The sequence below is a fragment of the Trichosurus vulpecula genome, chromosome 5 (assembly GCF_011100635.1).
Source record: "Trichosurus vulpecula isolate mTriVul1 chromosome 5, mTriVul1.pri, whole genome shotgun sequence".
In the NCBI taxonomy this organism is placed as follows: Eukaryota; Metazoa; Chordata; class Mammalia; order Diprotodontia; family Phalangeridae; genus Trichosurus; species Trichosurus vulpecula.
In genome coordinates, this window is record NC_050577.1 from 277,219,108 (window position 1) to 277,269,572 (window position 50,465).

Here is a 50,465-nt window from a genome sequence, read left to right on the forward strand (position 1 = left end):
TATCAACTCCCCATTAGTGTCTTATGTTCTGATATTTCCAGTGTAAAGAAAAATTTTTTTTTTGCCAAAGAAAACAAACAAAATAATAATTGAGCAGCTCTTCCTTTTCTTTATTATTAGTTACCATTGTCCCATCTACTCTAAGCAAAACTCTATCCCTTCTCTGATATTCTTTTTTTCTCCTAATATATCCATATTTCCCTCCTTTTTTGTTCTTAGCTTCCCTAGACAGGCTTAGCTTACTCTGAGCTTTAGTGTTCTTAACACTACATTTTTATGATTGTGCTATGCTTTTGCATTTATTCTTTATTATTTGGCTTTGCTTCTATTCCCTGTGGATTTATTTTTGAAATATAAATTAGCAGGTGCATGCCTATGCATCCACACTGGCTGCTTTAGAAAATCCCATTTTCCCACCTCATTGGAATTGTTTCCTTTTGTGCCTTCAGAATTTCTTTCTTGAGTACCTCCTATCCCTCTTAGGCTAACTTCCCTCGAGATTCTACTTGTCTTTCGTTGGAACTCTCTAAAAATCTACTTTCCCAAAATCTAGGGAGCGTGTCTTAGTATGCCCAAATTTCCTCTCTTTTTTAAAATCACAAATTCTAGGAAGGAAGGGTCACCTCCCTCCAGCCCTATCCCCAGGATTCCCATCATTTCTATTCCAGCAACCAATTCTTCCTTCATAGAATCAGAACTTCCCTTGCTGATTCCTTCATTTCTTGAAGTATGAAATTACTTACTAACATCACTTTTCTAGGAGTAAATTTCAATAGAGAGAAGGCACTGTACACCTGAAGGGGCAATGTAGACAGAGCTAGTGTATTGTAGTAGAAATCACCTCGCTTAAAAAAATGGCATAGGGAATATAATTCAGTAAGTATATTAACTGGAAAAGAAGGAAATCTGCTTATGTAACCAGAATGGGGGCTAAGAGAGAAGATAACTTAAGTATTGCCTTATAGCTTTAGAAGAAAATACCAAGTTTGTAGATTCTCCCTAAGAACTGCCACATTGGTAAGGTTTATTTACGTAAGCATATCTTATAGCATTTTATCAATTTTAAAGCTGTAATGGCTTCTAGTGCATTCAATGTGTTATAATAGTTTAAATCCACATTACAGGAACCTTGGGTGGCCTCATTGCAGGAATATTTTTAGTTAGATTTAAAATTGGGATCTGCAATGTTCCAAGGAAGAGTGCAATGACAACCTTTGTGGACAGAAAGGCACTATGGCTAGGCTCTCGTCCCTTCACTCTCCTATTTCCAAAATGGGTATTAGGCTAGAATTATATCTATTTATTTTCTAACAGATTTTTGCAGTCTAGGGATACTTTGCTCTTTTCAGGGTGGAAAATAAAAATCATTTTTTCTGGTCACATTGGGTAAGAAGTAGTCCTGCCCTAGACTAGGAGAGCAATAGTTAACTTAGTCTTTGCTTCCCTTACTCCCACCAAATAATGAGCAAACATTGAAACAGAAATGGGAAAGTTCTGCAGATTAGGTTAGACAATAAAATATATAGTAGTAAATAGGCTCTTCAAGTTGGAAACAAGATACTATCTCAGCTTAGCTAAGGAAAGAACTGTCTCCCTGGAGAAGTCTGTTCTTAGCAGTCTCTGAGGTTGTAGGCTTTGAGGATCAAGGGGCATTTTGGAGCACTGGCTTCTCCAGATTTCTACAGCTCCAGAGACTACTGATTGCCATTCCAAAGACAATCTGCTTTCTCACTTCATCTCTCTTAAATCCCGCTAGAAGTCTTTCTGCCAATCAGGAGACCTACGTCCCTATAACACAAGTTCACAGGGTATCTCCAAACCCACCTGGGTGGGGGTACGGTTACAATGTACTTTTCATGAACATTATTTTATTTAATCCATACAATCCTGTGAGGCAGAGGTTTTAAATTTTTATTTAACATAATGAATTATTGCAATATATTTAATCTATATTTTATTAATTATAACTTATTAATTTGATAAACCTGAAATTCATTATATTTAAACAGTAAAGCTAATGTGTAACTTTCAAAACTGTCCTGTTTATTATTTGTTTTGACCTTCCCTGTTTTCTTCTGATTCTAAGAAGAAACTCTACCTTAACCCTGCCTCTCCAACCTTCTTCACCAACTGAAAAACAAAAACAAAACCCTTGTAGCAAACACGCATAGTCAAACAAAACATGAACATTACACTGGACTATAGGAATGACATTTGTACACTGGCTGCTACATACAGAGATGTATGCTCGTTCCTGAGTTTTGATTCCATCACCTCTCTATCAGGAGATGGGTAGCATGTTTCATCATCAGTACGGGAATCAGAGCCGATCAGATTTAAGTTTTTCCAAGGTGTTTATCTTTACAGTTGTTGCTATTGTATCAAGTATTCTCCTGGTTCTGCTCATTTTACTCATACAAATCATTCAAAGGTTCTCTGAAACTATCCCTTTCACCATTTCTTATGGCACAATAACATTCCATTACTACGGAAATACGCCATTTGTTTAGTCAGTCCCCAATCGACAGGTACCCCCTATAGTTTCCATTTTCTGGCTACTACAAAACTAGCTGCTAAAACTTTTTCTACGTACCTATGGGTCCTTTTCCTCCCTCTTTGATCTCTTCGGGATTTGAGGCCTAGTTAGCAGTGGTAGTAGGGTCAAAAGGTATGCATACCATAGTGACCTTCACAAATGTTCTTTCCACTATTACTATGGATGATTTAGGTGCTTTCCACTATACAATTGCTCTCAGAGTATAAATACTATTGGATTTCAGAGAAGGGAGGATGGCCTGGGAAGATTTCATAGAAGAAATGGGAGTTGAAATGAGAATGTTGAAAAGTGAGTGCTGGGAGAACCCTCAAAATCCTAAAACAACACTGTTTAACAACCAAACTTTTGAAGGAGCACAGACTATTTAACAGAGAGGTACTTTATGAGTGTCCGAACTCTGTGTGGAAAGCAAGTCCCTTCAGATTTCAGAGCAGTGGAGCTGTGAGGGGCTGGCTTGGGGCCTGTCTAAGAGGTGGGGTTTTGCAAGATAGAATGTCCGACTTCTCTCGTTCCATTGCCCTTCCCAATTCCTGTTACAATTTGCTCACCTCTTGCATATTACTATCCACCTATTTACACCAGGGCCCTGGCACTCAGCATAGTTAGCTCTCAAGGTCTCTAACCCATAAACTGGGGTACTCTGAAAGGGTTAAAGGGGAAAAAAAAGCTACCACGTGACCCCGCTCCCAGGTAACTTATGGTGACGCAACTGGAGGGGGAAATATGTGTGAAATTCATAAAAGCCTCAAAGTTTCCCCAGGTGCTCAACCAACGATGCCCCCTCGAAGTGCCAGGTACCCGAGGGAGAACACTCAGATGATGGCAGGTGACCCTGGTGGAGAGCGGGTACCCGGGGAGCGAGGGGCTTGTGGTCATCCCTGGGAAAGGAATATCACCCTTTCCCCTCCTTAGTCCCCTGGTACTTAGTCCTCTGGCCCTAGGGGCACCGGGCGTCCCAGCGGGCAGAGGAGGGAGGAGGAAGAAGATCGGCGAGTGTATGTGTGTTTGTGTGGGGGAGGGGCGGGGGTTGTGGGGGAAAGCTGGCCACACACACCTGGCGCCTTCTGGAATGAAACCTTAATTAATTATTAAACGGGGCTCCCTGGGGAGCCGGAGCCAGAAGCCGTAGCTGGGCGGGAACGAGTGGGGTGGGGGGGAAGCTGCGGGCACAGGTTAACCTCGGCTCCCAGGGGACCTGGGCAGGAAGGAAACCGGACCTCTGGTGGGCGGGGAGGGTCCGGGGAGAGGCTGGGTGGCGTGGACACCCGGGACTCCGGGGCCAGAGCTACGCGGAAGAAGGCGGGGGTGGGGCGGCCCCCAGGACCAGGACCCCTCCCCCGCACTCCCTCCCCACCACGATCAGCCCGGGTCCTGATCCTGGTCCTGATCGCGGAACAGAAGCTTCTTGTGTTCCCAGGCCTGGCGGAACGCGGAGGGCGGAGCGGGGAGGGGGCTCCCAGGGCCCCGCTCGCCCCCATCCCGCGGGCCCGCTCCGGGGGAGGGGTGCCCGGACAAAAGGAGCTGGCGCCTTTAAGGCGGGGAGCCCGGGAACCCGCGGGGAGGGGACTTCTGGATCCGGGGTAGAGGGCGGCTGCGCTGGACAGCCCGGGACGGGGCGAGGACCAGGGCCCCGCGGCCCCGCGGCCGAGGCAGCCAGGGAGGTGCCCAGCTCGGCGCCCCGCGCAGCGCCAGCCGCCCGCCCCCCGCGGGGAGTCTGCGGGGGCGGCTGGGCGGGGGCCGGGGGAGGCCCCGACCCGGACCGGCTGGGCAGGTGAGGCCAGGTGGGGAGGAGCGGCGGTGGTGGCGGGGACGCCCAGGTCCCTGCAGGAGAAGGGCCGGGCGCCTAGGGCGGAGAGGGGAGTGAGAACCCCGAGGTCTCAGCCCCAATCCCCACCCCCTGCTGCAAACCCGACCTCTACCTGCTTCTCCGGAAGCGGGGGGCGGGGCGGGATAAAACTGGGGGAGGGGTGCAAAAGGAAGGGGCTGCAGAGTGGGTTAGGAGTTGGGGGAAGGTGTGTGAGGGTCAAAAAAAAAACTGGCTACCTCTCTTAGCTAGCTCGAGCCCCTGCTTTTTCCAGGCCTAACTACCCCCGTTACTTCTCTATCACTCCCCCCCACCCGTTATGAGGGTAACCTCATGGCATCCCCCAGGCCTGATCCAGAGTGGGGAGTAGGAAGAGAATCTGAGAATTATGGAGATGGGTCAGGCTTGTGTGAAAGGCCAGGGGCTCAGAATGGCTCCTGGTCTTCTGCCCCTTTCTTAAAACAGAGTCGATTTGAATTGGATGAGGGGAGGTAATGGGAATTTGGGGTATGAACCCTTGAAGGGAAATTGGGGGTGTGTATGGGAATTCCAGTGTGATAGGGATTTTCTTAGTCCATTGGAGAATAGAAGGAGAATGGCCTTTGGGAGCACGTATTCTCCAATGGGGAGAGGCATTAAAGTGACTCCACCTGGGCAGTGTAATTTGTTGTGAACTTTTTTAAGGGATTAAAGACCCAGAGGTTTCATCTCACTTTGGCCAAGGGAGGAGAATCAAAGGCTGAGGCAACCCCAAATCATTTGGAGTTGGGGTGAAATATTAGCAGAGATGGAACACATTTAGGGTTAGTAACTCCCTGAAAACTATTGGTGGGGGGAGTCCTTTGTAAATGGAAAAAATCAAGGCCCATACGGAGCATGGAATGAAAAATGAGGCACCAGAGAAACGGTGAGCAGGGGGTGGATGAAACCACTGGAGGCTTGGCCTCAGCCAGCAAAGCAGATGGGAATGGGATAGGAAATAGCTTCCAAGTTATGGGAGCTGTTACAGAGAAAGCTCTCAAGCTTTCTGTGCCTAGAGCTAGGCCCCTTGAGAGGAGGGAGGTCAAAGAGGACTCAGAGTCAGGCCGTGAGGAAAGTAGGAAGGACCAAGGCTCTCAGGTTCAGTGATGGATTGCTGGGACCTGTAGTTTGATACATTGATTAAGTGGACAGTCTGGTACTGACCTTCATAAAACATTACCACCACCACCACCACCACCCACCCACCCACACACACACACACACACACACACACACACAGTCTTGTCTCAGCAACAAGGAAGTTGAAAATAGTGGAGCTTACACAGCTATCCAGGTGGTCACCTACAAGCCAGAGGTTTGTATGGTGCCTGCCCATATTACTCTACTAACTAGAGGTGCCAGAATGATACTGTTTTTTGCTGAATTTTATGTGGTGCTGAGTTTTTCACTCTTCTTTGGCTCAGTGCCCTGTGCTAGGACATGACTGACAAGGGGCTGGGAATGGGGCCGTGAACAGGTCCTTGGGGATGGGATCTAGGGGGATTGGAAACAAAGCTGGGAGGTGGGGGTGGGGAAGGTAGTCAGGAACAGGATGTCAGGGAAAGAGAAGGGTAGAAAACGGTCTTGATCTGGGATCTGGCCCCAGGCAGCTGTGGGAACAGCCTGACTGAGGACACAGGGAGCTGAGCCAACTAGAGACATGTTACAGTCCTGCTTATGACTCTTAGGATCTTTCTGCATCCCTTGGAAGTTATTGGTAATTTTGACTGGTTGGGTGCTTGTTGTTTTTGTGAGTTTGGGGATCAGATGGTGTTGAAGGGCCAGGTCTTTGGTATTCTTTTCCAAATCTTGATGTCCCCTGCTACCCATTCACCCCAGCCAAGTGCCTCAGTTTGGGCCATAGTTAAGGTTCATACTACCCTACAGGGAACCTAGCCGGAGAAATCCCAGAGTTTGGGGGGAGGGGAAGACAATGGTTTGATTGTCTGACCACATGAGTAACTGGTAGGGCCAGTTGTCTTCAGGTGCTAGCTTGAAGTGCCACTTAACAGCTTGCCTCAGTTTTCTCTCCCCCCCCCCCATCTACCCAGCAGGAAGGATCACCTGTCATATTTTTAGTATAAGTGACCCCCCCCCCCAGTAGGTACCCTGTTGGAGGAGGAGGGTTGTGTGGAGGGTTAGCACCGTGACCTATTCATAGTAGGTGTTCAGTAAACATTTAACGATTATGATGCTCCATTCAGGACCTGAACTTGGCTGGAGGCAGGTTTGGGAGTGTTTCAGGAGAGTAAATTTGGGGTTTACTCTTGACTCTTGGGGTCACTAATTAGCTATAGAAACTTGGGCAAATCACTTAGTTTTTCTGGGCCTCGATTTCTTTATCTGTCAAATGGGGATAGCATATTTCTTCGCTAGTTTGATGAAAGTATTTTCTGCAGATCGGGTAGAATGTTGGAAAAGTCTGAGGCCCTATACAAATGCAAGGGAATATTGTTTTTAGCTTTTATTTATTTATCGTTCATTCATTGTCCCTTTTAAACTGAGCTGGTAGTCTCTGGGATGATAATTTGGGGTAGGGTTAATTTTTCTGTCTTCCTTCTTTTGGAGTAGGGTTCACCAGTTTACACGCACATTTAAATCATGCCAGTCAGTTATCTGGGGCATGTTTTCAATTGTGTACCTCCTTCCTTCCTCTTTGCAGTATGTCTTGGTTTAGTGGTGTCCTGGTGCCAAAGGTAGATGAACGGAAGATGGCTTGGGGTGAACGAAATGGACAGAAGCGCCCACACCGAGGAGCCAGGGGCAGTGGCTTTTGTGGTGCCCACTACATGAGCTGCCTCCAAGATGCTGAGCCACCAAGTCCTTCTCCTCCAGCCCCTCCACGATGTCCATGGCAGGATGACGCCTATTCCCGAAAGCGGGGTCACGTTGGAGGGAAGGAACTAGGGCTGAGGTCTGTGGCCCTCGGCTTTGAGGACAGTGAGGCGGCAGCACCCAGTGGGATGCCTGGGAGTACAAATTCTTGTTGGCAACACCTGGCAAGGGTGTTTCAGTCCAAGCAGTTTCGATCGGCCAAGCTGGAACGGCTCTACCAACGCTATTTCTTCCAAATGAACCAGAGCAGTTTGACCCTGCTGATGGGGGTGCTGGTGCTATTGACAGCTGTGCTTCTGGCCTTCCATGCGGCCCCTGCTCACCCTCACCCTGCCTACGTGGCGCTCCTGGCTGGGGCTGCTGCTCTCTTTGTGGCCCTCATGGTGGTGTGTAACCGTCATGACTTTAACCAGGATTCCATGTGGGTGGTGAGCTATGTGGTGCTGGCCGTTCTGGCTGCTGTGCAGGTGGGGATGGCCTTGGTGGCTGCCCCTCGAAGTGCCTCAGCTGGGCTGTGGTGCCCAGTGTTCTTTGTTTACATCACCTATACCCTGTTACCTGTCCGCATGAGGGCAGCTGTGCTGAGTGGCCTGGGCCTTTCTGCTCTCCACCTGCTTGTCGCCTGGCAGCTCAACAGAGGCGACACCTTCCTCTGGAAGCAGGTGGGTAGGAAGGAAGATAGATACTAGGTAGGATGAAGATCAGGGAAAGGGAGGTGTAGGGGTCTAGAATCTGGGGGTAGTGGATATCTGTCAGGGATTATTGGGTAAAAGGAGGAGTTCAGGGGAGAGATATGGTTGATATGATGGGAGTGGTACAAGGGAAAGCTGCCTTCTGGGAGTGAGAAAAAGCATCTGTGTTAAGGAAATTAGGTCTTGTTAAAGATACTGGGGGCAAGGTACCACTCTTTGGAGTTCCCACCGAACAGTGAGAGGGTGCTGATGGAGAAGCTATAGACGCTTGTCTCGTCTCCAACATTCTTCACCTAATGGCTCAGAAATCTTAGAATCCAGTGGAAGAAGGTCCCCTAAGGTGATTTCATCTCCAGGTTAAAGAGGAACCTTTATAATGGAAGAATTAAATGAATAGTGTTGGAGTGTGACCACCAGCCACTGGCATTGCTGATCCAGGATTGATATCAGAACAGCAGACTGATGCTGCTATCATGACTGAAGAATAGTCTTAGGTAGAGAGTGAAGGGGTTACTTATCCCTAATGGGTGGGACAGAGTAGGCCCTATCTCTTCCTCCCCGGGGTAACATCCAGCTGCCATTCCCTGGTGGGTAACCTTTTCTAGAGCCAACCTTGGGCTGTGCTGAAGAAGGGAGAAGTCTTGAGAGACCAGATGCCCCAAATCCTGGCCTACCATCCTCATTCCAGCAGCCATAATCCAGGTTGTAAAGCACTCAGCACACCTCCTTGCACATTGTAGGCAGCTAGTAAATCCTTGTTCCCTTCTTCTTCCCTTCCCCTCTGCCTTGAGCAGGAGAGAAGTTGATCTTCCCATCTCTATGCTGCTTAACTCTGTGAGTGCTTTGTGTTTTCAGCAGTATTTAGTACCCCAGAGTGACATGGCAATTCACTTGGGACAATGTTTTCCTTCTTGTTCAAGGAAGTGGGCAGGTGAGCAGAGAGGCAGGCAGAGGGAGCGAGTAGGCCCAGAGGAGGCTGGTCTAGGGAGGCTTTTACCCTTTCAGACAGGAGCAGACAGGGAGCTGCCTGACCAGACCTTCCCCTCTTGCCTTTTCTTCCATCCCTCAGCTCTAGTGGGAGAGAATGAGCTGAGGTAGTAGAAGGGGGGAGAGGAGCTTTCCTTCACTAGCTCTTCCTCCAGGGGCTATTCTGACCATTCCCAGGCACCTCAAGAGCCTTACCTGGGGCACTAAGGGGTCTGTATTGCCTATAGTGCTTCAAACTCTCTCAGAGAGTAGTTATCTAGGATTCTCTGGACGAGGAGCTTTTTGGCTTGCTTGCCTTTGGCCCGTCCAGCTGTACCACCCAGAACAAAATGTACTTTATTGAAGTAACTTTATCACTGGTCTGTTGGGGAACACGTGCCCTCTTGGCATATTCGGCACTCTTAAAGGGCCAAGGACCACCAACCCCCTGGATACCCTCAATTTTCTGCTGTGAAGGATCAAACTAGGTCCTTCAGACTGCTGGTACCCTTTTGAGAAAGGGACTCAAAGAAGGTGCTTCCCCTTTCCTCCACTCCCCTACCCCCTAGTGTGGGCGTTTTCTCCCTGATGGCATGGTGCCCAAGAGCTGGCCCAGTGCCCCACTGAGGGGTACAGCTCCACAAAGGCCAAGGCTATGCCAGGACTGCCTGCCTTTCCTTGGGCATACTGCTGCTGCCTCGCCCAGTGGGTCTCAGGCACATTCTTGGGGTGGGTGGGGGAAGCTCCCTTTGCCCCTGCCAAACCCTATGGCCTGGGGTTGTCCTTAGTCTTTCCTTGAACTCAAAAGCTCCTGATTCCAGTTGGACCCATGGGCCCTTGGTCAAGAGAAGTGCTCTGGTGCTCCCCTTCAACCTCTCGACCTCTGAACCTCAGTTTCTTTATCTGCAAAATGGGGGTAATAAACGTTCTACGTGCTTTATAGATTTATTTATGAAGTCTATATCAGTGGGAGCTATTTACTATTATTAATAACAACATCCCCAGGCATTAACAGACTGCCCTGCCCGTGGCAGGAGGAGGAGTAATGTAAGTTGTTAGGGGTGGGGCCCTCAGTGGCAAGCCAGCCTAGTATCTCACTCTGACATTTGCATTGTGTACATAGTCATATAGTCATTCTCAGGCTGACACATACACCACACACTTATAGTCCAATAGCTAGCACAGTCTCACACTATCAGTTTTTCTCACAATCAGATAGACACACAGAGTTATTTCAGTCCCCCATTACCCCCTCCCCTCACTGTGACTCACATTTTCCTCTCTGGCTCCCCGGGGCCAGGAAGGGAAGTTGCTTGGTTTGTCTCTCTTCCCCCCCTTCCCCTCTCCCCAACCATAGGTTATTCTTAGAAACCCCAAGAGAGATATTGTAACCCCCTATCCCCCAGCCTCCCGTTCCCCTCCCTGTGGGAGGAAGGCCTGATCCCAGGCTTGGCATGTGTGAAGTAGGGAGGGGAAGGGTAATTGAGAGAAGAATCATATTAGAGCTAGAAGGGGCCTTGGTTTAGTTCAGTCCCCTTTTACATATAAGGAAACTGAGGCCCCCAAGAGGTTAAGTGATTTGTCTAATATCATAGGATATTAGTGGCAGGACCAACACTAGAACACCTGGTTCTTGGTCAGGGTTAAATTTCTCACCCTTCCAGAAAGATATGCTGTGCCCTGTAGCCAATTCTGGGGCACAGTTGAAGGTTGCAAGTTAACCCCTGAGCTCCCAACAGTACTGAAGTCCACTTAACGCTGGACCACTTGCCCCCTCCTTGAGCTAATCCTACCCAATCCTATGCACAACATTTATACAACAGGGAATCTCTCAATGAGTTCAGCCCAGGTACAATGTAGATGACCAGGATTAGCCTGGACAAAAGGCAGTCTTCTGCTAGTGTCTTTATCCTCCCCTAAGTAGAAGACTGAGGGAAAGAGGTCTCTTTCTACTGTCAGGTTTCTGCCAACATACTGAACTCTATTGTTCTACCCCAGTATTAAGTCTGGCCTTGGTCTTAGGGGTGCTAGAGGGCTTGGAGTAGTTGAGACTTGGAGAGGGAAATAGAGTGGGAAAAGAGTTGAAGACAGCTAGTTAAGAAGGTGGTCTGTTTCTAGAAGATTCTGTTGGTCTTAGGAGGTGTCCAGTCCATGGTCACTGAAGTTGGTTGGTGGCAGGGAGAGACAGAACTATTCCAGTCCCTTGAGGACTGAGTGGAGAACAGCACAGAGAAAGTGGTGGTTAGGCATTCTGGGCATGAGATCTTGATTTTTTTTCCTGATATTAGTGAGAGGTGGGATTTCCTGGGGTAGGTTGGTTTTCAGAATCTGTTGGAGGAAGGGATCTAAGCTTTCCTGCTCCCCTCAGCTCAGTGCCAACGTGCTCCTGTTCCTTTGTACCAATATCATTGGCATATGCACCCACTACCCAGCTGAAGTGTCCCAACGTCAGGCCTTTCAGGAGACTCGAGGCTACATCCAGGCCCGGCTACACCTTCAGCATGAGAACCGGCAGCAGGTAGAGACTGGGAAGAGAAAAGAATGCTGAGGGTTGGGGTCTAGGTGGTCCCCTGACCCAAGTTTTTCTGCCCCTCCCCTCCAATACTTTGGGGTATGTGAAAGAACCCAGGACTATTTGGGAATGAGAAAGAGAAGGGTGGGACAAGGCAGGGTCTTAGAATCAAGAGAATTGAAAATTGGATTGAAGGGTAGAGAAAAGTATACTGGATCAGGGAAATATTTGGTGTGGGAGATTAAGTGATTCAGGTGGGATCTCAGATGGTTATGGAAGGGTCTGGGGAAGGAGATAAATGTCAGAATGGGCAGTGTGTGTTTCGGGGGAGAATGATAGTTGGGGTTCCTTGGCCTAGGAGCGGCTGCTGCTCTCAGTCTTGCCCCAACATGTTGCCTTGGAGATGAAGGAGGATATAAACACCAAGAAAGAGGACATGATGTTTCATAAGATCTATATCCAGAAGCATGATAATGTCAGGTAAGGCCCAAGAAGGGGCCAAGGTGAGGGTCAGTGGCTGGGGCTAGTTTTAAGAGGTTTGGTGCGTTCAGGGGAGCGGCGGGATGAAAGATACTCCAGGGAAAGTGGTCCCTCGTTCACCTGCTGCCACATCCCCCAGCATCCTGTTTGCTGATATCGAGGGCTTCACCAGCCTGGCCTCCCAGTGTACCGCACAAGAACTGGTCATGACCCTTAATGAGCTCTTCGCCCGATTTGATAAACTGGCTGCGGTAAGAGTACCCTCTGGGCATGGGCTGGTTTGGGGGTATTGGGGTCTACACCCTGATCATGGGAAGATAACAATTGCCAAACTTGGGTCACTGGACAGCAGATCATGGAAGGGATGGATTAGACAGCTTGGGTAGCTCAGTGGTGGGCCCAACCCATCACCAAACTCTCCCCATCCCCCTCTCCCCCAGGAAAATCACTGCCTTCGGATCAAGATCTTGGGGGACTGTTACTATTGTGTCTCTGGACTGCCAGAGCCCCGGGCTGACCATGCCCACTGCTGTGTGGAGATGGGCGTAGACATGATCGAGGCTATCTCGTGAGAAACTTCCCCATCCTTAGGTTTTCCCTATGTCGTTGGCATGCCTAAGCTTTTTTCCCTTCCGTGTCATTCCTTACTTCCTTCCCCTTCCCCTAGGGCACTGCCACCTGTTTACCCTGAATGCTCTGTCCTAAGTACCATCTTCCTCTCACCCCTAATTCTTCCTAAGTTTTACCCCTTGCATGCCTATAGAGATTATCTGCTATCAGATCCTAAGCCAAATATGGGGTGCTGGATTGGGAAGTCCCTGACATATCACATGCATGCATCAGTCTGAATGTGCACTGTCCTATCCTTATTTCCACTCTGCCTTTCCTAGAACTATGGTTCCATGGGACAGTCTGGTCCTGTTTTAGTGGAACATGCATGAAACATGGACAAGGAACATTATTCATACATGTCTATGTGAGCTCCCCAAATTCCGCTACATATGACCAAATGAAGCATCCTTCCACCTTCTGCTGCTTTCCTGACCTAGCCCCTGACCAGGGCATCAGGAGGGGCAGGGTGAGGTGGGGGAACATTTTGGCTCTCCCCATCCCATTCTACTGTCAGGGACAGGTCAAGCCTGGGGAGTTCACATAATGCTGTCCATTCCTCTGGGAAGCTAAGTTGTTTCCCACCATATCCACAGGTTGGTTCGGGAGGTCACAGGTGTGAATGTGAATATGCGTGTGGGTATCCACAGTGGGCGAGTACACTGTGGTGTTCTAGGCCTTCGAAAATGGCAGTTTGATGTCTGGTCCAATGATGTTACCTTGGCCAATCACATGGAGGCTGGAGGCCGGGCAGGGTAAGTACTAACTTGGGAGAGGGACTATGTGGACAGGTTGAGTTTGAAAGAAGGAGGAGAATGCTGGGGCCAGAGCCTCTACAAAGGAGATGGGAATACTAGGTATAATTGAAAAGTCAAGGCTAGGGAACTTGTAGGAAGCTGAAGTCTTATTCCTATTTCTTCTCTCCCTTTTCCCCCAAGCCGGATCCATATTACCAGGGCCACTCTGCAATATCTAAATGGCGACTATGAAGTAGAGCCTGGCAGGGGTGGTGAGCGGAATGCCTATCTCAAAGAGCAGCACATCGAGACCTTCCTGATTCTGGGAGCCAGTCAAAAACGGGTCAGGGCCTGGGTGGGCTTGGGAGAGGGGAGCAGGGATATTTGAGAGGAAAGTTAAGGGGTTAGGGAGGTGGCACTATGAAGGAGGGAAAGGGCAGGGGAGGTGCAGGGGGTCATTTATTTTACTCTCTCTAATTCTGCGTGTGCCATGCTCCTGACACAGAAGGAGGAAAAAGCTATGTTGGCCAAGATGCAACGGACTCGAGCCAACTCTAGTGAGGGGCTCATGCCACGCTGGGTGCCAGATCGTTCCTTTTCTCGAACCAAGGACTCCAAAGCTTTCCGCCAGATGGTGAGGAATATAGAGTCTTCATCTATCTTACCCCCACATTCAGTATCTCCCCTTTCCCTTCCACCCTGGCTTCCTTCCTCAGTCTTGGGGCCCAGATGGCTGCCCGAGGGTTCCTGCGTCTCCCATAGTACTGATGCCTGGGTGGAGCTCAAGGAATTGGGGGGAGTGATGATTGTGAATCACAGGGATGAAGTCTCCCCAGGGCTAGTGGTAGGAAAGCGCATATAATGGGAGGACCGGGGAAACAACAGCCAAGATTAGGGTAAAGTTTGAAGGGAATAAAGTCTGCCCTCTTCACTCACATTTTGCCCCTCTCTTCAGGGCATCGATGATTCAAGTAAAGACAAGTAAGTGAAGGTCAAGACCTGGGACTGGAGGGCTTGGGTTGTGCGCTTCATAGAATATACGGTTAGGGCACTTGGGGGCCGCTTCCCTCAAAATGGGTGGGGATTGAGCCTGTTCCCTTCTTTTGTAAGCCCCAGGCTCGTTGGGGACTTAGGCACGCGTCATGCTTTAGTTCTGATTCGTCCATTCCCCTGGTAACACACACTTCCTATGTCTGGCAGCCGTGGTGCCCAGGAAGCCCTGAACCCTGAGGATGAGGTAGATGAATTCTTGGGTCGTGCCATCGATGCCCGAAGTATTGATCAGTTGCGCAAAGACCACGTACGTCGATTCCTTCTCACCTTCCAGACACCAGAACTTGAAAAGAAGGTGAGGGAACTGGACGCAGAATCAGGATTTGGAATAAATAAGCTTGAAGGGGAGAGGAGAAATGAGTAGACCTAGGATAAAAAGTTTAAGACTGGGGCAGCTAGGTGGCGCAGTGAGTAGAGCACCGGCCCAGGAGTCAGGAGGACCTGAGTTCAAATTTGACCTCAGACACTTGACACACTAGCTGTGTGACCTTGGGCAAGTCACTTAACCCTAATTGCCCTGCCTTCCCCCTCCGAAAAAAATTTTTTTTTTTAAAGCTTAAGACTAACTATGGGACTTTCTGGAACATATCAGAATAAGCCAACTCTGCTGGCCTCCACAATAAGATTCAGAAATACCACTGAAAAAAAGAACAACAATAAAAGGAGGGACCCGGCAGCAATGTAGTGAAGCATGTGTTCCCCTGTGGCTAGGGACAGATGATTGAAGGAGCTCCTAATGCCACATATTGCCCTGCAGCCAAGGTGAGAGGGAGTGAGGTCTATAGCAGTGGCTCTCCTTTGCCTCTGCAGGATGGCTAAAGAAGAGTCTGGGCTGCTTTTGTAGCTGCTGCCACACTTTGGTGCCATGGTTTCCATGTCCCATCCTCCCCACGGGTAGAGAGGGATGATGCTGATCCATACCAAGTGAATCCCATTCTGAATATTGGGATAGAAGGCAAATATAGGTGGGGTTTCCAGAGAGCCCTCAGCAATATCCTGTAGGGTCAACAGATAACTTGCTTTAAGTATCTGGCAGCACTTACAGCAAGTTAATTCCCTCCCTATAAGAGATGACAGGAGAATATAGCTCATTTGGTTCCTCTGCTACCACCTACTCCACTGCTGGAGAGGAACTCACCTAAGTATAGAACTATTTCCCTCTCCAGATACTGTATAAAAGAGGGAAAAAAATCATAGAAATGGGAAGGGGGTGGACATAATTTGACAGATAATGAATAAGTCAAAGAAAAACTCTGGATAATGAAATTTCACAATATTGTTGTACCAAGGAACAAACTAATACAGGCATGTAAGGTGAATTGCTATCAGAAGCGATAGAAAAAAGGGACTAAGGTAATTAGAATGAGATTACAATTAGGCAAAAATAGCAAGGAATCAAGAAATACCTTTAAGAAATGCAAGGCCAAATAAAATCAAAAGCTTCCATGGAAGCAGCACAAAGTCATCAAGCATTTATTAAGTGCCTACTGTGTACCATCCATTGTGCTAAGCAAAGAAAGGCAAAAAAACAGTGGCTACACTCAAAGAGCTCATAGCCTAATGGGGAAGATAACATGCAAATGAATGACTATGTACAAATGAAATGCAGACAGAATAAATTGGAGATTATCATAGAGGGAAGGCTCTCAATTTAAGGGGGATTGGGAAAAGGTTCTTGCAGAAAACAGGATTTTAGCTGAGTCTTGAAGGAAGCCAGGTAAGCTAGGAGGTGGAGATGAGAAGGAAGAGCATTACAGGCATTCCAGCCAGTGGAAATGCATGGAGTCAGGAGCTGGATTGGCTTAAGCAAGGAGGGCAATGTGACTGGATCTCAGAGTAGGTGGAAGGGAGTAAAATGTTAGAAAATTGCAGAGGTAGGGAAGGGGGCAGGTTTTGGCTTCAAAAAAACAGACAGAAGATTTTGTTTGATCCTAGAGGTAATAGGGAGCCCATTGGAGTTTACTGAATGGGTAGGAAAGGTGACATGGTTAAACCTGCAATTCAGGAAGATCAGTTTGACAGCTGAGTGGAGAGTGGACTGGAATGAGGAGAGGAAGGAAAGAAGAGAAAAAGACATTTATTAAGTGCCTACTATGTTCCAGGCATTGTCTAAGTGCTTAATAAATATCTTATTTGATTCTCAGAACAACCTTGGGAGGTAAGTGCTATTTTTTGTGTTCAGTCATGTCCAGCTCTTTGTGACCCCATTTGGGGTTTGCTTGGCAAAGATACTGGAGTGGTTTGCCATTTCCTTCTCCAGCTCATTTTACAGATGAGGAACCCTAGGAGGTTTAAGTGCTGTTATTATCCCCACTTTACGGTTGAGGAAACTGAGGTGAACAGAGGTTAAATGACTTCCCCAGAGTCACACAACTAGTCACTGTCTGAGGTCAGACTTGAACTTAGGCCGTACTGACTGCAGGCCAGTTGCTAGGAGAGACTTGAGGCAGGTAGACCGATCAGAAGGCTACTGCAGTAGGCTAGTGCGAAGCAGTAAGAGCCTATACCAGGGTACTGACAGTGTCAGAGGAGACAAAGGGACATACACGAATTATGTTCCAAAGTTAGAATCTGTGGGACTTGGCAGCTGATTTGATATGTTAAGGATGGTGGAAGGTGAGAGAGAGTGAAGAGCTGAGGTAGATACCTAGGTTATGCACCTTGGTAACTGGGAAGTGGTGGTGCCTTTGACAACAATAAGAAAGTTAGGAAGAAGGAAGGGCTTAAAAGGAAAAATAGGTTCAGTTTTGTACATGCTCAGTTTAAGATGTCTACAGGACAACTAGTTCAAGATGTCCAAGAGGCAGTGGGAGATGCCAGACTGAAGGTCAAGAGAGAGATTGGGGCTAGACAAATAGATTTGAGAATCATTTGCATAATGATGATAAATTGAAACCCTGGGAGATGATGAGGTCACCAACTAAAATAGGATGGAAGGAGAATAGAAGTCTAAGACAGTGCTAAGGTTGGTGGACATGACTGGGTGAACATCTAGCAAAGGATACTGGAAAAATAAACCAAGTTGAATAAAATCAAAGAGGTCTAAAGTGTCAGAGTTAAGAAAAACATTAACATATAGAAGAGAGATCGAGAAATTAAAAGGGTAGACTAAATTTGTCTAATTCTGAATCCAGAAGCTATAGAAAAATAAAAGATTTCAAGTTCAAAGAAACATGTAGAAAATTTCCCAGAGTGAGTCATTTCACAAAGGTCAGCTAGGTGGTGCGGTGCACTGAGCGCTGGATCCAGAGTGAGGAAGACCTGAGTTCAAATCCAGCCTCAGACACTTACTAACTGACCCAGGGGAAGTCACTTAATCCTATTTGCCTCATTTTTCTCATCTGTAAAATGAGCTGGAGAAGGAAATGGCAAACCACTCCAGGGTCTTTGCCAAGAAACCCCAAATGAGGTCACAAAGAGTCAGACATTACTGAACAATAACAGCAGTCATTTCACAAATGGAGAAATAGCATGTTAGGGCTAAAAAGGACCTCAGATCATTGAGTTCCAGTGACTCATTTTAAAAAGGAGGAAACTGGGACTGAGAGAATTGTTTATTTAAGAAATCAAAAAACTTAAGAAATATAAGTATCAAAGAAGCTAGTTATTCAGTGTCTAAATGATAATTATTAAAGCTTTAAGAATCTATTATAGATTTGAATCTCTTCAGGTTTTTTTAGTTATAATGATTGCTTAAATGTATAGTATCATTTGTGCATGAACAGAAACACATACACACACATGTACACCTTGAAAAGCTTGGGATTGAATCTAAAAATTACATATCATGTAAATTTGAACATTTTATCTGAATCAGAAAGAACCTCAAAGAGTTTGACAAAAGTCCCTAATTGAAAAGGTCAGGAAGAACTTTGGATTAACTAAGCAATATTTTCAACAAAAATAATAGGGACATACTTACTAGCTGTGTGACCTTGGGCCAAGTCACTTAACCCCAATTGTCTTGCCTTCCCCCCTCCAAAAAAATAGGGAATATTAAGCTTGTTATGATCAGTAGTTAATAAGGTAAGCTATATACATTTTAAAAACTAGGAACCAATTAAGATTTTAGATAAATGTTTTGCAATTAATGAATAAAGTTATAGTAATAGATATTTACTTAGCAACATTTAATTCATATGGCCTGAACAATATATGTGGAATTTATTTTTTTAAAAGATAAGAATTATGACAAAAATAAATTCAAATGTAAAAGTAGCAGGAAATTTCAATATTCTGTCATCTGAATATGATAAAGCGAAAAAGTTGACAAAGAAATCATGACACAAAGATCTAACAGACATGAAAAGAATTAAGTAGAAAAAGTAGGGAATGTATAATTTTTTTAAGTGTATGTTGAACTCTTACAAAAAAAGTTTGTTACAAACTTGAGCATATAAAGAAGCTATGAGTAATTTTAAACGGTGATTATGTTTATTAGAATACCAAAGGTTGGGGCTCTGGCATAACCTTCAATAACCAAAGATTCTCTGTATGTAACAGTGAAGCATTAAAGTTGACGTTAGTGAAATTTCACCGAGTTCCTCCACAAAACAAAACAACTGGCCCAAATGGTTTTGTAGGTAAACTTTTCCAAACCTACAAAGAAAACATAATTCTATACTAATTGGACTGTACCTAAATATAGAGGAAGATGGAATACTATCCAGTTCTTTTAATAAGCTAACTTGGTAAAAGCAGCACTAGCATAGTCCAGTATGATTAATGCATATGTGTTATTTAAGAATTCATGTAGCTGCACATTGCAACTCCATTCTGTGCATTAGTAGGCAGTTTTGGTAGTTGCTTTGTCTGAAAAAAATTTCCTTGAGAGCCAGCTCTTGGGTGATGAAGCTCTTCAAACTTGGCAGGGTTGATCCTCAGACAACAGACCTATAAATGGTTCATCCCTGGTTGTCCTTGGAAGACTTCAGCTTAGAAAGGAAATTCAGGAACCGAGGATCACCTGATTGCCCTGGTGAAGCCTTGGAGCAAACGTCCATGCAGCATTCATCACAAGACTCATTCTCACTTATATACCGCTTTAAGATTTTCAGAGTACTTTATGGATCTTATTTAATTGTTACAACAACCCTTTGAGGCTGATGTTCTTATTCTGATTTTACCAATGAGCAGACTGAATATGCATGTATCAAATGTTAGTACAGAAACACATTTAAAAATCATCATTATTTATACCAGAAAAACAGTGATGGTTCAGTGTTAGGAAAATGATCAATAGACCACATCTGTAAGAAAATCCAGTTTATTAAGGCAATGACCAATAAACGGGGGAAAAAAAGTTTCAGAGAAGTAGCATCTATTCAAGTTAAAAAATAAACACTAAAAAGAATAGGAAGGGAGTATGTACTTGAAACTCAGGGCCAACATATACAATGCCAGAACATAAGAAATGTTCTCATTAAAAATGAATATAAAACAAAGGTGCTTATTTCATTATTTATGTTGGGCATAGTGCCAGCAATCAAAATTACAGGAAACAATTAACTAGAGGGATTGACAAGAAATGAACAAATGAGATCAAAAAAGTATTTTATGGGTATCTCAACAACACAAAAATGGACTTAAAGTCAGCAAAAATTCAGGCTATAAAATAAGTGCATAACAGGCCTTTGTGTTTTTATGTGCTGCCAATAAGGATCAAGAAATTTATTTTAAAAGGACCCCATTAAAATAGTTTTACTGATAACTTTTTAACATCACCCTCATGTCCATACTTATCCCTTTCCTCCCCAGAGAGCCAGCCAGTCCTTGTAACAAAGAATAAAAGAAGTAATGGCAGAAAAAGCAGTTCAACAAAATTAGCCAATGCTTTGATAGTATATTTAAGTTCCACACTCATAGTCCCAACCTGCAAAGGCAGGAAGAGAGCTACATTTTCTCTTCTTGGGAGCCAAGATCATTATAATTACACAGAAGAACCTTTTTTTTTTTAACAACAAAACACATTAAGTATCTTTAAATTTACTTACCTAGGTTTACCTTTATAAAAAATAACTAAAGACTGTATTGACTAGTTTAATAACAGGAAGAAAATCCAATGTTCATAGATAGGTCAGATCAGAATCATAAGTCCCCAACTTAAATTTAAGTCCCACAGTGCCTGACACACATAGTTAAGTACTTAATAAATATTGGTTCCCTTTCTTTAATTGCAGATTTAAGGAAGTGTCACTGGATTTTTATAATAGATCTAGATTAAACTATAACAAAAATGTATAGAAAAATAAATAGGCAAGAATATCAGGGGTTAATCTGTGGGAGAAAAAATGGATAAAGATGTACTTGTCCTTTTAGAGCTTAAAGCAATTTGACAAAGCAATTATCAAAAATCCCCTGGCAACAGGCAGTTTGGAAGCATAGAACAGGAGCCAAAAAAATAATTGTATCTTTTGAACCCAGTAATCTCATTTTGTAAAATATACCTTAAGAATGTAATCGGTAATGAATGCACTTTCTTTTTGGTTTAAATATATATACCAACATTATTTATAAACTCAAGGAACTGGAAGGAAGCTATGTGTATGACGTTCAGTGAATGGTTGAATAGACTGGCATGTCAGTGTCCTGAAACGTTGTAATACAATCTAAAAGGACGCAATGAAATTTAGAAAGACTCCTTTGAAGTAATGTGAAACAAAGAAAACAACTAGAGAAACAATATATAGAGACTGAAGGAAGAACGTACACAAATATAGAGGCAGGTTGACAAAAGGAACATAACACACAGGAAGTAACTAATGAGCTGGCCCAGACATTTTATTTAAATAGTTGTAAATGCAGGTTTATTGGGATTGTTTTTAATTCAAACAAATTAGGTAATAAATTATTTAATTTAAAAGAGTAACTGCCAGGGTCAAAGGACACAGGATGAGAGTTTGGTGAGAGGGAGACAGGGGTGTGGTACAGGAGACACCTCTTCCTGGTGTTCCCTGTTGGTGTTGAGCTCAGTTTTCTTTCCTGCTCGATCTCCCTAGTATTCCCAGAAGGTGGATGCCCGCTTTGGGGGTTATGTGGCCTGCACGCTACTCGTCTTCTGTTTCGTCTGCTTCATCCAGCTCCTCGTCGTCCCGCAGTAAGAAACGCTCTGTACCCCAAGTCTCATCCCTTTATCCTTTATTGGTTTCAAATTTATGTTCTCCCAGTCTCTATACTGAACATTTCCTAATTTCATGACTTCCAGAAACATCCCTTCCCCAACTAGGCCATTTACAGAGTGGGACTATACCTTTGGCTATTTGAAAAGAGTAAGGCCAGAGGGACATTTGAAGCCCGCGTGTCTCATCATATTACCCTTATTCTCCTTTTTTAAAATAAAATTTTCCGTTTTTAATTAAACATTATTTTCTTTCCCTCCCATCTTCTCCCCAGTGGAAAAAAAAAGAAATCCAAAACTCTTGTAATAACTATGCATAGTCAAGTAAAACAAATTCCCCTTATTTGTCATATCCAAAAATGCCTCGTTTGCATATTTAGTCCATCCTCTGTCAGGATGTGGGTGACATGTCTCGTCCTGGGTTCTGTAGAATCATAGGTAGTCATTCTATTGATCATCATTCTTAGATCTTTGAAAATTGTTCATTTATATAGTGTTGTTACAGAATGAATTGCTCTGCTTTTGCTCACTTTCCCTTTCTTTCCTCAGTTCAGTCCTGATGTTGGGACTCTACATCAGCATCTTCCTGCTGCTGACAGTCACAGTCCTAGTCTGTGCGATCTATTCCTGTGGCACTGTGAGTTAGGGGCTTTGGGATGGAGGGAGGGAAGGGTCAGACTGAGTATTGCCAGGGCTGTGATGGGAAAGTAGGGCAGAGAGGAAGGAAGGCCTTACCTTAACCTAACTACATCCTTAGACCTGTGGCTACCTTCCTTCCTCTCTTCTAGCTATTCCCAAAGTTCTTGCAGCGGCTTTCCCGTAGCATCGTCCGTTCGCAGGCCCACAGCACAGCAGTTGGCATCTTTTCTGTCTTACTCGTCTTCATCGCTGCCATCGCCAACATGGTACCTTCCCTAGCAACTACACTTTCCATCCTTCTCCTTTCTTGTCTACATCTCCCATCCCCACCCTGACCCCTACATCACCTGCCCCAGAATGCCTACAGACTTCTACCTATTCTAGATGAGGCCTGAGTTATTTCTTTGCTCTCTGATTCAAGAGGGCCAGAGCACCACCCTTTATAATTCCTTCCCTTGGGGCATGCCCATTTCTATTCTTGGTTTTCCTGAAACTATTCATGACCACGGTTTGCCTTTAATCCTGTGTCCTTCCCCATTGCCCCCAGTTTACCTGTAACCATACTCTTATACGGATCTGTGCTGCTCAAACGCTGAACCTGACACCTGCAGACATCACTGCCTGTCACCTGCAACAACTCAACTACTCACTTGGCTCAGATGCCCCTCTCTGTGAGGGTACTACACCCACCTGCAGCTTTCCTGAGGTGCCCAAGCATCAATCATTGCGGAATGGGAGGCTGCAGAAGGGAGGTCACATTGGGTGCAGGTGCCAGGACAAAACGATGAACTGGGAACCAGGGGGTGAGGAGAAGGGTTAGAAAGGATATTGGGGTTGTTTGGGGGAAATTGGTTCAAGTCTGTATGGGCCACGATTGGGAGGGTAACCCTGCTTTTACTGTTACCCTCCCTCCTGCCAGTACTTCAATGGGAGCCTGCTGCTGAGTCTGCTGGCTGGCTCTGTCTTCCTGCACATAAGCAGCATTGGGAAGCTGGTATTGACTCTTGTCCTGGGGCTGCTATATCTGGCATTGCTTCTGCTGGGGCCCCCAGCTGCCATCTTTGACAACTATGACCTGCTGCTTCGTGCTCATGCACTGTGAGTGTGTCCCCACCTAAGTACCCATGAGTCTTCCCTGACTCCAATCAGTCCCTTTGAGTGTCCCCTTCCCAGCTCCCCCCACTTTTGGATTCTATGCCTTATGACTTTTATCTCACCCTTGGCCACCATAAACACTTGCTCTTTCAAAGGAGACCTAAGACTGAAACTTTTAAATAATCATCTTTGCCATGGCGTAATGCTTTGTCCTTTAAAAAATGCTTTCACATCGATTATTTTAACTATAATGGAGTTAAGTGATTTCCCCAAGGTTGCGTAGATACTTAGTAGAACAACTGGGACTAGAACTTGGGACTTTTAACTTCTAGTATTCTTTTAAGTGTATTCTAAGAGCCTCACTCCTTGGGGTGGGTCCCCACCTCCATCTGTCTGCAAAGACCCTACCCTTGACTTTGTTCCCCTTTTCTCCCACCCCTCAGGTCACTTGTCAATGGAACTGTGTATGGTCTAGATTGGTAAGTGAGAGCTATTGGGAAGTGAAGAGAGGTTCATGGGTACCCAGTGCAGGCATGTGAGCCCATCACACTGTACCTGTCTCCAGCCCTGCAGGTGAGAAGGTGGCACTGAAGTACATGACCCCTGTCATCCTGCTAGTGTTTGCACTAGCACTCTACTTACATGCCCAGCAAGTGGAGTCAACTGCTCGATTGGACTTTCTGTGGAAACTGCAGGTGACGGAATGGGCACTGGGGTGGGCATCAAGTAGGTGAAATAGGGACAGCCATCTCAACTAATGTGGAAACTTATGTCTTACTCTTTGGGTGTTGGGCACCGTCTTCTCAACCCTAACTACTACCACAGAATGGTTGGAATTTGTTTCCTTGGCCCACCCTTTCCTTTCTATGTGCCACTCCCCCTTTTTTTTCCCTCACCTCACTTCTCACTTTGCTGTACCTCTAAGATAGCCTCTTTCTTATGTCTTTGTTCCCCAGACTCCTGATCTGTACTTTCATATGCCTCCCACCTTACGTCTACTTGTAGCAATTTTACTCATTCCCTTCCTTGTGCCAGTGTTTCACAAATAAACTAGGTGATGGGTGTGGTGTCCACAGGCAACAGGGGAGAAAGAGGATATGGAACAACTCCAGGCCTATAACCGACGGTTACTGCACAACATCCTACCCAAGGATGTGGCAGCGCACTTCCTAGCCCGGGAACGGCGCAATGATGAACTCTACTATCAGTCTTGTGAGTGTGTGGCTGTCATGTTTGCCTCCATTGCAAACTTCTCCGAGTTCTACGTAGAGTTGGAAGCCAACAATGAGGGTGTTGAATGCCTGCGACTGCTCAATGAGATCATTGCAGACTTTGATGAGGTATTGAACCAACGTGTGTGGGGAGCATCAGGGGGATTGGGATACTTGGAATTAAGGAACATGGAGAACTCTGGGAATGGGAACTGGGAGGATTATCAAAGGGAGGCTTTGTTTAAGGGGTTTCTGAGCAGAAAAGTGAGGAGAGAAGAAATGCTGAGGTAGAGGGAGAAATTGTTGAGGGCACAAGGAGGGAGATGACATAGGTACCACGATTGGCATGGGAGAGAAATGGTGTAATTATTAGACATGTTAGAGTCACTGAGGATGGCAGTTGGGCACTAGGGGAGCACAGAGACAATTGGTAAGGAACCCTGAGGAAGTCTTGGGCATGAGTGGGTTTAAATGTGGGAGAGGTTCAATGGAATAGAGAAAGGTGGGGATCATAGTGAAGAAAACTTGAGGGATGGAGATAGAAATGGAAAGTTATTGGAGGGTGAGGTGAATATAGAGTATAGTCTATGGACAGAAGGATTGCCCAAGTAGAGGGCAGGAAATGATCTAGGCAAAAGATCAGGTAGAAGGTAAGACACTAAAGGCAGAACAACACTGATCCTCTCTATTGAGAGTTACCATCCCATGAACGGCATTCATAGTCTGCTTTCACAAGATTAATCTGCCTTACAGTTAGGTTGGGAAAATTGCATCTCTCTAGGTTGTCAAGAAAGCATATCCTAAAATGTCTCTGTAAAATAATCTGTAGATTTAGGAATGGTACCTTAGAGAGGCAGCTGGATATGGTGGATGCAAAGTTGACTTTGAAATCAGGAAAACATAGATTTAGGTCTTGCCTTTGTCACATACCTCCTGTCTTTGCAATCATGAGCAAGTCATATAATCTGGTTATGTGACTGATGCCCAAGGTTACCCTTTAAGGTTTGATGTTGTACACAGTAGGTGCTACTCTATATTGATGGAGGTAGTTTACTCATCCAAAGGTCCCCACACTAATGGAGTCAGAGGTCTGGTTAAAAAAAAAAAAGCCCACCATGTTATAAAAGTTTATGGAGAAGCCAAAGGACAGAGGCAAATAGAAGGATGGCAGTCACTGGGGGCTCTAGAAGAAGGAGCAATGGCCAGATATAATTTCTTACTGTCTTCAGTGTCATTCAGGTAAAGGATGCTGTTCCAGGAGTGCTGCATTCTGAGGGTCAGTTACAGCTGCAGAATGGAGAAGAGTGAGGCGTCAGGCTGCCACTGCTTAATGAGAATTATTCTTTAAGCACTCTCCTCTATAATTTCATGTTTGTCAGGCAGCCTTCCAGTATTGAATAGGCTCCATAGCTACTTGATGCTGGAAGAGGTATTCCCTGGATAACAGACACAAAGTGTTCTGCTCGTTGGAAAGGTTTCCCACTGTAAACAACACTGTTCCGTAACCAGACTTTAGTTCATATGAATTAGGTCTCACCCTTAACTGAGCTACAGGTAAATTTCCAAACCTGTATAACTGAGATCCAGACCCTGAACTGTGGTAACAGTCAGTCAGCAAACACCTATATGTTAGGCACTGTGCTAAGTGCGACAACACTAACCGTGAAGCCCAGTCCAAAAAGCCAGCCCACCTTAAGGAGATTTACTACTGCAGAGGGAGGAGTGAGATTGGTAGGGACTGTCATCAGAAGGATGGGAATTGAATAGGTAAGAAAGGTGAGCAAAGTCAGTGACAAATGCTGGAGTTTAATTGAACGTGTAGGGATGCTTTCCCTAGGGGTTTCCCTTTGTGCCCAAGGCCCATTTTGCCTGAGCTTAGGCTTTATGCTTAGGGAAGAACTGACAGTGATGCCAGCCTGTTTCTTCTAGATCATCAGTGAAGAACAGTTTAGGCAGCTGGAAAAGATTAAAACAATCGGCAGTACCTACATGGCAGCCTCAGGACTGAATGTAGCCACATATGATCGGGTGGGGCGTTCCCATATCACTGCACTTGCTGACTATGCCATGCGGCTCATGGAGCAGATGAAGCACATCAATGAACACTCCTTCAATAACTTTCAGATGAAAATTGGTAAGAAGAGCATAGCGATGGGGGAAACAAAAATAGACAAATCAGTGAGTCATCCAAAGATCTGGGAGCAATTTGGGGGTCATCAGTGGGTTAGGGGAACCTTCTACCATGATGGCATTCATCTTGGGGTCCAACTTCTTATGGACATAGGGATGGTCAACCTGCTTCCTCAAGTCTCCGCCTAATCCATCAGATCACTTGAGAGATTCTTCTTCCCTGAGGATTCTTGATGGATTGGGGAGCCCCTGAGTGGAATTCCAGGCCTGTTACTGTAGAATAACAACCACTGTAAACCTCCCTTTGGGGCTGGAAACCCCTGGGCCAGGAATCAAATACTAGACTTCCTGCCTTAGCACAACTGTTCCTTTTAGGTCTAGGCCCCAGTTATTTTTCAGCTCTTTAGCTTCATTAGATGAGCTCATTAGATTCATACAGCCCTGGGGAGTAAGGGCTTTCCAGTTCCTGGGCCCTGAATTTAGCCCAGACCCACACTCCAATTCTCTTGCCCATCTAGGGCTGAACATCGGCCCAGTAGTGGCAGGTGTCATTGGGGCACGAAAGCCACAGTATGATATCTGGGGGAATACAGTGAATGTGTCGAGTCGTATGGACAGCACAGGGATCCCTGACCGAATCCAGGTAAGGGAGATAAATGTAGAGGCAGGGAGGGAGTAGGATAGAGGGGACTTTTGAGTATCTGTGATTGCAGCCAGGTGAGGGAAGGGATATGGTTGATGAGGGAAGCTGGGAGCTGGGGGTTGGAAGAGGTGGGGGGAGAGGGGAGAGGGTAGGCCAGCAGAACCAGGGAAGCCCTGGTAACCTGCAGATTTAGCTTGGGGAATCTACACTGAGTGAGCTTTCCTCCCCTCACCAGGTGACCACTGACTTATACCAGGTTCTAGCTGCCAAGGGCTACCAGCTGGAATGTCGAGGGGTGGTCAAGGTGAAGGGTAAGGGGGAGATGACCACCTACTTCCTCAACGGTGGCCCCAGCAGTTAGCAGGACCCAGCACAAGTCTCAGCTGAAAGGATGAAGCTGGGCATTAAGTGGGCTCTGTTCCCACTGGGTGGAGCCATGGAACAGATGCCCTAGGGCTCCAGACTCTGCAAACCACAAAAGGGAAAAAGCCAGCATGTTGGTGCTCAGGCTGTGCCTGGATTGTGCCTGTTCCGCCCTTGAGCTGGTGAATGAGGGAGCAAAAAGAGTTTTGCACGTGACTTTATTTTCTTATCTGAGACTAGAACTGCTTGTTCCCTTTCCCCTTCTTCTACAGCCTTGAGGGGTAGGGGGAGGCGAAGGAGAAGGTCACAGAAAGGAAGAGCCTTCTTGAGAGTTGGTATGGCCATTAAGTCATCCCTAAACCTTACATCTTTCCTGGTTATAGGACTCAGAATTGGAAAGGACCTCCCAGGTCACCTAATCCAAAAGAATCCCCTCTGAAAACATCCTTGACAAGTGGTCACTCTTCCTTTGTAGGAAGTCTTTAAGTAATGGGAAACTCACTACCTCCCAAAAACTGCCCATTCCACTTTTGGATAGCTCTAATTGTTAGGAAGTTTTTTTCCTTAGAGCCAGAATTTGTTCCATACATTGCTTGTAGTTCTGCCCTCTGGAGACAAGCAAAAGAAGTGTAATTCCTTTTCCCTGTGACAACCTTTCAAATATTTGACGATAGTTGTGTTCCTTCTATGTCATTCTCTTTTCCAGGCTAAACATCCTTAATGACTTTAACTGAACTTCCTATGGCAAGGTTTCCTGGCCTTTCAAAATCCTGGTAGCCTTCCTTTGGATGTGCTTCAGTTTTCTGCTGTCCTTTCTAAAATGGGGTGCCCAGAACTGAACACAATCTTCTAGGTGCAGTCTAATCAGAGTAGAGCACAGCCAAGTAGAACTTCCTTGGTCTGGACCCTACTCTACAGCCTAAGACTGAATGCCTTCAGAGTGTCCTACTCTGCTGAAATACTGACTTTGAAATCCGTTAAAACTCTGAGACCTTTTTCACATAAGCTATTATCTAGCCCCACCTTCCCCAGCTACTACTTGACTTTTTAAAAAAACCTAAGTGTAGTTCTTTACATTTATCTATATAAAATTTCCTCCTACTATTTTCAGGACATTGTTTTTTGCCTGAGCCTGTCAAGATCTTTTTGGATCCTGGCTCAGTTATCCAACAAGTTGGGTATCCCTCCAAACACTGTGTCATCTACAGCTTTGATAAACGTTCTGTCTACACTTTCACCCAAGGCTTTGGTAAAAACGTTAAACAAGACAGGACCAAAGATAAAGGCTTCCAGCCTTCAGGTTGATGCTAATCTGTTAATTATCAGGGTGGGAGGGGGGTTTGGGGTGTCCATCTTTTTATTCAATTAGTTCCAATTACATCCAACTGTACTATCATCTAGCCTGCATTTCTCCATAATATCCCAATGTTACGTGAGGTTTTTTCCAGACGCCTTGCTGAAATCCAGCCATACTGAGTCGATAGCATTACTTTGACAGGGCTGGTAACCCTGTCAGAAAATGAAACATGGTTAATCTGGCATGATTTGTTGATTAACCTCTGTTGTCTTATAGGGACTACAGCTTCCCTTCCTAAGTGCTCAAAAACCATTGCTTTAAATAATGTGTCAGGAATTGTTGGGATAGTGAGCTCATCCTGCTCTCCTATTTGTCGCTTGTCCTGAGAGTATCTTGTTTAAACACCAAGATGGATAAGAGGAGTGTACATTCCATGCCTGCTTTCTTCATGCCAAATCCATGCCTTTCCCCACAATGAGGTCCCATGCTGACTCCAGCCAGGTTCTCTTCTTTGGGCACTTAGCAGGTGGAGGCAGGGGAAGAAGAGAGAGCTGAAAAAGGGAATGCTCTCATTGAAAATCCCTTCTTTTTCTGTCTTACAGGAGACAGTTTATTTTTCCCTCCCCTTCTAGATTGCTCCTGTAGGAGCTGAAGTGACCTCGTTCTCTTGCTGCCCCAATTCAGTCATATCCCCTAAACCTCTTGGGGAGTGGCAGTATGTTTGGATATGGTGTTGTGAAATGGGCCCAAGATAGATTTTGGAAGGTTTGGATGATGTCACAGAGGTGAGCAACTATGTAAATCATCCCTAAGTGCCAAAGAGAGTGGTTTAGGGGACAGGTTTTACCTGTGCCTTCTCTGCTTATGTAGGGCTTCATTGGTGGGGAAAGGGAGTGTCAGGGTATCTAATTCCCTCTTGTACAGTTCTTCCTAGCTGACCACCCAAGTGGAGGCACAGAGTTTCTCCACCTCCTAAGGTTTTTAGCCTAATAGGTAATAAAGATAGGGAGAAATTTAAAAGGTTTAGGGTGGCAGTGGGCATTGGCCCCTGTCCCCCAACCCCAAGTGTGCACATTGCTAGGGCTAGAGGGGGTGTGTGTGTGTGTGTGTGTATGTATGTATGTATGTGTGTGTATGTGTATGTGTGTGTATTTGGGCCCCTGGTCTTTAGCGGTCTACTCTAGATTCTTTCTCCAGTGTATATCTGGTTTCTTAATAGTAGGGCAGTTCCCCCATCCTAGGGGAGTGGGGAGAAGTGGTTAGGCAGCAGCAGCAAACTCAGCTTTGGTGGAAGGAGAAAGCTGTTGGCTAGGGCTCTGTACTTTGTGCCAAATCCCAAAGTGCCATTTGTATGGAGGCTACATATGCCCCATTACCATCTTCCTGCCCTGGCGAAGAGGGACTGTCTCCCTAAGTTCCTGTTCCCAGTGAATCTGACTTCTTTTGGGTATGATGGGCAGAGGCTCAGGAATTTTAGGGTGCCCCTACTTTGGACCTTGGAAACCTTATGCCTTCAAGAGTAGGGAAGAATGGAGACCCAAACACTAGTACTAGGGACCTTGAAGGTTACCCTAAACTCTGCCTTTCCCACCTTTAAGACTCTGGGTCCCAGGTTTGCCTGGTCCCCTCCATTTCTTGCCACATGGTCTAGGACTGCTAGAGGAAGAGTAGGTTAGAAGCCACAATTAATGTGTTTTTCCTCCTGCTTCCATCTGACCTAAGCTAGTTGGTGCCTTGGTTTCTCTATCTGAACCTTCAGCCCAGATATACCAGCTTGAGATATACCACTCTTAGAAATCACTTTGCATGGTAGCTGCAGAATAAAGGATGAAGGTCCCTTGGGTATCCAAGAATAGGGGGGGCCAGAGAATGTCCTCAAGCTCTTTTCTTCTAGGCTACTTTATCCTTGGGCCCATTTTAGAGCTACTTCTGCCTCCTTTTCAGCTACCTACTGTGGGCAGATTTAGGTGTCTGTATCGAGGCTTAGGCACCAGGTACTTTCCCCCCACCCAAGCTTTGCCTACTTGGCAGGCCCAAATAGGAAATTACACCTCTCCCATGAGAAAAGAGGAAGTGTGGCATAGTGTATAGAGAGCTGGCCTATGAGTCAAGAAGGCTGGGATTCATATCCCAGATGATAACCTTTTCATGACCCTGGACTGGTGACTTCACAACCTCTCAGTACCTCCAGGTAACTCTCTTATGGTCTTAAGCTGCAGAGCAGGTGCTGACTACATTGGGAGAGGGAGTTCCCTATTTCTATGAAATCATGGATGCAATACAAAAAATGACAGGAAGGGGTTCCTATAATCGGAAAACATGTTGGGCTGGGTGGGACAAGAGAGTATGTATTGTCAGATGCTCCCTACCTGGAAGTCTGGGCAGAATAGGGGAGCCCTGAGGGCACCCAGCTGTCCCTACTTAGTGCCCAGGCACTGAGGGAGCCTATCTGCTCCTTATAGTGCCAGTGGTTCTCTTTTCCCTTTATGCCATCACCCTCTCCCTGCCTTTTATTTCAAAGAGGGGTTTGAGGGGGAAGGTAGGGAACCTTGGGGTTTGGTTTTGTAATTTAACCACTTATGGGGAGCAGGGGTGGGGAGGATAATATAACATGTATTTCAATGAAATATTTAATATATTTAAATATCAATAAAATTAAACTTTGTAAAACTGCTGAGTCTGTAGCTGCTCTGGGCACTGGAGTTGGAGTGGGAGCACTTTGTTAGGTAAGGGCTGGGATTAGCAGTAGTCTGACCCAAGGAGAAATCTGGAGAAGTTTCTCCTGTTTTCTCATTTGCCCCATATACAGGGTGACCCTAAAGTCTGGACACATAGGCAAAAATGCATATTTTGAAATATTTGAAATATTAACAGACCTTAGCCCCCTTGACTTCTTTTTCTGGGGAATGCTAAAGAAGAACGTGTACTCAATGAAAATTGCAGATGCAACACACTTTATTGAACGCATAGAGTGAATGTGCTAAAATTGACGGCAATGTGGAGTTATTGTGAGTTCACATGAATCTTGCAAAGCACATCAACCTTTGCATCACAAATGATGGAAATCATATTGAAGATATTATTTGTTAATATTCCAATTAAATAAAATGTTGAAAATTTCATTCATTTCATTTCTTGAAAATATTCATTTTTGCCTACGTGTCCAGACTTTAGGAACACCCTATAGTATCCTCCCAGGAGCAGTGCTAGGCACCTCCAGATGCCTCAGCATCAAGTGGGAAAGTTTGTGATCATGGATATGTTCTTCCCCCCTCCTCCCATCATACATACATGTTCTTTCATTCCCTGAGTATGTGCTCCCCCTCATTTGCTCTCCACTTATTCCTAAGGCTCTTGCCTTAGATTTCTTAAAACTGCTGTCTGGGTGAGTCTTGGCCATAGACGTTTTCCCTCTACACAACCCCAACACACACACTCCCTTAGCACAAATATAAATATACACACCAAATTCCAACATGTTTTACTCTGTGCTTTTTGAATAATTCTCCAGGCCTCCCCACTTCCCCTTTCCCCCCATAGCCTCTCCCCCACAAAATACCCCCAGCTATTTTTATCCCACCAGTTATCCATTCTGGAGTGTCAGCCCTTGGCATATGCCCCAGGCCTGCCTTCAGCTCCCTCAGCTCAGTATAAACTGAAGAGTCGGTCATTGAGTATCAGATGATCCACAAACCTAGGGCAGAAAGAAGTTAATTCAGTTCAGCCTGGTTGGGTCAGGAAGAGGGAAGGAGAAAGGAGGTGTGAGGATAGCTTCTGAGGCTGTGTTCTCCTGCTATATTCTCAGAGCCGCAGTAGTCCTGGGTGTGTGATTTACTATCACTCGGGCCAAGCAGAGCAAGGGAACGTGCACACACGTGCTGCAGACAAGCACAGACTGGACTGTACGTTCACAGATGGATTTAGACTAATGGGCCTTGTCCTTCAGAGTGAGTCTTCTCTAATGCTCTTGGTAACAAATGGAGCTCCCACATCTTCCATTCCCAAGTCTTCAGTTGATTTTCTCTCCCCATCGCCACTCCATCTTTTAATTTTCTCCTCTCTCTTCCCATCCCCACTCCATCTTTCTAGGTTAGTTGGTAAAACTGATGGCTAGAGATGTTGTTCTCTGCTAACCAAATCTCCCTTCCCAGTGCACACACATCCTCTCTACCATCCTTCCCTCCATATTCCTCCTTTGCTCCCTTGGCTGCCCTGCCCTACTAGGGGCTCCTAGCCAGAACCAAACTGCTCAGTCTTATCTTTAGTACTTCAAACAGTGGCAGGGAGACTTCTGCTTCCCGGTTTGTCCCCTTAGCTGATCCCTTCCATCCAAACCTGGTTATGGGGCTCTTGATAATGCAGTGTCGTGGAGTCTTCATCCATGGAGCAACGTCTTGTGGACGAATACCACGTTCATGTGGCATCCAGAAACTGAAATTCTGGGCATCCGTCAGAGGCATATCAAAGAGCTGATTGTGGACTAAATGTGGAGGCATGGAAAGAGAGTCTAAGAGAAATGTCAGAAATCATACCAACCACCACTTCACTCCAGTCTAGGCTGACTAGGGCTTCTTCCCAGGCTTGAGAGAAATCTGAAGGGTGACTGTTCCACTTGACAGATGAATTAAACTCATTTTTTTTCCCTGCAGGTTAACATACTATTTGGTGGGCTTTAATAGAATAATATTAATAGCAAACATTTACATAGTACTTAAAAGTTTGCAAAGTACAATATACATTTGTGTATATATGTATGTACATATATGTGTATATGTGCATTTATAATATCATCTTCACAAGACCCCTCTGAGGTAGATGCTACTATTCTCCCCCTTTTATAGATAAGGAAATTGAAGCAAAGAGATGAAGTGACTTACCCAGGGTCACATAGCTAGAAAGTGTTTGAAGCAGGATTGAAACAAGTCATCCTGACTACAAGCCTGGAACCCTATCTACCCATCACCCCACTAGTTTCTACAGATTAACTCTTCTTTCATTTCTGGTCCCTCTTCAAAACTCCCCACCACCCTTAACCTGGTTTTTCTCTGCCTTGATTTCTTCTCAGTCATATATCCCATTTACCACTAGAGTACCCAATCAATAGGACCCACATGTCTTTAATTGTACCCTCTGGACGGCTCTGTGGTACTTTTCATTGCTGTTCTGGTGCACACAGTAATTTCCAACAGGTATGATGGGGGGCAGCTTGGTAGAAACTGACTCCTTTGGACACCTTTCCTCTGTAATGACAGCAGAAATTCTAGATCATAGAATTGCAGAGTTGTGAGGCTTCAGAGTTCATCTACTCCAACCTCTACCTAAATTATGAACTCCATCTAAAACATATTCAATAAATAATCATCCAGTCTCTTTTAGAAGACTTCCAGTGATGAGAAACTCCCCACCCTCAAGGCAAGCTATTCCATTTTGAAGCAGCTCTAATTGTTAGAAAGTTTATATTATTATTGAACTGAAATCTGCCTTCCTCTCTTGATTCTGCTCTCTGGGGTCTAGCAAAACAAATCTTAGCAAACTAGATTTGCAAAAATAAATAAACGAATGAATAAAAATTAATTTTTAAGTTCCCTTTTTATTTTCATGAATTTGACCAACATCAATTAAATGTTAACATTTCCCTATACAACGAAAAACAAAAAGAGAATTGACCCCATATGAAACTGGGAATCTCCGTTACACTAATCCCTTTTCCAAAGCTCTTAAGAAGTTTGAGGACAACTCCACTTGAGTTTTCTCTTTTCCTGACTAAATATCTTTAACTTTCTTAGCTTACATTCATCTTCATATGTGATTTTCAGTACCCTTATTGTTCCAATCACCATTTTCTGAATATAATCTGGATTGTCAATGTCTCTTTTAAAATAATGTTCTAGATGTGGTCTGATCAGGCCAGAGGTAGGAAAATTACCTCTAGTGTTCTATATACTGTGCTCCTATTAATGCATTAGTTTTTTGGGAAGCCCTATCATATTACTGGCTCACGTAGAGTCTGTAAGTCCACTAAAAATCACTAGGTCTTCACATGAATTACTTCCTTTTTTGTATTTTTTAATATTTAATTTTTTCCGAATTACATATAAAAATAATTTTAACATTCTTTTTTTAAATGTTGAGTTCCAAATTCTCTCTCTGCCTCCCATTTCCCCTCACTGAGAAGGCAAACAGTTTGATATAGGTTAATACATATGCAGTCATGCAAAACATATTTCCATATTAGTCATGTTGTGAAAGAAAACACAGACCAAAAAAATAACAAGAAAAACAAAGCTTTTAGAAGCATGCTTTGATTTCCATTCAGACTCTTATCAATTCTTTCTCTGGAGATAGCATTTTTCATCATAAGTCCTTCAGAATTGTCTTGGATCACACATGAATTACTTTCTGGACATGTCCCACTTACCCATTGGGATCCTGAACTTGTATAGTTGAATTTTTGAACCCATCTTCAGGACTTTACACTTAGATTTTATTTCACTTACTTCAGTCTACCATTCTACCCACTGAGCTCTTGGATTCCAACTCTCATCTATTGTATTAGCAATATACCCCGACCTCTTGTTAAATTGAATAAGCTATGCCATCCATGCTTGAATACAAGTCAGGGATAAGACATTTAACTGAACAGAGCCAAGGACAGAACCCTGTGGGACTCCACTAGACATATCCTTCCTGGTTGTCATTGATACTAGTTTTTGGATCTGTCTGTTCAATTTGTTCCCAACTACATTCCTATACTATCACATAGTCCACATCTTCCCATCTTGTCCACAAGGACATCACGAAAGACTTTGTCAAATGACTCACTGAAATCCAAATATTCTGCCAATAGCATTCTCCCTTCTACTTGTTCAATAGCCCTGTCAAAACTAAGATTTGGCAAGGAATTCTTCTGTTTTGTTTTTTTTGGAGGGGGGAAAGGCAGGGCAATTGGGGTTAAGTGACTTACCCAAGTGTATTAGGAGGGCAGAGTTTATAATCTCAAAGAGGATCATAAACATGTCTGAAAGGTTCGGAACCGCCGGATATAAGAAACTCTCAAAGTAGAAGGCAGAAGAATCAAAACATATATTTAGGCTCCACAGTAACCAACCCATGAACCAGCAACCCCATTTTGATATATTGAACAAAAGCTTCCAGGCCCAATAAGTACGCCTTGAAAGAGTAACCAGGAGGCTACAGAGAAGCATGATTGCGTAAAGCAAAATCATGCTTCCCCCTCCATGGTAATAAGATTACCCACTGGCCTGAAGTCTTTGTTCAGCTTCCTCCCGTAGGTCAGCTCTGCTACTGGCAGCTCCGGCTGCGGCTGCGGCTGCGGCTGTAGCAGCCTCTGGCTCCAACGGGAGCTGCTTTTAACCATCCAGCTTCTGCGGGGGGTGTAAGGTATGCCGGGGAAAGCACAGGTTCTTTCAATCTGCTTAAGCAAGGTGAAGGGGTTGACCGGGAAAGCACAGGTTCTTTCCATCAGCTTAAGCAAGGGAAGCAAGGTGAAGGGGCCGACAAGCTTACTCCAGTCCAACATACAGACAGCATTCAGTTCAGGGGAAAAAGCCAAACTAGTCAAGGCCACTTGTTGACTAAGTGCTAAGGAGCCCATTTTTGGTTGCCAACACACCAAGGTCACACAGCTAGTAAGTGTGACAAGTGTCTGAGGCCAGATTTGAACCCTCCTGACTCCAGGGCCAGTGCTCTACTCACTGTGCCACCTAGCTGCCCCCCCACAAGGTACTTCTTAAGCCCATGCTGATTAGCAGCCATCCATTCTAGGTTGTTGTCAGTGGCCTGTATAGTTTGAACTATCTACTTTGATTCCCTTTTTGACATTTGGAAGAAAGTTTTCCAACCTCCAAACCTGCTGTATTTCTCTTAATTACACTAAACCTGAAAAATCATTGACAAGGCAAATCAATCACATCTACATGTTCTTTTAGCATCCTGTATGTAGTTCATCCAGGCTGGGTGACTTGAACTCATTGATGGTAACTAAATACTTCTCTTCCCCTCTCCTCACTTTTTTTAGGTTTCAGCCTCTATTATCCATTTCTGTTCTTTTCAGTCTGGAGATTATTCTTTGCTTTGTAGATTAGGTTTCATGCCCATGTGAAGCCAGCTATAGGATAGCTCATCATCCAGGTTCCATGAACAAAGGCTGAGCTAACACATTATGTCTATGCCAGTGAGGGAAGGTATCCATTTTGTGGGGAGGACCTAGCTATGAATCTGCTCTCTTTTCCTACCTCCCCCTCCCACTTTTTGAGTTGGCCCTATTCCTGTTGCTGCTGCTGGGCAGCTAATACTTGTTGACCAATAAAATGCCCTGCCTCTACACATACCTAAACAAATAGGTGGGGCTGGCCCAGTGCCCCCGTTAATACCTCTCCCATTTTGTCATTTCTTTCTCCTTTCAGGGTTGCTTTTGATGCTTATTTTAACTAGATTTTGCCGATGAATATATGTGTGTATACATATACATGTATACATATATACACATACACATGTATATATCTATATACATATGTGTGTGTGTGTATAAAAGTCATGCCTGGGATAGATATAAATAATCTGATTATTTTTCATCCTCTCAAGATTAGAATTAGATATTTTCCCATTTAAATTAAACTTCTTGAGGGCAAGGACCTCAACTTGATTACTCGTGTACATCCCTTAGTGCCTAGTCCAATGTTTTTCAATACACATTGAATTGAAATTTGAATTGTCCCATGTTCACTTAGTTTGGAGGAAAATCATAGGAAAATGAACAAAATTGTAGATAGATGATGTTTCAGAGTGCCCCAGGCAACTCAAACTCAATAGATGCAAACCTAGCTCATCACCTCTGTTTCCCCTTTCTGACTTCTCTGTGTCTGTTAATATCAATATCACATTCTGTCACCCAGATTCAAAACCTTGGTATCGGTTTTGATTCCTTCATCTTCACTGTCCAATTTCAGTCAGCTGATTAGGTTGCCATTCTACATCTGAAATATCTCTGTCATTTGATCCCTTTCTACCTTATCCACTGCTATTCCCGACTACCTGGATTTGGACAATAGAATTTTAGTTCGTTGCCTTCTTCTAATCTATCCTTCATACTATTATTCATATACGATTACTGTCAAAATAATATTCCTGATCTCCAGCTAATCATGTCACCCAACTGATGAAAGACATTGAGTGGCTCCCTGCTGAAAAGGATAGGCTATATGACCCAGATATATGACCCAGAAGAAACCTGTAAGAGTCTAATTCTAAAGTTGTGGTAATGTGAATGCAATGGAATAATATTGTGCTATAAGAAATGATGAGCAGGCAGACTTCAGAAAAACCAGAAAGACTTATATGAACTGATGCTTAGTGAAGTGAGCAGAACCAGGAGAACATTGTACACAGTAACAGCCACATTGTTTGATGACTGACTTTAATAGACTTAGCTCTTCTCAGCCGTGCAAGGTTCTAAGACAACTCCAAAAGACTCATGATGGAAAATGCTATCCATATCCAGAGAAAGAACTATGGAGTCTGAATGCAGATGGAAGCATACTATTTGCTCTCTTTTTCTTTCGTTGTTTTGTTTTGTTTCTTCTTTCTCATGGTTCCTCCCATTGGTTCTAATTCTTCTTTACATCATGACTAATGTGAAAATGTTTAATATGAATGTATAAGTAGAACCTATATCAGATTGCATACTGTCTTGGAGAGGAGGAAGGAGAGAAAGGGGGAGAAAATTTAAAACTCAAAATCTTATGGAAGTGAATGTTGAAAAATAAAAATAAATAAATTATTTTTAAAAAGTTTAATTCTAACTCCATCACTTTGAGATGAGAAAACTGAGGCACAGAGAAACTTTCTCAAGGCTATTCAACTAATTAGTGGCAGAGCCAGGAATAGAACCTAGGTCTTTGGACTTTCAATTCGGTTCTATTTTCTAAAAAGGGAAGAAAAATGACACAGAAATCCCCTTCAAAGTACATGAATCCCCTCTACAATATCTCCAGTAAATGGTTATCCAGCCTTTACTTGAACTTCCAGAATAGGGAAATTCACTAGCTCATGAAACATCCTGCTCTATTTGAGGGCAATTGTATTGAAATCTACTTCTCTGAAACTTCTTACCATCATCTTTGATTCCTTTATGTTCAGGACCCATTGGTCTTCATTCTGACCCTTAGAAGATCCTATTCCATGGAAAAGACAAACATTCTCCATTCTTCTTAACCCATTACTACCTTTACCAGGACTCAAGTTGTTTTTGGCTAAAGGCTGATGGTCACATGCAAGAGGTGTCTCTCTTTTGGTCCTTAGGGAATATATGTGGTGGTATGTAGAGATTTTAAAGCATCTAGAATAGAATCATCCTCTCTCTAAGAACATTATTGAATGGGAGAATCTAAGTTTTCTTTCCTAGGACTTTGGTAGTATAAAGTGAACACATTTTAAATATCATGAACCAGTGTACACTTCTCCTAGCTTTATGACTTCCAATGTCATTGGTTCTCTTTGAGAACAAAGGATGAACAACAAGGGTTCTACATGAAGTCTCTACACAGAGAGGACTTCCAAAGCAGGTGTTGTGAGTTAAACCTTGTTACACATCTTTCTTAAATGTGTGCCTCACTACAGTTATGGTGATCTAAGTTTAAGCTTACTCCTCCCATGGAAGCTGTATTTGTGGGAAGGAACAGACTAGGTTCTTAGGAGAACATTTCGTATTAACTGTCTTTACCATGTTATCTAAGAGTAGTAGTCACTGTCTGCTGCGGACCCAACCTGCCAACTCAAGGGGTTGAGGACTGCTATTTCTAGGCCTCTTCGTCCTCCTTCTTCCTCCTTCATCTTTTTTTCAAGAAGCTGGGACAATTTATTTTTTGGTTTTCATTTTTGATTTCTTGAAATATAGCTCTGAAAAGACAGGCTTTTAAATAGCCCATTGTATTTTAAATGGAGCTACTTGACTCTACCTTAAAACCCAAATCACTCTGGTTTTCATCAAATAGCCATTAATACCTCCAACTCTAGCCTCTGTGGCTCATTCTTTAGGTTTTGATGGCTTAGAATCAGTATAAGCAGGAATTATGTTCTGTCTAGATAGAAACTTTGAGGGTCTTTCCTCCCAGATTGCTATCTTTATGATGAGCCATCTTTTGTCTCAGTTTTTACCCAGCCCTCAGTCATTGAATGGGCCTGGCCTCAGACAAACTGAGACCTGGGAAAGACCTTAATTTAGAAAGCCCAAGGTTACCCATTGCATCCTGGGCTATCACCAGTCATCATGACCTTAGTCTTGCCACTGGACTTTGATGACTCTAGAGGAGAGAGCGAGGCTGACAGCTTTGTGCAGCTCTGCCCCACACATATTCAATTTACATACAAGTCAAGACATCACCTTCAAGATGTCCTCTTTAAGAGTGGAGGAACAACAAGAAGGAGATATATCCTCAAACTGCTTTCTTCTATTCTCACTCTGCTGTGGGACAAGAGCAACAGAAGCTATACTTTGGTCCTAAACTATAAATCTCAGTTGCAATTTTCGGATTGGGACAAGGGGCTCATGGCAGAGTAGGTGAGATGGTTTGGGAAATAACCTGAGAATCAGGCCATACTAGCCAGCTATAGTAATATTTCAGACAAGTGCTGGGTACTTATAGGACACAATTAATTTAGTCCTCTCCTCCTCTTGTTCCCTTGTACATAATCCAGGAATTTGGTTGTACTTGAAGATCAAGCAACTTTCCAGACTGGGAATCCCAGGGTGGCCTCAACCCTCAAATGTTATTGTCCCTGAGAGAAGGTATTAAACTTGAGGGATTGATTAATCAAAGGATCTCATCTGCTCATCCCATTAAGAGATGGGAGTTACAAATGAGATTATTATACTAATAATAGCTCATATTTCTAAAGACTTTGAGTTTCATAAAAGCTTCTATCACAACAACCCTGTGAGGTAACTGATGCAAGCCTTAATCACTGAATGGGTGTTGCCTCAGTCAAACTGAGACCTGCCTTAGTTTGAAAAGGCCAAGGTCCCCCACTTCATCCTGAGCCATCTCCAGTTGTCCTGATCTATATCTGGCCACTGGACCTAGATGGCTCCAGAGGAAAAAGTGAGGCTGTTAACTTTCTACAGCCCTCCTTCATTTAAATCCAATTAACTTGCATGTCATGATATTACCTCCCTGATGTGATCCTCTTGGAGAATGACAGACAAACAACAACATTCCCATTGTGCAGTTGAAGAAAATGAGTCTTAGAGAATTCAGGAGGCAGCTAGTAAGTGCTGTAATCTCCACCTGAACTCATCTTAAGACCAGTGATTTTGCTGTTTTACCACACTAGTTGCCATGTTCTTAGATACAGTCATCTTCTGATATGGCTTACATACCTTCTATAGGCCTGAGTACTAATAGGCAATTTTTTCCGCCGGCTAGGAAAACCATATTTGGTGACCATTAGGCCTGACATTCTTTGCTGATCCATTGGTTCCTTTTTACCCCTCCCTTGTTTCTTTTCTCCCTGTCTGACTTCCTCTTACCTGTCTCTTCTTCTTCTCCCTTCCCCCAGACTTTCTTTTTGCTCAGAAAGGGATCCTGATAGCCCAACATGGTTATGCCAAAGAATGCCATCCCAACTCTTCCCTGACTAGATTATGGAATAGCAAGTTTGAAGCTCTGGGTTCTGTTTTTGGTTACTATGGTGATGGCCTGGGTGATGACCAATCCTGACCAAGGAAGACAGGATTTGAAGGTCACTGAAGATAGAACTTAGCAAACAGGCCTGGAGAAGAGAGGAATTAAATCTCTATACCTTTTCTCCTTTCTCCCTAACAAGTGTTATTCACACTGGAGGCCTCAGAATTCAATTTGTTATTTATATTGGTTCCTTTCTCCCTCCTTTAAATTATTAGATTGTAGATTGGAGCATACAAAGTATAGGTTTGTTCAATTTACCAGTGAAAGGGAACTGAAAGGTGATCTTAGAGACATGATCTTGAAAGGTAATATGGCATGGTAGTTAGAGTTTTAAACCTAGGGTCAATAAAACATGGGGTTCAAATTTTGTATCCGATATTTACTAGCTGAGTGACAGGGCAAATCAAATTAATTTCTCTGAGCCTTGGTTTCCTCATTGGTAGTTTCTACCCCATAGACTTTTTAGGAGGGATCCAATGAGGTAGTGTTTGTCAGGTGCTTCACATACCATAAGTTGCAAGTCCCAGTGATGGACAATATGTCTGAGGACAAGACAACCAAATAAGGTTCATTACCAGAATGGCTAAAGAATAATATATTTTTTAAAAAATATACTAACTTTGAAGAAAATAAGGAATTATGATTAGGAATTATGGAAGAAGGGAATACACACAGAAAAAAAAAAACATTACAGATCCTTGAAGTATTCAAGTAATTGAATGCCAGCTATTTGCAAGGTATTCTACAAAATTGAAAAAGACACAGCCCTTGCCTTCCAAGGGTTTATAATCTCATAGGAGAGATGCTAAGTTCATAAATAATTGTAATAAGAGGCTAAAATAAGTCTGTAAAATGAGTACAGAGTGCTATGGGACACTCAAAAGTGTTCTGATCTTCAAGAAATGAAATTAAGTCCCAAGCCATGGGAAGATTAAGGACAGTTCTGGCCTCATGAATAGGCAGGGGAGACATTCGAACTGCACAGGGTACTAGGAAGGTCATACCTTCCTCCCTAGCTGGCTAAAACTAAAAATTCCACAATAAGAGATTCTTGCTTTAAAGTTTCCTTATATTGTAAACTTCTTGGCTGTCTTTGGCCACTTTTTGCATCTCCTGGACTTTGCATAGTACCTAGTACTTAGTAGGTACTTAATAAATGTTTACTTATTAGATTGGCTTAAGGATGTTTCCTCATTAAAAAGTAAATACCCTTGGGAAAGGTACCACCACAACACCCATTACCAATATCAATGTGTGCAAGTGCCACAGGAGAGTTACTAAGTGTTAGGAAGTTAGCAAAGCTGTAAATTACTTCCAACTAAGATGATGAGAAAAGGCATCTGGAAAGAGGTGACATTTGAGTTGATTCTGAGTTTGCGAACCATCTAGATTTCAAAGTTGATTGATCTGATATGGAGGTGATAACATAAGGTGAAAAATCCTTTTTTCAAACTGCTGGATCCCTCAAGGGAAAAGAATTCAATCTGTTCGAATTAGTTAAATAACAGGGTTTCCTAGAGGGAAAGGTATAGAATGCCTGAGGTCATTAAGGAGGAGGAAGGGGTTGCTAAACAGATCAAGGTTTACTAAGAGCTTACTAGGTTCTAGGCAGAGTGCTAAGTACTTTCCCCCTCCTTTAAATTAACAGAATGTAGATTGGAGAATACAAAGTATAGCTTCGTTCAATTTACCAGTGAAAGGAACTGAAAGGTGATCTCAGAGACATGATCTTGAAAGGTAACATGACATAGTAGTTAGAGTTTTAAACCTAGGGTCAATAAAACATGGGGTTTAGTCCCTTCTCTCAAGAAGCTTACATTGTAATGTAAGTTGTTCATTCTGACTCCTTGTGATCTCATTTGGGGTTTTCTTGACAAAGATACTGGAATAGTTTGCCATTTTCTTTTCCAGCTCATTTTACAGATGAGGAAACTGAGGCAAACAAGGTTAAGAACTTGCCCAGGGCCACACAGCTAGTAAGTGTCTGACGCCAGATTTGAATTCAGGAAGATGAGTCTTCTTGACTCTAGGCTTTCACTCTACCCATTGCTCCTCCTAGCTGCCATGTAATGGGGGTAGACAACACATAAAAGAGAAAATGGAAAGCTGCAGGAGGAGGTAGAGATTGCAAGGAATGGGGGAGAAGGAAAGGTGGGAAGAGAAGAAGGAGAGAGTCCTGGTATAGAGGGCAAGATTATGTTGAAAGGCTGGAATCACCAAACAACAACAAAAGTTTACTTCATAATTTTGATCCAGGGTGCTCTAGCAACTGTACTCTTCTTCTACCCTTTCCTATCCTTTCTCAAGACAAACTTTAAAGAGGTTGTCACAGTAGTGCCCTAGCCTTTAGGCATTATCATCCCTCTTCTGAAGGCCTCAGGGTGTAACCTTTAGAAGAAATCATTAAGGAATGACTAGATTGATTCCATCTTTAGGAATCTGATATCTTTTGATTAGGCATAGTATAGGGGCAAAAGCATTCAAGTCAAAAGATATGGATTAGAATCCCAGCTTTGACTCTAAACAAATGATTTAGGGCAAGTAATCTAACCTTTCTGAACCTCAGTTTCCTCATCTATAAAATGAGGCTAGTAAAACTTTTACTACCCCATAGGGTGGTTATGAGGCATTATAAATATCAAAGGTGCTATATAAATGTGAGTTATTTCATTGCCTTTGTATGCACAATGAAACCCGATTTTTATTTATTTCTTTTTTTATTCAGGAAAAACTTAGCTCTTCTAGTTTCTTGAATATGTCAGTATGGATGTAGTTCCTTCAGTTGTACATCTACTAGTTGGTCATTTAAGATTCTCCCTGTGGCTGATGAGGTCAGGGAACCATGTGTTTTTAGGGGTGCTTAGACCCCAAAATGCCAACACTCCAGGTCCTGCTAGAAGGAATTCAACTCAAGCCTTCTCACAGCCCAAGAGAAAAGCAAAGTTTATTACAGATTTGCCATATTGGGTTGAGTCTTAAGAAATCTCACCATTAGTTTTCACAGGCGGACCAGATTCAACCTGAGGTAGATTGAACCTGAGCACCTTCATGGAGGCAAGATGCACTTCATATATAGAAAGATTGTGAGAGGGATCTAGGGTGGTCCTGGGGTGATGGGAAGAGGCATTTAGGGAGGGTCTTGAGGAGGAGTCTAAGGAGGAGCTTGATGGGACTGGGATGAAGTCAGACTCCAGGAACCAAGAGAACTGGATTAAGAGTGGGAAGTAGCTGAAGCCTACCTGGAGATAACAGACATACATGGGCTAGGCTAGTTTAAGGGTAATAGATTTGGGCAGACATTTTGATAGGATCAAGGGTGGGAAGTAGCAGATGGTGGAGAGCTAGGCTAGATTAAGAGTAACCTAGAGATTTGGGCCTAGAGATAACAGAAGGCTTATGGCCTCAGGCAAGGGCCTCGTCTAATGGGAAGATTCAAGGGGACTCCCACAGTCTAAACCCCATCGTGGCTCTATGGTCCCAAGAAATATCTAAATTAATGGCTGACCCCTAGTGCTGGAATGCTAGGTGTGTTAACAGGAATGTCTGCTCCTAAACCATTCACAAGCTGCCAAAACCTAATTAGCCATCATCTTCCTCTAAAACTGACTCAAGTATGCCCTAATAAGAGAGATTAAGATTTGCTTGCAGCATTTCAAGACTGATGGCAAGGTCCAAAAGGACATGACCTTCTCTGCTAGCTTTAAGAAGGTGACAGGCAAACATTTCTGTCTGATATATGACATGAGAGGTGACTATGCTATTTATCACATCACAGCTGAGGTACAAAGTAAGAAAGTCCTTTGAAAGTACAAAAGGCATCTCCCATCTGATGACTCATGCTGTCCATCCACACCTTCCTATACTCGGATTCTCTCATCAAGGTAACACGATCAAATTTTATCAAGTTCAATACTGATGACTTGTGTATGATGACTGGTGGAACTAACCTGGATTAAATTGGTATGATCACCAAGAGGGAGAATCATTCAAGCTCCTTCAATGTGGTCCATGGCAAGAATGCCAATGGAAATAGCTTTGCCATCAGGCTTTCAAATATTTTTGTTATTAACATAGGTAATAAACCTTGGATTCCTTTGCCTAGACATTGTTGAGGAAAGAGAAAATAAGTTGCAGTCAAATGCTGGTAGATAAATGACTGAAGATTACAACAGGGTTTCTCTGGCCAGATAAATGCTTATTAAAAGATTCTACATTTACAGTAGCAAAAGTAAAGTTGCTGTTGGTACAATCTAAAAACTGTAATTTTGTTGTTGTTTTTATTTTTCTTTTGCCCTCTGTATTGCAATTACAATGTTATCACTGAGGAAGTCAGTCAACAAACTTTATTAACTAGGTACTGTGCTAAGCACTGGTTATACAAAGAAAGGCAAACAGTCTCTTCCTTTCAGAAATATACGTTCTAATGGCAGACATCATCTAAATAACTAGATACATAGAAGATGTATATACATAGTGAATTAAAGGTAATCTCAGAGGAGAAAGCACTAGTAGCTGGAGGGACTGGGAAAGGATTCCTAAAGAAGGTGAGACTTAAACTGAGTCTTAAAGGAAGTAAGAGGCTAAGGTGAGGGAACAGAGTATTCCAACCTTGGGGAACAGGTGAGTACAGGCACAGAGAGAGGAGATGGAGGAACAGTAAGCAGGGCAGAATAAGAAGACTTAGAAAGGTAGGAAGAGACTTGAAGAGATGCTTTAAATGCCCAAAAGTGAAGTTTGTATTTGATTCTGGGGGTAAGCAGGGGACCACTGGAGCTCACTGAGCAGGAAGGGAAAGAGAGTGGGATGGGGTGGAGGGGAGAAGGAGGAGGTGACAAACTTTAAAAATATCTCTTGGTAGCTGAACAGAGAATGGACTGGAATGGGGAAGAGACTTGAGTCAGGGAGACCAAGTGGGAGGCTTTTGCAATAATCCAGACAAAAGATGATAGAGGACCTGAACTGGGGCATGGTTGTATGAGTGGACTGAAAGTGTAGGGGAGTCAAAAGGACACTGAGGGATTTTTTGGTATTTTTGTCTGTTTCATGGATCACCGGCATGGTCTGTTGGGCATGAACTCAGAACCTTTCCAATTTGAAAAGGACACTCTGAAAAATTTCCATACCACAATGTGTGGAATCAATCCTACACCACCAATGAAGGATTGTTATTAGAAGTTATTATTATTAATAATAGCTGTTTGTCCTCAATTCTCATCTCATTTCTTCTTAGTTTAAAAATCATTTCCTCTTACAAACTCTTCAGTAAATTAAATTATTCCCTCATGGTTAGTTAAATGAGAATCTGAGTATTCATTGAATGAAGAACTTTAAACTGACACTTTGGGAAAGATATAAAAGAATTAGAAGTTCTATTTTCTGTATTCTGGGAGTTTATAATCTTTTGTTTTTAATTTAAATTTATTTAACATATTTAGTTTTCAGCATTGATTTTCACAAGAGTTTGAATTACGAATTTTCTCCCCATTTCTACCCTCCCCCCCACTCCAAGATGGCATATATTCTGGTTGCCCTGTTCCCCAGTCAGCCCTCCCCTCTGTCACCCCATTCCCCTCCCATCCCCTTTTCCCTTCCTTTCTTGCAGGGCAAGATAAATTTCTGCGCCCCTTTGCCTGTGTATCTTATTTTCTAGTTGCATGCAAAAACTTTTTTTTTTGTTTTTGAACATCTGTTTTTAAAACTTTGAGTTCCAAATTCTCTCCCCTCTTCCCTTCCCACCCACCCTCCCTAAGAAGTCAAGCAATTCAACATAGGCCACATGTGTATCATTATGTATTACCATTCCACAATACTCATGTTGTGAAAGACTAACTATATTTTCCTCCTTCCCAACCCATCCCCCTTTATTGAATTTTCTCCCTTGACCCTGTCCCCTTTTGAAAGTGTTTTTGAGTACCTCCACCCCCATCTGCCCTCCCCTCCATCAACCCCCCCCTTTTTTTAAATCTTCTTCCCTCTTCTTTCCTGTGGGGTAAGATACCCAATTGGGTATGTATGGTATTCCCTCCTCAGGCCAAATCTGATGAGGGCAAGATTCACTCATTCCCCCCTCACCTGCCTTCTCCCCTCCTCCCACAGAACTGCTTCCTCTTGCCCCCTTTATGCGAGATAATCCACCCCATTCTATCTCCCCCTATCTCCCTCTCTCAGTATGTTCCTCTCTCATCCCTTAATTTGATTTTATTTCTTTTAGATATCTTCCCTTTATCTTCAACTTGCCCTGTGTCCGCTCTCTCTCTCTCTCTCTCTCTCTCTCTCTCTCTCTCTATATATATATATATATATATACACATAGATATATACATACATACACATTCACATATATATATTCCCTTCAGCTACCCTAATACTGAGGTCTCAGTAATCATACATGTCATCTTTCCATGTAGGAATGTAAACAAAACAGTTCAACTTTAGTAAGTCCCTTGCAATTTCTTTTTCTTGTTCTTTTTCTTGATTACCTTTTCATGCTTCTCTTGATTCTTGTGTTTGAAAGTCAAATTTTCTATTCAGTTCTGGTCTTTTCACTGAGAAAGCTTGAAAGTCCTCTATTTTATTGAAAATCCATATTTTGCCTTGGAGCTTGGTACTCAGTTTTGCTGGGTAAGTGATTCTAGGTTTTAATCCTAGCTCCATTGACCTCCGGAATATCATATTCCAAGCCCTTCGATCTCTTAATGTAGAAGCTGCTAGATTTTGGATTGTTCTGATTATGTTTCCACAATACTCAAATTGTTTCTTTCTGGCTGCTTGCAGTATTTTCTCCTTGATCCGGGAGCTCTGGAATTTGGCGACAATATTCCTAGATTTCTTTTTGGGATTTATTTGAGGAGGCGATCGATGGATTCTTTCAATTTCTATTTTGCCCTGTGGCTCTAGAATATCAGGGCAGTTCTCCTTGATAATTTCTTGAAAGATGATATCTAGGCTCTTTTTTTGATCATGGCTTTCAGGTAGTCCAATAATTTTTAAATTATCTCCCCTGGATCTATTTTCCAGGTCAGTGGTTTTTCCAGTGAGATATTTCACATTGTCTTCCATTTTTTCATTCCTTTGGTTCTGTTTTATAGTATCTTGATTTCTCATAAAGTCACTAGCTTCCACTTGCTCCAATCTAATTCTTAAGGTAGTGTTTCCTTCAGTGGTCTTTTGGACCTCCTTTTTCATTTGGCTAATTCTGCCTTTCAAGGCATTCTTCTCCTCGTTGGCTTTTTGGAGCTCTTTTGCCATTTGAGTTAGTCTATTTTTTAAGGTGTTGTTTTCTTCAGTGTATTTTTCAGTATTTTTTTGGGTCTCCTTTAGCAAGTCATCGACTTGTTTTTCATGGTTTTCTCGCATCCTTCTCATTTCTCTTCCCAATTTTTTCTCTACTTCTCTAACTTGCTTTTCCAAATCCTTTTTGAGCTCTTCCATGGCCTGGGACCAGTTCATGTTTTTCTTGGAGGTTTCTGTTGTAGGCTCTTTGACTTTTTTAGCTTCTTCTGTCTATATGTTTTGGTCTTCTTTGTCACCAAAGAAAGAATCCAAAGTCTGAGACTGAATCTGGGTTGTGTTTTCGCTGCCTGGCCATATTCCCAACCAACTAACCTGACCCTTGAGTTTTTCAGTGGGGTATGACTGCTTGTAGACTAAAGAGTTCTATGTTCCATGTTTGGGGGCATGTGCCAGCTCTGCCATACCAGCACTGCTCCTTTGCCAAGAACCCCCAACCCGGACTGGGCTTAAATCTTCAGCAGGCTGTGCACTCCTGCTGTGATCCGCCACTTAATTCCTCCCACCAGGTGGGCCTGGGGCCGGAAGCAACTGCAGCTGTAGCTGCCCCACCTCTGCTGCCCCTGGGGCTGGTAGCCAAACGGGGACTCCTTCCACTCCCGCAGCTTTTCCCACTAACGTTCTCTGCTGTCTTTGGTGTTTGTGGGTTGAGAAGTCTGGTGACTGCTGCTGCTCACTGATTCAGGGTGGTAGGGCACATTCTGCCCGGCTCCTGGTCTGGTTGGTCCTCGCTGCTCACACTGGGCTCTGCTCCATTCCGCTCCCAGCTCCCAACTCCCAGCTCCATGTGGGATAGACCTCACCCAGAAATCATCCAGGCTGTCCTGGGCTGGAGTCCTGCTTCCCTCTGCTGTTTTGTGGGTTCTGCCATTCTAGAATTGGTTCAGAGCCATTTTTTTATAGGTTTTTGGAGAGACTCGGCAGGGAGCTCACACTAGTCCCTGCTTTCCGGCTGCCATCTTGGCCGGGAGTTTATAATCTTAATGTGGCAAATATACATACATAATTTGGGAGCAATTACCAATTAATATACCAACAAGTACAGAATGACAAAAGTGCAGTAATGCAAATGGAATATAGAATCTAGGAAGGCTTGTTACAAAATAATATTTTGAGTTGGATTTTAAAGGAGGCTGTAGACATCAGTGGTAAAAAAGAGGTGGCAAGTATCCACAGAGGAGAAATGTGCAAAGGCAAACAAGAATTAGCAAGCCTGTACTGGAAAAACAGATTGACTTGGCTAGAATGGAAAGTAATAAGAAAAATCCAACAGGTACGTAAGGTCGACTCTGTGGCACGGCTTAGGGCAAAGGTTTTGTCAACATAGGCAGACCCCAATTGCATTACTTTTGGATACTTTTACCCCATAAAAACTCCAAGGACCTGAAAATTCAGATATCCTCAGCTGGGAGAAACGGGGTCAACAGTGCTGAAGATGTTAGCGGAGTTATCCTATACCAGTCTCGACAGCCCTGAACCTCAGTTTTTGTCACTGGTAAAATGGTGGTAATGGTACTTTCATTGCTACCTGAAAAGGTTGTTTCGAGAAAAGTACCATGTAAGAGTTACAAGAATTATAAAAAGCCACTTACTATTATTACTATTCAGTCCCTCAGCTTTCTCATTCAACCAACTCTTCTTCTAGATAAGCTACTATACTAGCTGCTTTGGGCAGCAGGGGAGCTCACAGTTTAGTTCAGTAAAGAATAC

At 43.8% G+C, this 50,465-nt stretch overlaps 2 protein-coding genes and 1 pseudogene across 5 annotated transcripts; 2 read left to right on the forward strand and 1 right to left on the reverse strand.

The window, feature by feature from the left end:
* Positions 1 to 4,292: 4,292 nt before the first annotated feature.
* On the forward strand, positions 4,293 to 31,368 carry ADCY6 (adenylate cyclase 6). Of its 3 annotated transcripts, none has more exons than XM_036759289.1 (22): positions 4,293 to 4,328; positions 7,045 to 7,879; positions 11,244 to 11,393; positions 11,746 to 11,867; positions 12,007 to 12,118; positions 12,308 to 12,435; positions 13,073 to 13,231; positions 13,415 to 13,556; positions 13,719 to 13,847; positions 14,169 to 14,194; positions 14,414 to 14,561; positions 21,265 to 21,362; positions 21,933 to 22,020; positions 22,172 to 22,288; positions 22,570 to 22,728; positions 22,942 to 23,120; positions 23,561 to 23,596; positions 23,683 to 23,812; positions 24,194 to 24,457; positions 26,258 to 26,462; positions 26,977 to 27,101; positions 27,337 to 31,368. In XM_036759289.1, the coding sequence occupies exons 2-22, from the start codon at positions 7,046 to 7,048 to the stop codon at positions 27,460 to 27,462; spliced, it is 3,477 nt and encodes a 1,158-aa protein (XP_036615184.1). In that variant the 5' UTR covers positions 4,293 to 4,328; position 7,045; the 3' UTR covers positions 27,463 to 31,368. The 3 variants fall into 3 exon arrangements, with proteins under 3 accessions (XP_036615184.1, XP_036615186.1, XP_036615185.1); XM_036759291.1 differs by having other exon boundaries at positions 14,414 to 14,513; XM_036759290.1 differs by lacking the exon at positions 4,293 to 4,328 and adding an exon at positions 6,012 to 6,099.
* An 858-nt stretch (positions 31,369 to 32,226) lies between these two features.
* Positions 32,227 to 41,471, reverse strand: TEX49 (testis expressed 49). Of its 2 annotated transcripts, XM_036758863.1 has the most exons (5): positions 41,340 to 41,399; positions 34,688 to 34,697; positions 33,873 to 34,001; positions 33,097 to 33,241; positions 32,407 to 32,455 (listed from the first exon to the last, which is right to left on the reverse strand). In XM_036758863.1, exons 1-5 carry the CDS (start codon positions 41,397 to 41,399, stop codon positions 32,407 to 32,409), a joined length of 393 nt encoding a protein of 130 aa, XP_036614758.1. The 2 variants fall into 2 exon arrangements, with proteins under 2 accessions (XP_036614759.1, XP_036614758.1); XM_036758864.1 differs by lacking the exon at positions 34,688 to 34,697 and having other exon boundaries at positions 32,227 to 32,455; positions 41,309 to 41,471.
* Positions 41,472 to 43,189: 1,718 nt separating this feature from the next.
* LOC118851333 lies at positions 43,190 to 45,577 on the forward strand (annotated as a pseudogene).
* The last annotated feature ends 4,888 nt before the right edge of the window (positions 45,578 to 50,465 follow it).

Bases quoted from the DNA above. Each gene is read 5' to 3' on its own strand.
- ADCY6 (XM_036759289.1), top strand. From the start codon at position 7,046: ATGTCTTGGTTTAGTGGTGTCCTGGTGCCAAAGGTAGATGAACGGAAG. The intron at 13,232-13,414 runs GTAAGTACTAAC...TTTTCCCCCAAG, and splicing joins GAGGCTGGAGGCCGGGCAGG to CCGGATCCATATTACCAGGG. The intron at 22,021-22,171 runs GTGAGTTAGGGG...CCTCTCTTCTAG, and splicing joins CGATCTATTCCTGTGGCACT to CTATTCCCAAAGTTCTTGCA.
- TEX49 (XM_036758864.1), bottom strand. From the start codon at position 41,399: ATGGCATTCTTTGGCATAACCATGTTGGGCTATCAGGATCCCTTTCTG. The intron at 34,002-41,308 runs GTAAGAGGAAGT...CTGTCATTACAG, and splicing joins GGGAGAAGAAGAAGAGACAG to AGGAAAGGTGTCCAAAGGAG. The intron at 32,456-33,096 runs GTTTGGATGGAA...TTTCTGCCCTAG, and splicing joins ATCAAGAGCCCCATAACCAG to GTTTGTGGATCATCTGATAC.